Below are 72,089 nucleotides of genomic sequence, written 5' to 3'. Positions count from 1 at the left end.
TAGTTCAATCCTCATTGCTCCAGTCTGGAGTCTAATTCTAATTCTTCAACTTCATTCAGTTCCAAGTCTACAGCTTCTTCCTACAGTTCCTATCCAAGTTCAGTGACTATTCAGAGACTTTTGTTTTACAGTTTTATTCAGTATCTTCCAGTTGCATTATCTCTGCCAGAAGACTATAATATAATATCTTATATCACAGTCTCCTCTATTACTGTATGAGCAGAAACTACAGTAAACCATCCAGTTTCAAACTATCTATTGGTTCAGGTGTCTCTGTCTTACAACCCAGTTCGGGTACACAACTCCAAGTTCCCCAGTCCATGACATATTATTATTATTATTATTATTATTATTATTATTATTATTATTATTATTATTATGCATATCACCCCTCCTCCCCCTCTGATACCGTAATTGACACAAATAACTTTTCCTTTCTTACCTATCTTTTCCTGTTCTCTCCTTCTTTTTTATTTCTCCCCCTTTGTTATACTTTATTTCTTTTTGTCATTATTTTTTTTAATCATCTTTATTTTACTCTAATCAGCAGTATATTGTGATGTTCCGGCAAGATTTTTAAAAATTGTGTGCGAATACTTAATTTCCAAGCTTGCTCTTTGTACTTGCACTGTTATTAATTTTTACTGAGTTTTGATTTGGACCATTTTTGGCCATATATATGTTATGCTGATTTTGTTTCAATAAAAATAGATTTCACAAAAAAAGCTAATAAAGGATTTTTTATATATATTTAATAATTTAATCCACTTTCAAAACGTGCCACTACTGTATTTGTTGATGATATATTATTTTGTAATTGCTGTTACATTGGATTGTATAAGTTATGTGTAACAATTTAATTTTGCTTATACAGGTATTTAAAAAAATTTTCTCTATCTGTGGTCTATAAGTTTTGATATGCTTTCCGGGCCTTTTCCTTTACATATTTTTTCCCAATAAAATACACAACCAAAATTGTAGCTTGTTTCTCATATGCTTATGAACTTTACAGTTGCATCTACTTTGCTTTTACAGACCCACTGATTGGATTTGTATTATAGTTACTTATTGCTGGTAAAAACAATTATAGTCTACTGACTTTATATATGACTGGGATTGAGGTGAGTTTCTTATGATTAAAAATTCAATATCCAGGAAGAATACCATATCCTTACTAGTGTTAGCAATGAACTCCAGAATCTCGGCCTGGAGGTTTTACTTTCGCTACTTGCACACCATGCCTGATGTAACCTACACAGTGAGCCCCAGATGGCTGCCTCGGATGGTTATTTCTTGGGAAGGATGAACAAACACGTGGATATATTAATTCAGGACGTATTATACTACAAATGTTTTAGTCACCTGTATATGTCATGCCCAAACTGCATTATTGTTTACTTGCATGCTATACCTCCAATGAAGTGCATCCTCCATGGGCAGGGTGTACTTAACATGGATCTATTCATACTGGGTAAATCATACTACAACACACGTCAGTTTTCTCATATATGCCTTGGGTCCTTTGTACGGCTTATCTCCCACAGTGTAACCTTCGTAGTGCATCCAACATGGCTGCCTCACCTGGGACACTGGTGGATGGGATGAAAAATACATGGACCTGACGATTATGGTGGGACCCTACTCCTAGTGTTAGAATGCTGCAACCACCCATTTTGTGTCATCTCTTCTAGGCATAACCTATTCCACCCAGGGTAATCCTATGTAGTGCGCCCAAGATGGCTGCCTCATCTGGTACCTTTTACTGGTGGAATGTATAACTTGTGGAAGTTATTTACCAAAATGTCTGCACCAACCCTACAATATGCTTATTGTGCACTCTAGGTTTTGGATGTTTTTAATTATTTCCATTTGGTATTCTATTTTCTGCAATACCAAATCCTTGTACAATGTACCATGTTTTCTGATGTCTGTAAAACGACTTTGAGTCTTGTGGGAGAAATGCGCTATATAAATAAACTTATTAGAATTATGTTGTTTGTATTAATATATAACAAAACATCTTCCAATTCTCCTTGTTTGACACTCCACTTATAAAATATATCATCTATATATAATTCCAAGTTGTCATTAAAGTTTTCGATAATTGGTTTTGACATGAATAAGTTAGCGGTACCAAATGACCATATGTAAAACTTGTACCCATAGCTGTCCTTTCAATCTGGTTATACAACTCCCATTCGTACTAAAAATAATTATAATAACAATTTGTATATTGCCCATAGTTAAATGAATATGTGCTGACTTCATTGTAAAAAGGCTGCATGAAATGATAAGTATGATTACACCCATCAGTATGTTTTATACACATATATAAAGACTTGATATAGCATGTCCTTAAATTGTAGGAGTTTTGCTATTGAATTTCCTGTAAGATCTATAAAATGTATTTATTTATTTGTTACCAGTTATTTATCTAGCGCACACATATTCTGCAGCGTTTTACAGAGAAAATTTGGCCATTCACATCAGTCCCTGCCCCAGTGGAGCTTACAAACTGTATTCCCTACCTCATGCTCACACAATAGGGTTAATTTGTGTTGGGAGCCAATTAACCTACCAGTATATTTTCGGAGTGTGGGAGGAAACCGGAGTACCCAGAGGAAACCCATGCAATCACAGGGAGAATATACAAACTCCACACAGGTAGGGCTGTGGTGGGAATCGAACCCACGATCTCAGTGCTATGAGGCAGCAATGCTAACCATTACACCATCTGTGCTGCCCGAAAAATGTGTATAATGTCCCTCAGATAGCTTTTTTTGTGAGGTGATCAAACCCTGATCAGCCATCATTTTTTTAACAGTAGAAGTAATATTACTTACTCTTTTAATACTTTTATTAATATATACGAACAAATTATACATGTATAATTGTCTGTAGTATATACAGCTTTGGGTAGATTCAGCCTGTTTATGCACTTGCAGAAATGTGGCCCATGTTAGCCTTTATTTATAACTCTAAGGGTCTAATGTGGTAAAACCTTCGAAAATACAGTTTTTTGGAGGTTTGACCGAATTCCCCATATACATCAAGCTCTGGAAAGCGAAACTTTCTAGTGCTTGTTCCCAAAAATCAGCCAAATAGAAACCTATGGGCTTCTTACCAGAGACTTCCCCAAGAATGATCCAATAGGATCCCTCCCAGTGTCTCATGCGGCTAGCATTGCATTTTGAATGTGATGCATCCCGCCACTGATCGCATGCATGGCGGCATTTATTAACATGGTATGCATGAAGATTGCAATTAAAACTGCAAAGGACCGCTCTTCTGATTAGAGCTATACTTTGAAGTGTGAGGACCAGGGATTATGACCCGGGAGTCATACTGCGCATGCATGGCCGCCATCCAGTGCATGCGTGAGATGCAAGGGACACTGGGGAACCTATTTGACCCCTCTTGGGGAAGTCTGCAGTAAGAAACCCATAGGCTTCTATTAGATGGTGTTACCTATTGGGCACAAGCTCTGGAAAGTTTTGCTTTCCAGAGCTTGATGCATATGGAGAATATGGGCACATCTGCATGTCATTTGAAACAGTCCCGATTTAAAGGCAAAAAGGGATTTGGCCATGTTGAAGCAGTGTGCAACCTACTTTAAAAGGTATATGCCTTGGGGGATTAGGGGTGCAAAAACCTCCCAACACTGGAGGTAAATAATGCTTCTGATGGACCAAGCTACATCCATAATTTCCAGAGGCGAGTCTCTAAGAACTATACCCAAACATTGGGAGTATTGAGAGTAAGGGCATGGCATAAATAATCCACATTTTTACTTGAGGAATATTGGAGGGCATGCTTGTAGCTGTGGTCCTTTTTTATGACAATGTGATTGTAGACCTTTCTAGAAAATGTACGTATATGCAAGTCAAAAATTATCATGTATATATATATATACATACATACATACACACAGTAAGCTTATAGCTAGAGGTGCACTCAGTGCCGAATTAAGGGCCAAATGGGCCTGGGGCTTAAAATGTTCAAGGGGCTATTGTGAGAAGCAGAGTAGCTGTGTCCAGCGCTGTGTGGGTGTGGCCAGTGCCACGTGGATGTGTCCAGCGCTGTTTGGGTGTGGCCAGTGCCACGTGGATGTGTTCGTCCCCTATACTATCAGCCCAATGTCTCCCTAAGTATGTAGAAATAGAAATAGTGCATAATTTTGTGAGGTAAATAGAATACAACCAGCTGACCGGCTGGTGGATGTTGATCATCATGCTGTGAAGATGATGAGCCTATTTTTATGTTGAGTCCTAGAGCTGAAGCTCCGTCTGCCCTATTGTTAATCTGGCCCTTGGTACATTCAGCCGGAAGTAAAAATCCTGCCCTTGCCACTGTCTTTCCTATGTAACATTATATTATTTCACTTTCTTCATACAGTATTGTCCCTCATTTGAGCCAAATGTAGTGTTAAAATATTGATTACCTGCCGTAGTGAACTTTGCCGGCCTGAGAAAAATCGGGGGCATGGCCTAATGTCAGTAGGCGTGGCCACACTTGCTTAAAAAAAATAAACACAGCAGAGAAAACACAGACTGCCGCTGCCAGGTAAGAGGAGGAGAGGTGGGCGGCGGACCTGGGCCCCTGCTGGGCTCCTCCATTAACCGCCCCCCTCAGCGGCCCTGCCTTTGTCTATTTCAAACCTAAATATCCCAAACCAATATCAATATATTGTATCCTTTGTATATTGTTGTTTCATTTTCTTTACTTGATGCCCGGTTACTAACATTGAATATTAGCACTTATTTATATATCTTTGTGTAGGTAGTGACTTTGAAGACTAAGGGCTTATTTAATAATGTTTGATAAAGTTTTTTGCTGTATTGTTTAAAGCAGTGATATTTCTTTTTTTTAAACCTGGCATGCTGGACTTGCCTTTTACATATCTCTGCTTTAAATACAGCAGATTTATGGTGCTTTTTAAAGATCACTCCTTATTACATAAATGCTTATGTGGTGTAATGTGTATAAATACATGGTAGTCATCTGTATGGTTATGAGCACATTTTATTTATTGCATACAGTAATTTGGGCAAAGATATGAGTATCTGTTCACACTAAATTTATTTTCCCCATGGTAACCTATTTGCAATGTTGAGAGGTATCTACTGTATAAATACTACATTATTACTATTACTAATACACAGTAAACAATATATGTCATTCCTGATTATTTGCTTTCAACTAATATATCAGGAAATGAGTGGACATACCAAAGACGTATATAACAGGTGTGGTATTGTAATGTTGACATTCAGAATGTTGACACCAGAATGTCAACGTGGACATGTGGCATGTACTGTACAATGTAACATGGTCACAATGGCAGCATGGTCATAATGTTGAGATTGTGCACAGTTGGCATGTCATCATATAGTTTATCCAGTGTTAGAGCCTGAGGCCTGAGTACAGTGACATGTACTGTTGACATAGTGATCATGTCAAAATGATGTCCATGTCAACATTGTGAATGTCAACATGTTTACTATTAACATTCCTACCATGTCAACATTCAGGTGTCTACATTCTGCATGTTGACATAATGACTATATACTATATACTGTGTAGACACAACTAAAAGCATCACTATTAGACTCAAGAAGTTGTGAGTAAAAGTTAGATGGTTTGGGAAATTAAAAAGTTTGGAAACATTTAAATTGTATCTGTATGTGTGAATGTTACAATCTATTTTCATAATTTTCTTTTAATGCACTAAGATGCTATTCAGCGACTCATTATTACACATGACATTTATTCATAAGATTATATTAATAATATTTCAAAATTCCTTTGGGGTAATGAGCTTTGGGATAAATACGTCAGCCTGACTAATTGGCTCAACCTTTAGCAGAGGGCTCCATGGGTCACAGGATAGAATAAACAGAGCAGCGGTTCTTTGGCGGATTGATGTCACCTGTATTTATTTTCATCTTTGTTATCCTTATTTATGTAATATATTGATATTCTCTAACATAGCTAATGACTATATGAATGCGATGGTCTTATAAAATTTAATGCAATGTCTTTTGTGCACAGCGGTATCTCTTCTTGCAACAACTTGATGTCTTAAACTTAAAGTGCTACCTCAAATGATCTCCATAGTTAGGCAAAAAACTGCTCTCGGCAAGGGTACTGAGCAAGGCACGCAAAAGCCAAAATATAGGGCCTGATTCAGACCCACTCGCGAGCGGCTGTCCGCTCGCAAGTGGGTCGATGTTCTGGACTGAGCATGCGCACGACGGAGGGAGCTCCGTCGTGCGCATGCGCCAGATGCGACGAGCGAAGGAAAGTCCTTCGCTCGTTGTGTCTGATCAAAGGGGGCGTGCTGTCGATGTTGATTGACAGCACGCCCCCTTTGGTAGGCGTGCCGGGGGCGTGCCTCCCTGACGGGGGCGTTCCCACGGGAACGCCTCCCGTCAGAAGCCGGCCCACTGACATCACTAGTGATGTCAGTGGGAGTGATTTTGGCTCTGATAGAGCCAAAATCACTCCGGAGCTTGCAGTTGAAAACCTCAACCGCAGGCTCCGGCTCGCAGTTTCGATAGTCGCGATGGTCAAGACCATCGCGACCATCATCCTGCACGCTCGTATAGCCTGTGGGTGGTGACCCACAGCTATACGAGCGTCCGGGAGGACGCTCCATTTTCATGGAGGCCGGTCCTCATTCAAAGCGTGCGCTCTGCTCAGAGCGTACGGCTCTAAATGAGGGCCATAGTTTTTAGCCTCTCCTGCTGAGAATGAATGCCTATGAATGGGAACAGGGGGAAATCTAGAACTTTGTGTGCCCCATAGCAACATTTTGAAGGGGCTCCCACCCTAATGTTTATAGTAGACATGTCGCTTCACAGCGGTTGTTCATTTTATGCTCCATGAAATGCCTTGGTCAATTGTTTGTCTTTTATTTTTCACATTATTTACCGATGGTGACGCTTCAAGTGCTCCATCCCTATTTGCAGCTTTTGAATCTTACATGACAGCCCCAAGTCTGCAGGACCTTCAGGGCTGAGAAGATTGCAGTTTCCAGTGAGTGTAAATACAGGGGAGTAGGGGACAGGCACCAACTAGCTGATACTTAAGGGAGATACTTCCTATTACCACCTATATGAGCACTGAGAAATAACCCTTTTCAGACGAGGATCCATTTGCTTAGCAACCAATTCCATAACTTGGTAGACAACTACATGACTTGACTATGGGGCCCCCTAAGCCTTTGGGCCCCAAAGCAGTGGCATCTCCTGCACCCACTATAGCTACGCCCATGAATGGGAATAACTTTTAGTAGATTTTACTTTTCAACAGAACATACAATTTCCCCACTTTAACCCATCAACTTTTATGACTGTTCCATCACTGCTTCAGTCTCAGGGCCTGATTCAGAGCCGGACGCTCTGACCAGAGCGCGCTCTGAATCAAGGTCTTCCTACCTAAAAATGGAGCGGCCTCCTGGCCAAAAAGCGGCCAAAAAGATGGTCGCGATGGTCAAGACCATCGCGACCATCGAGCTTGCGACGTGACCCTGCGGTAGGGTCTCGCTGCCGCAAGCCCAGGAGTGCTGGGAGAGCCAAAAGCACTCCCACTGACATCACTAGTGATGTCAGTGGGGCCGGCCCCAGATGGTAGGCGTTCCCATGGGAACGCCTCCGTCTGGGCAGCAACACCCCCGGTACGTCCAACAAAGGGGGCGTGCTGTCAATCACCATCGACAGCACAACCCCTTTGGTGCGAGACTCATAGCGACAGCTTGGCTGTCGGTATGCGGGTCTCGCGCATGTGCACTAAGGCACCATCGACCCGCTTGCAAGCGCTCAGTGCTCGCGAGCGGGTCTGAATCAGGCCCATAGTTCCATCTATGCTGGGTTAGAGAGATGCCTGGTCACTGGATGTCCCTGCCTTATAGTGTCCAGTGTTTGATGGAGGAACCATGCTTGGCGTTTTGGAGGTCCTATCTCCAAAATGGCAATGATAAAATACAAACAAATCAATAGTAGGTCTTCTAAAATGATACATGTGCTGCACAACAAACTGTATCAAGAATGACTGGAATGAACATGTACAGCTTAGAAGCGAGAAAGGCAGGGCGTTATTTGATGGAAACATTGAACTATGGCTACGGTATTAATCTAGAGCAGGGTTTATCTGGAATAATCGTGTATGTGTTCTTTAAGCTCAGAAGTGAATTTCTCCAGTGATGTAAAAAGTTCCAGATGGTAAAAGTTGTTCATAGTATTATCCATTTCTAGACTTCCTCAGGAGAGTGTCAGGTGTAGAATATTTATGGAATATTTATTCATATCTATTGGTCTCATAATCTACTAGTGGATAATTTCCATTGGCCTTGTCTGCAGATAAGGTTTGTTTACTTATATTTTATCTGGAAATTATAGGATATGGTATCACCATACACTGCCAAAATCTGTGCATGAATAACCATTGTCAGATTCTCAACTGAAATGTGGAATAAAACTATATGCTAATATTGGCATAGTCTAACATACTGATATTTTTCACCCGGGATCCCCACAAGGAGGTATAAATGTATGTGTGTTTAGCAGGCAGGTTCCAGCCCCCTGATTTGGTTACAAGTGGAATTGCAAAGAGTAGTCAGCAAACCAGGTCTGATAGCAAAGCAGGAATGCCAAAGCTAGAAGGGTAAACCAGGAGGAAAATAAACCAAGGACAACAACAAGCAGTACAGATTAGAGGTCAGGGATAACACCGAAGAGAGGTCAGGAACAAGCTGGGGTCATACACAGGAATCACCTATAGAACATATAGGAGCAATGGAGATAAGAAGATGAGACCTATAGATATGTCCACACACTGTACACCTATCCGCAAACATCACCAGATATCCCCGTTTAGTGAACCACATACTTTGCAACTAGTGCTCAGAGTCTACTGCTGCTCTGTCTGCTGCCGGCTGCCGGGGAGAAAGGAGGGGGCCCTGAACGGAGAATGCACATGGACCCCCTCCTCTCTTAATATGCCTCTGCTAATAAGGTTTCGACAAATATACTGCTAGGAACTGCTAGTAAAAGAAAAAAAAAAAAAGACAAAGTATAGGAAAATCCTAAATTAATTATGCTCCCCTTTTTAGAAAAAACTGAATGATTGCAATGAGACCGAGGTAAATTAATCATCAAGACTGTAGACGGTGTAGGTCAGGTGTTTCGGTAGCCTATGAAGTTTTGGTGGGTGTGGCTTGTGTGTAACTTTTATAAGACTCTGGCATTGATTCTGGCCATCCTTTTCTTTGCCACCATACATTTGTTCCCTTTTAGCTTTAATTTATGATTTATGATTTAAAACAAATAGCTAAAAGTTTTTGTACCAAATTTCATGTTTCCAGGTCTTTATTTTAGAGCAGGCCTGGCCAAAACGCCAATCACGATCTACCGGTATGGTAGCTCGCGGAGGTAGACCACGACCAACTTACTTACAGCAACTGGGAACACTGGCCTCTGAAGCTGGCTAAAGAAGCCATCGTTCCCAGTGATGCAGCGAGTTGGATACTTAATTAATGGGGACGGATGCTGGGGGTTTAAAAGGGTTGGCGCAGATGGGGCTTAACAAGGATTAGGACCCCAAGTGTACAATATGTAAAATTATATATCCCAAAATATTCTTTGTATTCTTGGATCTGTTTCTTCAATTGTTTCCAACATAGGACCCCATATTTCAACTAGACATAAGATTGCTGCTGTGTCCCTGTATTGCTTACACCACCCATAGCCGGCAATGGTGACCCAGCATAGCCTTTCTAGCTTCAACAAAGCCTTCCAGGATGTTAGGAGCCTGCGCACCTGCTGGATCCAGTTACATACAGTCAGCGCTGGTGGCAGCAGGACTGACAGCAGGAACCCTGATGGAATGGAGTGGTGTCAGTGTGAAGTAAAGTAAGTACTTCACACGATTGTGGGGGCTGTTCTGCACTGGGAGGGCAAACTAGTACTAGGAGCACTATATAAGGGGCACTACTTTAGGGGGCACAGCATAAGGGGCACTACTACAGGGAGAATTACATAAGGTGCTCTACTACAGGGGGCATTGCATAAGGGGCACAGCAACTGGGGACATTGCATAAGGGGCTCTACTTCAGGGGGCATTGCATAAGGGGCACAGCTACAGAGGACTGCATAAGGGACACAACTGCAGGGACATTGCATAAGGGGCTCTACTACAGGGGGCATTGCATAAGGGGCACTACTACAGGGTGCATTGCATAAGGAGCACAACTACAGGGGGCCTTGCATACAGGGCATAAATACAGGGGGAATTGCATAAGGGACACTACTACAGGGGGCATTGCATAAGTGGCTCTACTACGGGGGGCATTGCATAAGGGGCTCTACTACGGGGGGCATTGCATAAGGGACACAACTGCAGGGACATTGCATAAGGGGCTCTACTACAGGGGGCATTGCATAAGGGGCACTACTACAGGGGGCATTGCATAAGGGGCACTACTACATGGGGCATTGCATAAGGAGCACAACTACAGGGGGCATTGCATAAGGGACACAACTGCAGGGACATTGCATAAGGGGCTCTACTACAGGGGGCATTGCATAAGGGGCACTACTACAGGGGGCATTGCATAAGGGGCACTACTACATGGGGCATTGCATAAGGGGCACTACTACAAGGGGCATTGCATAAGGAGCACAACTACAGGGGGCCTTGCATACAGGGCATAAATACAGGGAGAATTGCATAAGGGGCACTACTACATGGGGCATTGCATAAGTGACTCTACTATGGGGGGCATTGCATTAGGGGCTCTACTACGGGGGGCATTGCATAAGGGGCACAACTACAGGAGGCATTGCATAAGGGGCTCTACTACAGGAGGCATTGTGTAAGGGGCACAACTACAGGGAGAATTGCATAACGGGCGCTACTACAGGGGGCATTGCATAAGTGGCACAACTGCAGGGGGCATTGCATAAGGGGCACTACTACAGGGGGCATTGCATAAGGGGCACAACTACAGTGGGCATTGCATAAGGGTCACTACTACAGTGGGCATTGCATGAGTGTCAATACTACAGTGGACATTGTTTAAGGGGAACTACTACTGTGGGCATTAGATCTATATGGGGCACTACTGTGGGCATTGTCTATAAGTGGCACTTCTGTGTGTCGTAATGTGAATAAAGGATACTACTATGTGGTGTAATGTGAATAAGATTATGCTACTGTGCGGCGTAATTTGAATTGGGGATACTATTTGTGATTTCAGCAAGACAGACCCCATGCCCCTTGATGCCCTCCATGCCCCCTTTTGAATGTCACGCCCCCTTTTTCAGGCTGGATAGATCATGAATAGGTCTTAGCTTTAAAAGTAGATCACTGGGTCCAAAAGTCTGTCCACCTCTGTTTTAGAGGTATATGGTTTTATGCTATGCTGAACTACATCAGCCACTAAATTGTTTTAATCACCCCAACAGGCTATGTTTTGAAGACTTTCTGATCATAGAGTGGTAATGTAATGTACTGGACCAAACAGTTACTGATGCCACAACAAATCACATGCTTGCAAATCAAATTTTTGAGCCTGCATCAAATGCCCTCAGGATATTGTCCTAAAGATGTGGGAGGGGCTTCAGCTGTGTGTAATGAAATGATGCAATGGAATGTCTGGTTAACTCTGAACAATATCTTACCACCATGGTTCATTTCTGGACATTTCAGCGTTTGGGTTCAGTTGTCCTTTTAACCGTTTTGAGGAAAATTAATTAGCAGTGATGGCGACAAGGTGCAAGTGTTCTGACCATTTCTTCGGTACTTTTTGGCAATCGATGTGAACATTGATTTTTCCCCACACCCCATAGAGGTGCTGTCATGATACGTTGCAGTACCAGCTTGTTTAGTCCTAAGGCCTTTTGTAATTCTGCAAGTCAGTCTTCATTATGGGCTGCACCTGTGACTGCCTGATAAATACCTGCTTCACAGTGCTTTCCTTGCTGGATCTGAACCTGTTCTTGATTTGTTACTGGATCTGTTCCTGCATTCAACTTGCAAGTTATATTGGGACTGTTGATATGTTCTTAGTGCTTCTGCTGTTTATGGACTTTGTTGAATTAGAAAATCAAGGCCTGCTCCACTGATTTACCTCAGTCATTGCATTCTACAATAGTGCCTCTGACCCTATGCAGTGTTTTCACGCTGCATCTAATAAGTGCTTCTGAGCCTTCTCACTATGTCTTCAACCTGATACAGTCTGTTATTGGTTCAAGGACTCTAGAACTAACTCACATTGCCTGTACAGTCTGTCCACTTATAAGACTTCTGGCTCTAACCTGCTTTCTGCTATTTGTTCTAAGACTTTGTTTAAACCAGCATTACAAAGTGCCCTGTTTTTGTCTGCAGCACATCCCATGTGCATTTCCAAGTGCCTTTTATTCTGTCCTCACCTTAGCAGTATACTTAGTCTTTCCTAGACTAATTTATTATTGGGCTTTGTTTGATCCTGTGTCTCCTGCCTGTTATGTCCTGCACTGTACCCTGTGTTTGTCATTAAACCGGAGTTGCTTCACCTCTACATCCTTGATTCTCTTGATTCCTCCGGGCACAATCACACAGGGGAGTTTCCCCCAGGACTCCTGACAAGTGCATAGTAAAATCTGATATGTTGGGGTACTGGCCTTATCCACTCGCATGGAAAAAAGTGCATTTACGTAGCTGCACATCAGTAGCATGTGTACACAGTTTACAAGAGTATTTACTTTTGCACCACGATAGCATAGAGAAAACGTCAAGAAATCTGCTACTCATCACAAACAAAGTATGTGATCTGGGTTTTCCCATGTAACTTACTTTTTCCTAATTAAATATCATCTTTATGTTTTTCAGTCGTGCTAAACTATACTCAGAAAACGCACCCATATAGCTGTGCCTATATACAGTAGCTATACCTATAAGCCTCTGCATACCTTCCAACTTTCTTTATGGTACCCACTTAGAGGTAGTGTGACCAATCCACATGTTTAAACTGTGACCACACAACAGGGGACACTTCTCTAAATTAAAGCTTGCGCAAGTGGTAGTAGAAGAGCGCCCCCTCCCTGCTGAGAGCGGTATATACCTCCAATCAGTCCTGGCAGATGGGCCACAGTCCCCTCTCTTGGGGTGAATAATGTCTTTATCACACAGGGGAGTTTACCATTTTCTGGTGTTATTGGGCATATCCATTAGCCAACCATTTTCTGGTGTTATTGGGCATATCCATTAGCCATACATGGTTCGGCAAGGAAACCAAGGTGCTTAAGCATCTAAAATAATGGTGGATTATTTGCTTTACCTCTGTTCACATCCCATTTGTGAACTTCGTTTTTAAAGGCACTAGTAACCCATAAATATACTTGGCATGTGGCTTTGAATGCCCATTAGTCAGGAACATATAGAATTATCATTCTACCTTTGGGCACTGACTTCAATACCACATCTACAATTCCATCTGACAAGTTCTAATGACCTTTTCTCTTGTCCAACATCTCGCAAGTGTATATAGTTAATATGATTAGTCTACCAGCCTCTAGTAGACAATGCAAAGGGCCATGGTACTGTCACCTTGTTAAGGACAGGCAGGAAGTGAGAAGGAATGTAAATTATAATGACTTGTAAGTCTAAAACGAGAGGCTCCTCTGACCTACCTACTTGTCATCTGGGAGTTAGATGACAGCATAAAAGGACAACACATGGGATTACTGTAGGTCCAGCAGAGGCGATCACTAGCAGAGAGCAAGCCTGAGTGTCTGCACCTCTCCGCAGTATAAGGTAAGGCTACGGTAAATTGTGATGATATCATTAAGCTAAGATACTGTATATATCAAAATTTATTTTGTTGAATACATACTTTTATAATCATTCATTCATTGACAACTAGGTTTGATCTTAATAAAAGAAAATGAATAATAGCATAAGATACAGACAATGAAAGCTTAAATGGAAACTGATTCCATTGTCCTTACAGAGAGGTCAAAATGTGCCATTATTACAGCACTAGAAGAATATATATTTTAGGGTTCCTGCACATATGCTGCCTTATAATAGGCTCACATCCCGTTGTCTTATAAGGATCTACAGTATCTTTCCTTTTGCTTGTCTTTCTAAGCTCCACATTCACATACAGTATGATAGATGTAGTGTAAGCCTCATATAAAGACTTTTTAACTTTAAATTACAGTAAAGGTAAATAATTTTTTAGCTTTTTATCTGTAATACAAATAAATGTGAGCTTTTGAATTAATAAGTATTGTATTTAGGTGAACAGCATTAAGCAGGCACATTGAAAAGGTGGATGTAAAAGTACAATAATACAGGTAGAACTGCAATAGACAATATAAATACGATTACATTTGTTATCAGGTGAAATAGTGGTATATATGCCAAGGAGTAGTAAGTCATTAAGATATTTATATCTATAACAACAACAAACATGGTTTAGAACAAAGTCCCATAAATTAAATGCATTTAGTCCAGTGTGGAGATTAATTAAAGTAAAGAGTACAAACAGTGATTTACATAGTCAGCTTAAGTGGTACCCAGGATTAACATGAGGGAGACATCAGGAGTGCTTGGAAGCCAGTTGGGACGGATGGAGGAGGGTGGAGGTTGGAATTGGCATATATTACTACTAGGAGGGAAGGCAATGACTGTAGGTGCTGTAAGTATATTACAAGGCATCAGTAAGTAAAGGGTTTAGGACAAGAGATAGAAGGAGTGTAATATGATTGGATCAGTAAAAGCAGTTGCAGGCTTCTCTCATGTACAAGCTCTTAAACACAGTTGCACTGTAGGGGGTAAATTTACTAAGCTGAGAGTTTGAGAGAGTTTGCAAACTCTGGAGAGTTTGGGCATTTTTTCCCACTCTCAAATTTACTAATGTCAAACTCGGGAGAGAGATCTCCTTTGCTACGGGAAAATACTGGAGAGTTAGCAAACTCTCTTCAATTCACCATCGACAAAGCTCGAGAATCTTTTCACTAGTGAAGATAGGATTCTGGAATTTACCAAGCAGAGAGTTTCTAAACTGTCATGAGATGAGAAAACTCTGCTGTAAAAACTTATGAAAAAAATACACCTGCCTGTGATCTGCGGCTTTGGCAGAAACATAAACAGATCGCTGTGATCCATGTATGTTTCTGCATGTAAATATCAGAAAAAAGAAGACAAAGGTTCAACCCCTAAAAGCCTAACCAGCCCCAGGCTTGCCAGCCAGTCCTAGTTTCTAAAATTACAGGGAACAAAATGTTTAGGGTTCCACCGTAATTTAGAAACCAATACCAGGCTGTAGGGCCAGTCTTGGTTTTAAATGTAGGGGGAAAATAATTGCATAGGGTACCCCCTATATTTAAAACCAGGGCCAGACCCAAAATGGCCGGGTTGTAATGCCACAGCCTGGAGAACTTTTCACTGGGGTTCTGGGGCCAAAGCATTATCAGCCCAAGCCAGGGATCTCAGGGGAGGTGGGGACCCCCTCAAGAAGGGCCCCCCATCCCCAAAACTCCAGTCTTGGGCTGAAGCCCGGGGCTCTTCCCCGCACCCCTGGAGCATTGGGTACGAGGGTAAAAAAGTGGGGCAATATAAGTAAACTAATGTATTTTACAGAGGAACTACAGGTGCCAGCATGCCTGCCCATTGGCATTTGTGGAACTATAAGTACCAGCAAGTGGCCAGCACCTGTACCCTCACCAGTGGCGGGCTGGGCTGGGGGGCAAGGTGCCATCTGCCCCCCGGGCCGGTATAATTTCAGTGTTATGGGTCCGTCATTCTCCATACACTTCTGGTGGCTGGGAGACATGCATAGGATGCTCCCCGGCCACTCAGTTTGTGTAGCAAGGCTAATCAGTGCGGCCGTCTGCCACACTGATTTTCTTTGAAGCCCTTGTAATAAGCAGCTGCCTGGGGAGCATCTTGTGCATGTCTCCCGGCTGCAGGCAGCACAAGCCAGGATTCGGACTCACGGGCAGATCACACAGACATTCACCAGGGGCGGGGCGTCACTGGGTGAGGGGAGGTGGCCAAGTACCTCCTCTTCCCTTCCACTTCCCAGCTCTCCCGCGCAGTCTGTCTCCACACTGCAGTACAGACTGCAGAGTCAGCAGTTAGAATGGGGAGCTAGTGATCCCTGCAGCGACTGTGCTTGTACAGATGCCCGAAGTCTTCCCCTGGTAGCCAGAATCACCTGGACTGTACATGGAGGTAACAAGTTTGGGGGCCTTACTACTAGGTCATTGACTGCCTGTCCAAGTCCCAGCACACTACAAGTCCCAGCACACCTTGTTAACTGGATGTGCTGGGACTTGTAGTGCCATCGCAACTAGAGAGGCCCTGAAAAAACGAAGTGCACATATATATATATATATATATATTTATATAATGTGTGTGTGTGTGGATATGTGTATGTATATATATATATATATATATATATATAGATACAGTGTATGTACAGTATATATGTGTGTGCATATATATATATATATATATATATATACGTACATTCCACAAAGTCTGTCAATCGCATCATTGCAATCTATAGCTTCCACTGGTGCCCTCAAACTCAATGTAAATCCCCCTCAGTCTCCGTCCTCACCCCCTCTGTAAGTTGCCCTCAGTTTCCCTGTCCTCTCCCTCCCTATAACTCCCCTTTAGTGTCCCTCTCCTCAGCCCCCCTTTAACACATCCTTTAACACACACTCAATATTCCTGCCACTAATACTGCCTGTCACTTACCCTGATTCTCATTGCCCTCATTGCCCTCATTGCCCAGTCACATTAACCCATATAACTCTCACTGACCCTCACCGTGTCTACACTCATCATTTACTGTATTCCTGCCAGGCAACGACAGACATAGAGGGGCAGAATGGAAACAAAGACAGACATAGAGGGGTAGAACGGAAACAAAGACAGACATAGAGGGGCAGAACGGAAACAAAGACAGACATAGAGGGGCAGAACGGAAACAAAGACAGACAAAGAGGGGCAGAACGGAAACAAAGACAGACATAGAGGGGCAGAACGGAAACAAAGACAGACATAGAGGGGCAGGACGGAAACAAAGACAGACATAGAGGGGCAGGACGGAAACAAAGACAGACACAGAGGGGCAGAACGGAAACAAAGACAGACACAGAGGGGCAGAACGGAAACAAAGACAGACATAGAGGGGCCGAACGGAAACAAAGACAGACATAAAGGGGCAGAACGGAAACAAAGACAGACAGAGGGGCAGAATGGAAACAAAGACAGACAGAGGGGCAGAACGGAAACATAGACAGAAAAAGGGGCAGAATGGAAACAAAGACAGACATAGATGGGCAGAACGGAAACAAAGACAGACATAGAGGGACAGAACGGAAACAAAGACAGACATAGAAAGGCAGAATGGAAACAAAGACAGACAGAGGGGCAGAATAGAAACAAAGACAGACAGAGGGGCAGAACGGAAACAAAGACAGACATAGAGGGCAGAACGGAAACAAAGACAGACATAGAGGGGCAGAACGGAAACAAAGACAGACAGAGGGGCAGAACGGAAACAAAGACAGACATAGAGGGGCAGAACAAGACAAAGACAGACATAGATGGGCAGAACGGAAACAAACACAGACATAGAGGGGCAGAATGGAAACAAAGACAGACATAGAGGGGCAGAACAGAAACAAAGACAGACATAGAGGGGCAGAACGGAAACAAAGACAGACATAGAGGGCAGAACGGAAACAAAGACAGACATAGAGGGGCAGAACGGAAAAAAAGACAGACAGAGGGGCAGAACGGAAACAAAGACAGACATAGAGGGGCAGAATGAGACAAAGACAGACATAGATGGGCAGAACGGAAACAAAGAAAGACATAGATGGGCAGAACAGAAACAAAGACAGACATAGAGGGGCAGAACAGAAACAAAGACAGACATAGTGGGGCAGAACGGAAACAAAGACAGACATAGAGGGGCAGAACAGAAACAAAGACAGACAGAGGGGAAGAACGGAAACAAAGACAGACATAGATGGGCAGAACGGAAACAAAGACAGACATAGAGGGGCAGAAAGGAAACAAAGACAGTCAGAGGGGCAGAACGGAAACAAAGACAGACATAGAGGGGCAGAACAAGACAAAGACAGACATAGAGGGGCAGAACGGAAACAAAGACAGACATAGAGGGGCAGAATGGAAACAAAGACAGACATAGAGGGGCAGAATGGAAACAAAGACAGACATAGAGGGGCAGAAAGGAAACAAAGACAGACATAGAGGGGCAGAAAGGAAACAAAGACAGACATAGAGGGGCAGAACGGAAACAAAGACAGACATAGAGGGGCAGAACGGAAACAAAGACAGACATAAAGGGGCAGAAAGGAAACAAAGACAGACATACAGGGGCAGACCAGAAAAAAAGACAGACAGAGGGGCAGAACGGAAACAAAGACAGGCATAGAGGGACAGAACGGAAACAAAGACAGACATAGATGGGCAGAATGGAAACAAAGACAGACATAGAGGGGTAGAACGGAAACAAAGACAGACATAGAGGGGCAGAACGGAGACAAAGACAGACATAGAGGGCAGAACGGAAACAAAGACAGACATAGAGAGGCAGAACGGAAACAAAGACAGACAGAGGGGCAGAACGGAAAAAAAGGCAGACATAGAGGGGCAGAATGGAAACAATGACAGACATAGAGGGGCAGAACGGAAACAAAGACAGACATAGAGGGGAAGAACGGAAACAAAGACAGACATAGAGGGGCAGAATGAGACAAAGACAGACATAGATGGGCAGAACGGAAACAAAGACAGACATAGAGGGGCAGAACGGAAACAATGACAGACATAGAGGGGCAGAACGGAAACAAAGACAGACATAGAGGGGCAGAACGGAGACAAACACAGACATAGAGGGCAGAACGGAAACAAAGACAGACATAGAGGGGCAGAACGGAAACAAAGACAGACAGAGGGGCAGAACGGAAAAAAAGACAGACATAGAGGGGCAGAAGGAAACAAAGTCAGACATAGAGAGGCAGAACGGAAACAAAGACAGACATAGATGGGCAGAATGGAAACAAAGACAGACATAGATGGGCAGAACGGAAACAAAGACAGACATAGAGGGGCAGAAAGGAAACAAAGACAGACATAGAGGGGCAGAAAGGAAACAAAGACAGACAGAGGGGCAGAACAGAAACAAAGACAGACATAGAGGGCAGAACGGAAACAAAGACAGACATAGATGGGCAGAACGGAAACAAAGACAGACATAGAGGGGCAGAACGGAAACAAAGACAGATATAGAGGGGCAGAATGGAAACAAAGACAGACAGAGGGGCAGAATGGAAAAAAAGACAGACATAGAGGGGCAGAACGAGACAAAGACAGACATAGAGGGGCAGAACGGAAACAAAGACAGACATAGAGGGGCAGAACGGAAACAAAGACAGACATAGAGGGGCAGAACGCAAACAAAGACAGAAAGAGGGGCAGTACGGAAACAAAGACAGACATAGAGGGGCAGAACGAGACAAAGACAGACATAGATGGGCAGAACGGAAACAAAGACAGACATAGAGGGGCAGAACGGAAACAAAGACAGACATAGAGGGGCAGAACGGAAACAAAGACAGACATAGTGGGGCAGAACGGAAACAAAGACAGACATAGATGGGCAGAATGGAAACAAAGACAGACATAGATGGGCAGAACGGAAACAAAGACAGACATAGAGGGGCAGAATGGAAACAAAGACAGACATAGAGGGGCAGAACGGAAACAAAGACAGACATAGAGGGGCAGAATGGAAACAAAGACAGACATAGAGGGGCAGAACGGAAACAAAGACAGACAGAGGGGCAGTACGGAAACAAAGACAGACATAGAGGGGCAGAACGGAAACAAAGACAGACATAGAGGGGCAGAACGGAAACAATGACAGACATAGAGGGGCAGAACGGAAACAAAGACAGACATAGAGGGGCAGAACGGAGACAAACACAGACATAGAGGGCAGAACGGAAACAAAGACAGACATAGAGGGGCAGAACGGAAACAAAGACAGACAGAGGGGCAGAACGGAAAAAAAGACAGACATAGAGGGGCAGAAGGAAACAAAGTCAGACATAGAGAGGCAGAACGGAAACAAAGACAGACATAGATGGGCAGAATGGAAACAAAGACAGACATAGATGGGCAGAACGGAAACAAAGACAGACATAGAGGGGCAGAAAGGAAACAAAGACAGACAGAGGGGCAGAACAGAAACAAAGACAGACATAGAGGGCAGAACGGAAACAAAGACAGACATAGAGGGGCAGAACGAGACAAAGACAGACATAGATGGGCAGAACGGAAACAAAGACAGACATAGAGGGGCAGAACGGAAACAAAGACAGACATAGAGGGGCAGAACGGAAACAAAGACAGACAGAGGGGCAGAATGGAAAAAAAGACAGACATAGAGGGGCAGAACGAGACAAAGACAGACATAGAGGGGCAGAACGGAAACAAAGACAGACATAGAGGGGCAGAACGGAAACAAAGACAGACATAGAGGGGCAGAACGGAAACAAAGACAGAAAGAGGGGCAGTACGGAAACAAAGACAGACATAGAGGGGCAGAACGAGACAAAGACAGACATAGATGGGCAGAACGGAAACAAAGACAGACATAGAGGGGCAGAATGGAAACAAAGACAGACATAGAGGGGCAGAACGGAAACAAAGACAGACATAGCGGGGCAGAACGGAAACAAAGACAGACATAGATGGGCAGAATGGAAACAAAGACAGACATAGAGGGGCAGAATGGAAACAAAGACAGACATAGAGGGGCAGAACGGAAACAAAGACAGACATAGAGGGGCAGAACGGAAACAAAGACAGACAGAGGGGCAGTACGGAAACAAAGACAGACATAGAGGGGCAGAACGGAAACAAAGACAGACAGAGGGGCAGTAAGGAAACAAAGACAGACATAGAGGGGCAGAATGGAAACAAAGACAGACATAGATGGGCAGAACGGAAACAAAGACAGACATAGAGGGGCAGAATGGAAACAAAGACAGACATAGAGGGGCAGAACGGAAACAAAGACAGACAGAGGGGCAGTACGGAAACAAAGACAGACATAGAGGGGCAGAACGATACAAAGACAGACATAGATGGGCAGAATGGAAACAAAGACAGACATAGAGGGGCAGAATGGAAACAAAGACAGACAGAGGGGCAGTACGGAAACAAAGACAGACATAGAGGGGCCGAACGATACAAAGACAGACAGAGGGGCAGAACGGAAACAAAGACAGACATAGAGGGCAGAACGGAAACAAAGACAGACATAGAGGGGCAGAACGGAAACAAAGACAGACATAGATGGGCAGAACGGAAACAAAGACAGACATAGATGGGCAGAACGTAAACAAAGACAGACATAGAGGGGCAGAATGGAAACAAAGACAGACATAGAGGGGCAGAACAGAAACAAAGACAGACAGAGGGGCAGAACGGAAACAAAGACAGACATAGATGGGCAGAATGGAAACAAAGACAGACATAGAGGGGCAGAACGGAAACAAAGACAGACATAGAGGGGCAGAACGCAAACAAAGACAGAAAGAGGGGCAGTCCGGAAACAAAGACAGACATAGAGGGGCAGAACGAGACAAAGACAGACATAGATGGGCAGAACGGAAACAAAGACAGACATAGAGGGGCAGAACGGAAACAAAGACAGACAGAGGGGCAGTACGGAAACAAAGACAGACATAGAGGGGCAGAACGAGACAAAGACAGACATAGATGGGCAGAACGGAAACAAAGACAGACATAGATGGGCAGAACGGAAGCAAAGACAGACATAGAGGGGCAGAACGGAAACAAAGACAGACATAGAGGAGCAGAACGGAAACAAAGACAGACATAGAGGGGCAGAACGGAAACAAAGACAGACATAGAGGAGCAGAACGGAAACAAAGACAGACATAGAGGGGCAGAACGGAAACAAAGACAGTCATAGAGGGGCAGAACGGAACCAAAGACAGACATAGAGGGGCAGAACGGAAACAAAGACAGACAAAGAGTGGCAGAACGGAAACAAAGACAGACATAGAGGGGCAGAACGGAAACAAAGACAGACATAGAGGGGCAGAACGGAAAGAAAGACAGACATAGAGGGGTAGAACGGAAACAAAGACAGACAGATGGGCAGAACGGAAACAAAGACAGACATAGAGGGGCAGAAAGGAAACAAAGACAGACATAGAGGGGCAGAACGGAAACAAAGACAGACATAGAGGGGCAGAACGGAAACAAAGACAGACATAGAGGGGCAGAATGGAAACAAAGACAGACATAGAGGGGCAGAACGGAAACAAAGACAGACATAGAGGGGCAGAACGGAAACAAAGACAGACATAGAGGGGCAGAACGGAAACAAAGACAGACATAGAGCGGCAGAACGGAAACAAAGACAGACATAGAGGGACAGAATGGAAACAAAGACAGACATAGAGGGGCAGGAGAGCAAGAGGGGGAAAAGACCAAGATGGGATTGAAAAGAGAGACAAAGTAGTGGGATTGGAGAAAAAGAAATAGTGGAGGGCGAAGAGAGATATGGAGAAGAGACAGAGCGGGAAGTGAAAGATGGAATGAGAAGGGAAAAGTGGGGAGGAGAAACGTGGGTTGAAGAAATAGAGTTAAAAAAATATTAAAAAGAAAGCCAGGCAACGCAGGACATTAAATCTAGTTTGTGTATATACTGTATATGTGCAGTATGTTTTTAAATGTTAATTCTTGTGTGGATATTTTTTTTGCTGTAATGGGTGTTTGCTAAGGGGTCTGTGTACTAAGCCTTAGAGAAAGATAAAGTGGATGGAGATAAAGTACCAACCAATCAGCTCCTGTCATTTTACAGGCTGTGTTTGAAAAATGACAGGAGCTGATTGGTTGGTACTTTTTCATTCAGTTTGACTCTCTCCAGGGCTTAGTACTGTGCATTGTGATCTGCAGTGACTTACTCACTGATGCTGCAGTGTGCCGGTGCTGTCCGTGGCTGAGGGCAAGGGGGAGACTGGGAGCTCCTCTCTCTATTCCGCTCTTCAGCGCCTGCAAGTTGAAGTGGCAGCAACTGGTAGTTCCGCTGTGTGAGTCTGACAGGTCAGGTCAAACTTTTGTAGGGCGGCATGGGCAATGCATATGTGTTTTATTTTTGTTCCTGTGAGGGCTATTGCGTTTTTTATGTGTAACCTCTAGTCAGGGTTAACATCACCAGGGCCACTTGCTTGTGTTGCCCCCAGGCTGAAAGTTGCCAGCCAGCCCCTGACCCCCACTGTAAAATAAATAGTTAATTAAATATAAAACACCAACACCATGCCAAGTATAACTTTATTACATACACCTACCCATTCACACATACTTACCTATACCAGATGCTTCTGTCCTCTTCTCCAGTAGAATCCTTAATGACTGGCCCTGCAAAAAAGATTGCATACTCACCTATATCCTGGCGCTGGTCTCCGCAGTAAACCATGGACTTTTTTGGGGGGGTCCCCACCTCCCCTGGGATCCCTGGCTTGGGCTGATAATGCTTTGGCCCCAGAGCCCTAATGAAAGGGTCTTCAGGCTGTGGCATTACAGCCCGGCCGTTTTGGGTTCGGTGCTGGTTTTAAATATAGGGAGTACCTTATGCATTATTCCCCCCTACATTTAAAACCTGGACTGGCCCTGCAGCCTGGTGTTGGTTTCTAAATTACGGTGGAACCCTACACATTTTGTTCCCCATAATCTTAGAAACCAGGACTGGCTTGCAAGTCTGGAGCTGGTTAAGCTTTAGGGGGAAGGGGGGGCTATGTCATTTTTTTTTTTACTTTTAACCTGTTTTTTTACATACTAGAACACAAGAAGCTTACATATATCTCACTGATATGTGCAGGCTGCTTGCTCAGGAGAGTTTTGCAGAGAGAAGACACTGCAATCTCGGGTGAGTAATCTCCTGCAAAACCTGCTACTCGGGGGAGAAATCTCGTTTTGCTTCACCATCGGCCATCTCACTCTCAGCTAAACTCACTTCTTTGTAAATTTGCGAGTCTCAGGAGCTTCAAATCACCCGAGTTTCGGTGAAGCTAATCGAGTTAAAAAAAACTCTCCCAGACTCAATTCTTAGTAAATTTACCCCTAGGAGTCCTAAGTACCTGTGACTTTTGCAGCACGTTCCAGAGTTACAGTAGGTAGAATTATATAAAAACTCTCCCAAAATGTACTAGGAATTGATCAGTTTCTGCATACGTTACAATGGTAGGCCGGGATAAAAACACAATTACCACATAACTGGAAGGTGTATAATGCAACACATTCACTTTTTTTAATTACTTTGGCATACACAAGAAATGTGGCAGTTCTAGGCTTTGGATGTGTACAGTTTATCCAGATGTTACTACCATAAACCTTTACCACTATAACGCTGTAAAATAACAAGTGACAACTCCTAGGTGATAAGACAAATCATTATTCACGTTTATGCCCCTTTCTGATGCAGCAGCACAGTGCTTCCATACACCCAGCAACAGCTGGGAACTTCCACAGCAGCCATGAGAACAGCATCATACGAAAGCACTGATTCATTTTTGTCATGTGTTATTATTTTCATCCCTCATGTAATAAAACTAGGTGGAGTAAAATAAAGGTGATCTTAGAAACATATCTCAAGTCCAGTCTCCTTTACATGGATAGTTCTGCACAAAACAACTATATTTCTCATATACCATCAGCTGCATGGGCATATTAGATATCACTTGTGTAGCACATTATTATATGAGTCATATAGTGAGTAAGGGCCAGAATAATAATACACACCTCTCATCTACCAAAATATGTAATAATTACCAACTAGGGCAGTGGTTCCCAAACTGTGCACCGCGGCACCTTAGGGTGCCTCAGGACACTTGCAGGGGTGCCTCCGGTTGGAGGTCCAGCACCAAATCTAATTGTTTATGGTCACTGTAATGTAAATATGTGCACAAACAGAAGCACAAACCTGTCCACCACTATATAACCAAACCTAAGGGTGACAGGTCAGCACAATTTATGTCACTGTACTACTTCACTACATTTTTTTCTGAATTTCTCAACAACAAACTTTTGGCTTAGGGGTGCCGAGAAAACAATGCTGATACTCTAGGGGGCCGTGATTCAAAAAAGTTTGGGAACCACTGTCCTAGGGTGTAAGTCACATGATAACATTTGCAGTAATAACTCTTTGGCTTGAATGGTTTTCTCCCTAGCATTACCAAATGAAGAAGTCCCAATTAATGTACCTAACAGGAGCAATGATCTTGGTTATGGCTGGAGACAGTCTTCAGATTTTGATAAGAGATTCTTCGGATGAAACCAGGTAAGACTATGGTAAGACCAGAGGGGTCTTTGTCATGCACGTCTCACTGAGGGCCTGATTCACTACCGTATGCAACTGCTAATATGCACGCAATTGGGCGATTGCTGCGTACTGCACATGCGTATGCATTGCAGAGTGCGAACTAGCCACTTAGATCGGGACTGCGATCGCAGTCACTACGCAGACCCATCGCAAAGTGATTGACAGGAAGTGCCATTTGTAGGTGGTGACGGGGGGCGGTCGGTTGAATGCAGGTGTGCCAGTGCGTCTCAACGCCATTGCAGGAGCGTACATAAATGATCCACTGTGATGCCCTACGCAGTCTGAGGTCTCATAGTGTGCATGGTTGTTAGCAATTCCTGAGTAAGGTCAGAGCTTGTGCAAGAGTGTGTGAGGCTGCGATGGTACTCGACTGTACCGATGGTTTCGCAGTCTTGCTAAACATTACGGATGTGTGGTAAGTAAAGTTGGCGTAATTATGTTATGCTGCGAGGGCATTGCGATCGCAATGGATTAGCATACTATCGCAGTTCAACTGCGTGCGTAATCGCTATTGTATGTGCAGTTCCATACAGTACTGAATCAGGCCCTGAAGCATAATTTATATGAACAAGTTTGCTTATTATGGCACTATGTTACATTAATATATCCTATCAGGTTTTATTTCTTAAATGAGAAAATTAAAATATATTAAAATTAGAGATGTGTTGGTTCGGTTTTATTTGGTTCTTTTCCAAAATTATTGCAGGTTTTATTTTATTGGCTATCCAAAACACGTCATAGCTGATCGTATTGTATGGCAAAGTAAAGAGCTTATTCTACATATCTCAAGCTAATTGGCCTTCACTGATGCATTGGAATAGAAAGCTGACATAACTGTACTTTGGCTGAATGAGTAGGAACTTTTACCCATATTAATGAAAACTCCATCCCATATATTTAGGGAATATTTATAACAAACTAAAGTACAGACAAAGGGCTGGATATTGCATTGGATTTACCTGTCAATGGAGCGTATCTTATTTTGCTTGTTTCCACTCTGCGCATTTTCCTGGAACCAGGCGTATGCTAGTACAGGTGATGCATAATCATATATATTTGGGTAAGTGCCATAACAGGGTACGGCTGCTCCCTGTGCCAGCCCCGCACCCTGAGCGCATGATGTCATGACATCACAATCATGACATCTTTACGTCACGCAGAGGGGGGCGGTGGCGCCAGCATTGCTAAGTGCAGCACTGACCGGAGCGTCCTGAGAATGCTCCAATCGGCTGTTCAACTGGGGGTATATGGCTGAACCATCCGAAGGACGCTCCAGGCAGCACTGCAGCAGCAATCCTGGCTGCAGGTGATTCCAGGCACCCTGCTAGCCGCCAGAAGCAAGGGCCATGGAGCAGTGACGGTGCCGCCCACAGAGCCCTGCGCTTGGAGTGGCGACACCGCTTGCACACCCCTAGTTATGGCCCTGATTTCAGTCGCACCTTCACTTGCAACTGAATGACATAACTGGGCTGTAATGGGACAATCTCACATAGATGCTCAGTGGAGGCGTGTGGACGCAATTGTGGGCTATGTAAAGCTGGATGGAAGCATCAGTACTCCTGTTCCCAGACCTGCCGAGAGCCGCGGCGGGCCGGGTAATAGGGGGCGTGGCCTAATCGCGGGAGGCCCGGGCCCCGGTAATCTGTACCCGCTCCCCCCCCCCTCTCGGTGCCCCTGCCTGTTCCCATATCATATGCACCAAGTGTAGCCTAGTGCAAGTGATGATTGTGATGACAAGTATTTAGTTAAGTGAATGAATAGGTGCATACAACTCTGCATAAAGGTAAATATGTGCATTTATTTCCATACCTAATATGGAAGCAATTATGGTCAATTTGCATTCAACTCAGCATCAGGACCAAAGTCTGTATATAAATTGGATGATTTAATTATCTCTGAATGAGATATTGAGCCGGCTTCAGAGGTGGCCACAGTGCCAATGCTTACATAGTTGAGCGATTCTTTGCCAAGGCATTGAAAGTGGGCATCTCAGGGCATACATTGTCCGGTGCTCAAGGGGAAGACTGAATCCAGCATTTGCATATTACCGCGGCTGCAACCTCTGCTGCAACTTCATCCACCTATGAATCAGGCCATTGTGTAATACCAGTGAAATAAAAACATTTTAATTATTTCAATTTTACATGTTTATTTCATTAAATATACCTATAGTTAAAGCACAATGAAGGCAGCATTTTCAAAATGCACCTTTGCAATTAACTAAAACTATTTGCATCAGTCATGTCATGAAGCACACTGGATAAGCGCAATGCAGGGCTGGCAACAGAAACCTTCGGGCCTGGTACACTCATGTTTTTGGGGCCTCCCCTCTATCCCTCTGTAGGTACTGGCCAGTCGGTCATCAGCTCACCCCCCTATTCTCTCCAGCCCCACCCCCACTGTGTCTCTTCAGCCCCATGCTCCCTGTGTCTTTCCAGCCTCATCCTCATCTCTGAAAAAAGACAAAAAAATAAACTTATTATTATTAAACACTGAAACTGTTGATCTCTAAATAAGCAGTCTACTCAAACTGCATTTTTTAAGACATAAAAGATACAAAGAAGATAAAAAACAGCGCTGAATCAGCTCAGAAATTTCCAATATATTTATTATACCCCTATTGGTTCAATAAAAATATATATAAAATGTTTTTCAACCGTCTTTCCAGCTTCATCCCCCTCTCTGCCTCTCCAGCCTCATCCCCCTCTCTGTACCTCCATCTCCAGCCTCATCCCTCTTTCTGTCTCCCTGGCCTTATCCTTTCCCCCCAGTTCCAGACTCATCACCCTCTCTCCCAGCACCCCTCCCATCATCTCTTCAGCTCCAACAAGCCACCCCATGCCTCTCTGGCTTCACCCCTTCCTGCGCTGTCTCTCCAGCACCAGAACCTAGACTGGGCTCTGTGGTCTCCTGAGTGGCCGGGGTCCTTCGGTTTCTTGGGGCCCAGTACACCTGTCCCCAGGGCCGGACATGTCATCACGCACTTTTCCAAATGCCAAAAGGGCCAATGAACTTATGGTCTCGCCCAAAAGCCGGGCTGAGCAGCTCCACCTCCTGGTGCTCGGCTCAGCCGGCTTGAGAGACGGGGGCATGCTGCAAAAAGACGTACTATACAGTTTCACCCATATGTAAACTTGGTACTTGCTACTGCTTGCACTTGGAGAGGCAGAATGCGGGATGGAAAGGGGTGCAAATGCTTACAGCTTCTATGATTGCAGATTCATAAGCGAAAGCTGAAAGCTGCTTTCTTCGGGTTGTAGTCAAATTGCAGGCGGACAGGATGTGGCCGCCAAAATATTGACACCGGAATCCTGCCGCCCGGCATAATGCCGACACCGATATCCCAAAAGACCAGCGTCGGCATCCACCATGTCCCAAATGTCCAGACACCTGTAAGTATTAGTTTTAGCCGCGGGGGGGTGGTAGGTTAGGTTTAGGCACCCCTGGGGAGATTTAGGGTTAGGCACCCCCCTGGGAGGGTAGGCTATGGAGAGGGGGGGATAGGGTTAGGCACCACTGGGGGGACTTTAGGGTTAGGCACCACCCCCGGGAGGATTAGGTTTAGGGTGCAAGAAGGGGGGGTTAGGTTTTGGCACCACTGAGGGGAGGTTAGGGTTATGCACCGCCCAGGGTGGTTAGGGTTAGGCACCACTAGGGGAGGGCTAGAGTTAGGGGGGGAGAGGGGAGGATTAGGGTACTTACCTGCCCTAGTCAGGATCTTCAGTGATCAGGCTTCTGGCATTGGTATTTCAACCAGCTGCTACTCAGCTGTCAGCATCTCATACCCATCCCCTTTCTTCATTGATTGTGCATATATTATATCATTTTGGGAGCAGATTTTTTAATTGTTTGTTACTTTCATTTGCACACAAGAAGAAAGATTATACCTGCTGTTGTATACAGGGATTTGTTTATTTATTTATTTATATTTAAGTAAAAAATCATAGCAAATGTGTTTTTTTGCTATCAACACAGTAAGTACGCCTGACGTAAACCTGGTGACGCGCATCTTGAGATACCTCCAACTCAGCTTATGGGTGTAAATACATTACTTTTTATGTATGATTTTTTAGTGATAAATAATTTGACACATATCTGCCCAACTCCGGATAAGCACCAATGTCTTAATTAATCATGAGAGTGAGGGGACATAAGGACTGTCATTGCTGTTACACCTAGCTCTGAATAAGGCCTTAAATGCAAACTTCTGTAAAGCATGGGTTTTAAATGTGCACTCTCCATCCAGATTGGGTATTGGGCTCTCAGGATGCTGACGCTCAGGACCAGGCGGTTAAAATCCGGACGCCGGCATCCCGACAGGGTTAGGACACCGACACTTGTTGGTAAGTATCCTAACCATACTTGCCTACTTTTGAAAAAGCATTTCAGGCAGATTGAGAGCAACACCTGAGTGCGCGTTATTATTGCTACATCTGAGGGGCGTGTCATAAAAGTGATTTAAATCTAAATATAAGTGAACCCCAAAGCAGTTAGTAAGATCTATGTGTTGATGAAAACACTAATACCTTTCAGAAAATGCATGTAGCCATAGGGATCATTGTGCCTTATAACCAATGGAAGGGAATGATACTATTGATCCCATTGGAATGTATACATCTCTAGGGTTTTTTTTTTATATATAACAGCTTCATAATGGGGGTAAGGTGCAATCAGGGAGAGTGCTAGACTCTTCAGGGAGTCAGGGAGATTGCTACTATTTCAGGGAGTCTCCCTGACAATCAGGGAGAGTTGGCAAGTATGATCCTAACCCTACCCCTAAACCTAACCCTCCCTCCCCGCAGCCTAAACCTAACCCACACACCCTGCAGCCTAACCCTAACCGTCCCCCTAGTGCCTAACTCTAACCCTCCCTCTAACCCCAATACTTACCATCGGAATGCCAGTGGTTGAGATTACGGTGCCGGTATTCCGACCACCAGGATATACACTACATCCCCTCCATCCCGCTATATCAATTTATGACAAACTACCTCATCAAAATACAATGGTGCTTCTGTCTGAGTCTGCAGAACTAGGCATACACATTTCTGGCAAGCTGCTTCCATTGGATATTGCCAAGCTTTTCTCCACAAACCACTACTGTATTGTTTGTTCTGGGAACTCATGTTGATAAAAGTAGAATATAATCTTCTCTGCTCACTAACTCCTCCAAGGTTTCATCTTTGCAGCACCTATTCTGGGGCACTTTATTCCTCATACCCCCAGACACTCACAGGGTCTCCAGCCAGAGAGAAGAGGCATCCAGATGTAGGGTATGGTCATGCTTACCAAAATACGCATATACACCTGTTAAGAGGCGTATCTTTCCCAGGTGCTACATGGTAGGTGCAAATATACGCTAATGATGACTGTAAGCCAGGCGCATGCGCTGTTGGGCACAACCTAAGATGTGTACCCCTTGTGCGACCTCCCTGCATCCGATCCTTTGTCACCTAAAATGTTCTCTCACCTCTTGTTTATAGAGAAGCTGCCGCTTCTTATGTAGATTTTCATTTCTTTTAAACTGGATTAGTATTTTTACTGTCTTTGTATTGTCTTTAACATTGTAACTGTTAAAGTTATACCATGTATGTATTACTAACAGTACTTTATACAGTGCTGCAGAAGATTTTGTTGCTATATAAATTATTAATTAACATAATAATAATAATAATAATAATAATAATAATAAGGGGTTCATATAGTATCAAAACTCAGTGTCGTGCGTGGTAATCTGCTGTTATCTAGGCTTGTGGGCCACACATTCATATTTACTGTGCCATATGATAGTGCATCTAGCCTCTGTGCCACCAGCAAACTCTGTGGATAGGCTGCATTCCTATATGGGGATTTAACTTATTAATAATAATAATAATAATAATAATAATGATAATAATAATAATATTTAAATATATTAACTTTAAGGTATACACCATGTCTTACACACACACACACACACATCTATCTATCTATCTATATATATATATATACACACACACACAAATACGTACATACATCGAAAGGATTATTAGATTATTTATTAACACAACAACAGTGTTCTATGTAGACAGTAGAGCAAGGGCTCCCTCTACTGGATAAAAAAAGATTATGATAAAATAAGAACCAAGCAAACAAACAATAAAAAAAGCTAAATGATAGTATATATGATGCCATTGCTTATTCCCATTATTTGAAAAGTATTCCTAATGCTGAGGTTGTTATATTATCACTTAGTAGATTTGCTAGAACACCACTTCACAGACTATAATAATATCATGGGTTCGATTCCCACTACGGCCCTAACTGTGTGGAGTTTGTATATTCTCCCTGTGTTTGCGTGGGTTTCCTCCGAGTGCTCCGGTTTCCTCCCACCCTCCAAAAATATACTGGTAGGTTAATTGGCTCCAAAAAAATTAATCCTGGTGTGTATATGAGAATGTAACAGGGAATATAGATTGTAAGCTCCACTGGGGCAGGGACTGATGTGAATGGCCAAATATTCTCTGTAAAGCGCTGCGTAATATGTGTGCGCTATATAAATAACTGATAATAAATAAATATTCATTGCTATAGCATTTACCTATTGTAAAGAGTCACCCTGTAATATTGTGTCTGAGTGAGATTATAGACATCATTACTGGCAGCACGCCTTAACTTATATATATAGCCAGGAAAACCTAAGTCCATAACACAATTCTGCACCACATCCTCATCCACACATTTTACCTATTCAGGATGAAAATAGACAGTGAGCGGCGTCAGTGGAAGGGTGAATAAAAAGATAGAGCACTGTGAAAGACTCCATACTGGAAATCGGACTCATGTGTGGCTGGTGACAGTAGCCCTTTAGGGAAATGTCCTATCAAGATGGAATAGAGTTTGGCAGTACCTGTGCATTCCATAATTACAAAGGTGTCCATAATCCGTGTAATCACAGTATGTGTGTGGTCCAAAACTACTGCCAATCCCACTCAATCTTTACTCACTATCTCACTGTTTACCTGGTTGTCATCTGACAGTGCTAGTTGTGCTACATGGCCGAATAACTAGAGCCGTCTGGTTTGTCCACATACCTTGAGTTGAACACCTGGATATGTAAGCAGGGGCAGAACTATGGGAGACAATGGAGGCACCTGCCGCCGGGCTCCAGCTCTGAAGGGGCACCTCCTCCATTGTCCACAACATATTCACCCCATTTGGGGTTGTAACTATGTACCTGGAGTGTACCGTCACGACCGACCAATTCATGGCACCCCTTCCTGGCACATTAGAGGCCACCATACACTAGTGGAGAGCTCCATGTCAGACTATCAGCTGCTGCCTTCGTCTATCTATAGCCTGTCTGCATGCAAATTGCTACATTACAGTGTCAGCGGCTGTGGTGAGGGGGCACCAAATTACAACTTGCCTCCGGGCGTCTGGGATGAATTTACGCCACTGTGTGTAAGGCACTATTTATTGCAGTTGCAGGTTAATTTTAATTTTTCTGACCTGGTATCCTTTGTCAAAAGCTGTTAATTTACACGACATACATTTGAGGCCCATGTCATTCACAAGCACACAGAGAATATTTTTAATGCAAATATGTGTATTGTTTTCAGCAAATGATAGAACTTGTATGTAAAACCAATAATAACAACTTTATGCTTATGGCTTCTGGGGAAATCTGCACTCCTGATTGGCTATTGTCTCTCATCAACATGTAATGAGATGTTCCAGGTCCTCATCCTGTCACTGAAGACACCAGCGCTCAGGATTAAATAGACTAAAGATATACCTCCACAAGTAGTTTTAAAAACTGAACTGCAAATGGGGTTTTATCATACAATCTTGAGCTGGTGTTAGCCTATACCTGGCAATGGTGGACCTGTGAAGTCGGAAAGACCTTGCATGCTCCCCGCTCAGATCCTTCTTGGCATCCCTGGAACTCCTTCCCATAGGAAGTAGATCTGAAGATAGCGTTTGTTCTCGCAGGAAAACTCTGCAATGATGATGAATGGCCGTTACCTTAAATATGCAGAAACTAGCATTTCTGCATGTGTAACGGGCCAGTTTAGTTAGGATGAATAAGCCCCTTAGCAGCAACTCTTGATACATATACCCAGGACCGGCTCTAGGGCTAATAGCGCCCTGTGCCGGCCAAGTGTTCTGCGCTCCTTATCGCACGTGGCTGAAATGGGGGGCGTGGCCTAATTACCATAGGCCATGCCTTCTTATGTGACGTTATCTGAGGGGCGTGCCCGCATGGCATGCCTCCAAATACCGACAGGCTGGGGGGAGCCTCACTAGCTGGGCTTTCCCCCAGCCCTCTCATGGCACTGAATGGATGCCGTGCAGCATCCATTCAGACTCCGGGGTCCCGGCACCGCTGCAGAGCTGCGGTGGTGGGGGTCTCCAACCCCCCGATTTGACCACTCGCGGGCCTCTTCGACAGTACTGTGCTGCTGAAATCGGGATGTTTTGGAAGAGCCGGCCATGCATATACCACTCAATCTAGAAAGACAAATGTTTTTAGACAACAATGATAGTGATGGAAAGGGAAACATAACAGAAAAGTTTACACCTCTAGCTGGCATTGGCTAATATAATCTACTGATTCATTAAGCATGAAAATGACTTCTATACAGTATATAGTCAAGGTACAGTATGCCTAATCTGTCTAGTCAGGCTGCAAAACAGTTATAGTCCTATTGAAAAGTCCTTTGGGCAAAAACCACAGCAAACCAGCTCAGCTACAGAGGGTCAAACATTTTTCTATTTATGGCATTTTTTCATTTTTCAGAATTCCTGAATCTCTTTCTCCTCCATGTTCATTAACAACAACCACTTGGACAGTAGATACTGTTATACCTGCTGGCTCCTCAGCTAGACAAACAGCTGAAGAAAGCACTTTAGATCTCACCATTCATTTATTTTCCCTCAGCCACAGGAAGTTCTAGATATAAATAGATTTCCCCAAATCCACTGAGACCTGTTAGTCACTTCTACATCTATGATATCCTAGGCCATGTTCTACCCTGACCTTCACAGGGCTCATAGACACAAACATTTATAAAGATCACTAGTTAAGTCACGGCAGACAAAACCTTCATGTTGTCCTTGTATTAAAAGTGAGTTAGCATCATATTTGAAGAGAGTTTATTACGCCCTAAGAACAAGCCCCAAAGCTTTCCTGCAGTGCGGTGAAACACGGGTCATAGGCGTAATACTAAGTGCCTCCCTTGTGCTAAATGAGCATCTTCATTTTATTTTGAATGCATATGTAATGCTTTTTATTGCTGCAGACAGCAATGGCATTTACAATGGCTTGTGAAGAAAGGTGTGTGCAAAGTTACTTGATTGATATTATTTCTAGCAATAGTGTGTTTCATAGGATTTGTGAGTATTAACCTTCGGATGCCCAAAATATTTTCTTGTGTAGTTTTGCCCGAAATGGGGTCACAGTTGACACCAGGTTAAAATGAGTTATTTTGCATTGAAATGTATGGTGAGGTCAGTCCCATACCTACTATATTCAATAATATGCAACATCAGTAATCTAATCAATAACATTTTATTAAAATTAAATACAGTTCATACATTGCACAGACATCAAAATTTACTTGTAACAGTTTGTAAGTGAGTGTGGTTGACAATATACTAAATTCACTCATTGCAGTCACGACATCGCTTATGAATCTCTATTTTTATATGGTCCTTAGAGAAAAAGGAGTCGCATTCTCCACATCTGTCGGAATATTTTCTGTCGTTCTCCCTCGGGCACAATTTTCAACGTCCTCATTTCACATCTAGTCTAGGTTGAGATACTTTACTAACTTCTTCGACATTGATGACAGTTTTTATAGCAGTTGAATACTTTTCATGGACTCCGGTGAATCCTTTCTCTAGATGTCACTGCACCAGAGGACGTATCAATTGAAGACCCAGTTCTTTCAGGAATGTTAATCGTCTTGAACATGTTCTCTACTGCTGATAATCGGGATTCTTGAATGCAATTTAATAAAATATAAGCATTTATTGCTCCAATGTCAATGCAATTCATGAAAGTCACGAAAGGCCATCTTGTAGTACTTCTGTTGCATGCATATTCCTTTACCATTTTGTCGAGTGTGTTGACAGCACATTATCAATGATTATAATAGAGGATGATGGTAGGTTTGAATGCTTCTACTTCACTTGAAACTTCTGCAGTTTTGTGCTGAGTAGATAACAAAACTACACTTTGATTCTTCTTCGGTGTGTAAGATACTAGGGTGGCATCTTTGGTAAATAGAAATTTACTTGAATGTAAAGCTTTTGTCTTATTTGGTAGCATTTCTTTAGGTACTTCCCAACTATTTTGTCTCACTGTAGCGAGTAGTGTTTTTTTTTTTTGTTCGAGCAGATCCTTTGCAATTTGTAAAGTGGTAAAGAAGTTGGTGGTGATGATGCCATACCCATCCCCAAGATGTTGTACAAGATTTTTGACAATTCTCTTTCCTTGTTCTTTTTCATGAACATTATTGATCATACCGGCATAAATTTGTAAATTGCACGCATACACGTTTTCTACATCGCACATCACCCAGATTTTTATACCATATTTGTCTGGTTTTGATTTCATGCAGACTCAGAATGGACACCTGCCCGAAATGATACCTGTTGTTCGTCAATACACAACTTAGGTTGTTGGAGTGTAACATAACTTACAATTTTCAATGAAAATGTTGAACACAATGAGCATAGGAGCTAGTTTACTTTCTATCCTCCGCTCCTCTCTAGTTTCAAAATTGTCATATCTAATGAATTGCGCAATGTCTTGGAATCTCGTTCGTGGCATAGTGGCGGAAAAGACTAGTCTTTGAAATGCCAAATTATCCATCTCCCATAACGCTCTAATTGGATTCCTTCTGCCTCTACAACATTCAGCAATCAAAAGTAGCCCTAACAAAGCATTCATTTCGTTACAATCAACCGGATTCCATACTTTGTCTTGATATATTACTTTGGTTTTTCTTTTTGTTTTGGTGACTAAATTGGCGACAATTTCTTGAGAGATGAGTAACTTGAAGGCATCAGATGGTGTTGCAATATTTGAGGTTATATTCATCAAACTTGGATTTGCTTTTACAATATTGGTACTAGAACGTCTACCTGCAGTAGCCTTTGGCCAGATAAACCAAGTTGTTCCATCACGTGCAACAATAATGTCATTATCACCGTCAGAAGATTCATTCTCCTCCTTTGACATGCAGCGCTAACTGAAAACCCTAGATAAAGATATAATATTTGCACCAATGCAAGTCATGACACAGCATCCCAAAATGGGGTAAAATTTGACCCAACTACACAATTAATTTTTACAATTAATTGGCTTATTACTTTTTAGATCTAAATTCACAATAGCATTACTAATTGACTAAAAGTAAAATACAAAAATTATCAATGATTATCTATAAATATTTTTCAGTATGCATATAAAAATCTATGTTTGGGGTCATTTTTTACCCCATTTTGGGTATCCGTATCCGAAGGTTAACATTAAATACTTTAAAATGGCCTTATTGACATTCTTTTGTTGAGAAAAAACAGTTATAGCAATTTCTGTGACTCTTCTAGATCAATGTTCCACCCCTTGGGCTCCTGCTCTGATCTGGAGAATATTGTATAAACACAGAGGCGGATTAAGGTTTGTGAGGGCCTCTACCAATAAAATTCCCAATAAAATATGCTGGCAATGTTATTAAAGAGTGTAATGTGTAAATACTCCCAGCACCACAAATGTATTATTAACACTGTTAAACACACTGTGTGCCCCCAGTTCAATTAATGCCACACAGCTTCCCCAGTTCACATATGCTATAGTGCCCTCACACTAGTGATGTAGCTATGTATGGGGGTCCCGGCCACCCTGTCGTTAATCCGGCTCTGTGATAACAGCTGCTTTTAGAGACTGGCCCATAAAGAACTCTGCGTGCTCCCTTCCTGCAGCTTCAGTTTCTTGAAGAATTATAATTAACTCTATTAATTATTTTTCTGTTATTTATGTTTCTGTATTTTTATGGTTACAGGTGGCAGGAATATGAATCTCAGATTTTTACATCTAATATTAAGCGGCACTCTGAGGGAACCTTCTCTAGTGATTTAACAAGGTACCTGGACAGACTGAAAGCAAAGGACTTTGTGCAATGGCTGATGAACACGAAACGATTCAGGTGAAAAACAACATTTCTGGAACTAAAATAACCCAATAATAGCTAAAATGCTTTAATCTTATAAGGCATATGGTTTCATCCATATAGATGTTTTAAGTCATTATTAGAGAAAATCATTATCAAATAATACTGAATATATTTTATTTTTGTGAATAGCATGTATTTTTATTAGAGATGTGCGGGTTCGGTTCTCAGAGACCGACAACAACCGAATTTAGGGTTCCGAGTCGAATCGAGTCTGAGGGCCTGATTCAGACCCGCTCACGAGCCGTCGATGGTGCCCTAGTGCGCATGCGCACGACGGAGGCTGCTCTGTCGTGCGCATGCGCGAGACCCAGCTAGCATCGGGGAAGCATCACTAGTGATGTCAGTGGGAGTGATTTTGGCTCTGATAGAGCCAAAATCACTCCAGGGCTTGCGGTCACCGAGAGTCTCGTCGCAAGCCCGATGGTCGCGATGGTCTTGACCATCGCGACCATCTTTTTGGCCGCTCGTATATGGAGGAGGCAGCTCCAAGTTTAGGTAGGAGGGCCCTGATTCAGAGCAAGCGCTCTGGTCAGAGCGTCCGGCTCTGAATCACGCCCTGAGTTCGTAATCACTTTGGGGTACTGAGTCCTGGTTCGAATCTTCCCACGGTTCGGAACTCGGATTTTAAAACCAAACTCGGGTTTTGGATTGTATGTAAACAGGTCAAAATTACATAATGACATAATTTTAGTTGTTTTTTTATATTAAAGATCCAAAAACCAAAACATTGGGGGGGGTCGGTGCATATCTCTAATTTACATTTTACAATGTCCCCGCTTTCCCTCTGTTGGATCTGGTACATGTATTTAAAGTAAATGCAAAGGAAATGGATACAGTAAATACCCTGATTACATCAGGTAAGCTGCACATTTCGGGAGCGCCTCCCACTGCCTCCCTCTCCCCTTACTCCCCCCTCGCCCTACACGCCTGCGTATTTGGAGTAATGGTCGGGTAGGCACCATCAGTAGCACAAGTTCAGGCAGACATGTTGTGCCATGGGTTTACTAAAGGTCATACGCCATAGACACCATTGTTCTATAACCTGCACTGCTTACATGCAATAGAGCTAAAATAGTGTTACACAGGTTGGTTATATGGCTGTACATAACTGACCTGTTGTGGACTCTGATTTGGTCATGTACAGGCAGCCAGAGCCGTAACTAGACTTTTTGGTGCCCTGTGCACCACCCTAGTTACGGCCCTGCAGGCAGCTTATGGTTGGGAAATTGTAATTTACATGTTCATGAAGAAAAAAAAGACATGGCCTAGATTTACTAAAGCTTCTATAAACAAAAAGTGGAGATGTTCCCAAAGCAACCAATCAGATTTTGTCTATAAATTCTGTACTGCATTCTAGAAAATGATAGACAGGATCTGATTGGTTGTTATGTGTAGCACCTCCACTTGTCTGTTTTAGTAAATCTACCTCATGGACTTAAATTACACATTTTTATAGAAAGTCATGAGCACACATTTATTAATTTATTTATTTTAAACGTCACATTTTCAATTTACAATGTATTTGACATAGTTGTGATCATAGTTTCCTTTACACCTACCGTCAACCATCGATAATTATTTTTTTAATGATTTGTTCTTTCAAATATTGTTATTAACTGCCGCAAATTTCTGATCACATTGTTCAGTTTGGTTGACAAATACTCAACCTGCTGAAGTCCATCAACTCTAAGGTCGGGATGTACTAAATGGAAAATGCGATAAAAAAAACACATTTTCAGGGTTTTACCACATTTTCCATATGTATTATTGGCTGGTCGCCGGGGCTCCGATGCGGAGGGTAATGCCAGCTTTTGCTGGCGTTACCCTATAGAAACCTATGGGCTTCTACCGCACCGCGCTGGTATGAGGGATCCAATCAGATCCCTCCCAGCAAGCCCCGCAACCTCATCACTCTGCGCATGCGCAGATGTACTCCGATTCATAAACCCGGAAGTCCAGGGTGAGGCGCTGATCGCAAAGGACAGCTCTCATTGGAAGAGCTGTCCTTTGCGGTACTGATAGCATATGTTAGTGTATATGCGATCAGTAGGGATGCGGTGACTGGCGGGATGTACTCCGCAAGGTTAGTACAGTACATCTTGCCCTAAGATACATACTGTATTCCCTTTTTAAGACGAATTACCAATAGACCCTTGTCTTTCTAGCTAAACTAACACTGTTTTATAAAAATAGTTACTATAGTAAAACTTATATCTGTTAACGTCAAAAGACAGGAAAGAAAAGTCCTCTACTTGTATTACCAATGTCTGACCAGATTTTCAACACTAGCCAAACAAATTTATCTGGATCAGATTTTGTGTGTTGAATTGTATGCAGGCCAAACCATGGCCAATTTAGATGAAAAAATTGTCCTAAACTGTTATTGCTGGTGGCCGGTGTAAAGCCGTATACACACTAGATGATTTTTCTGAACGATATGGATGATATATCGTTCATATCGTTCAGTGTGTATGCAGTGAACGACCAACGATGTGCGCTCCTGCGGGTCGTTAATGTCTTTTGTCGTCCATACATGCAGGGCAATCTGATGATATCATCAAGTATTGCCTGTCCAGAGATGTGGCAGGACTTCACTGAAATGTCTTTAAAGATATCTTTCAGTGAGTACACCCATTATCTTTGTCCTGCACTACAGAAAGTTCAAGGGAAATCTTTCACCAATATCGTTCATACAGCATATCGTCTAGTACACAGGTTCTCAAACTCGGTCCACGGGACCCCAAACAGTGCATGTTTTCTAGGTCTCCTCACAGAATCACAATTGAAATAATTTGCTCCACCTGTGGATCTTTTAAAATGTGTCAGTGAGTAATGACTACACCTGTGTACCTGCTGGGTGACCTGGAAAACGTGACTTGTGTGGGGTCCTAAGAACCGACTTTGAGAACCACTGGTCTAGTGTGTATGAGCCTTAAGAGTAGAACAAGTTAAGAATGTCATTATTTCGGGTAGCAGACTATTGCTGGTGCAGGTTGAATGCACAGACAATGAGTTATGGAGACAGTCTACAGCAGGCCTGGCCAACATGTGGCTCTCCAGCTGTTATGATATTACAAATTCCAGCATGCCCTGCCATAGTATTGCTATTAGGGAATGCTAAAACTGTGGCAGGGCATGTTAAGACTTGTAGTTTCACAACAGCTGGAGAGCCACAAGTTGGTCAGGCCTGGTCTACAGTGAGGCTGAGATTGCTGTACTATGAAGCAAAATGTATGAGGGTTTGTGAACTGTCATGTACACAACACTGTGGATACATCCATTTTGTGTGCTGAACCAGTATGCATCATATAAATTTGCACTACTCAAGACCTATTAATGTCATTAGTATTAATGAGGCTCATATTAAATACATTAGGTATTGATTCTTAGTTAATTCATAGGTTACAACATTATCATGAATATTGAGTTCAGCTCATAATGGATGTCTCTAATGTGTATAGGTGGCAGGTCATCCTTAAGTGCTGCATGAAGAGTGTACACAAACACACAATACCACCGTAAACTATGCAAATCAGGATGTGGGGTCTGAGGGGGACAAATTGTGGACATAAATAAAAGTAAACTTTTCAATTTATTAGCCTGGTTAGATGGTAATCTTCACTCTATGGGGTAAATTTACTGAGAATAGAGTTTGGTCGAGATGACAATCTCGGATGAGTTTAGGCGTGTTTTTCATCTTGCAAATGTACTAAAGACAAACTCGTAAAACTCAGGTGAGATCGCAAACCTTGAAACAACTCACCATCAGGCAAACTCGGAAGTACTTTTCATGAAAAAGATGCAACTCAGGAATTTACCAAGAATCGAGATTTCAGTATCGAGTGATACTGAAGCAAACTCGCAGAGAAATTAAAGTTTCAAACATTCCACCTCCTGAGCTGCGAGTTTTGCAGAAACATACACAGATCAATGTGATTTGTGTATGTCTCTGTTTGTATACCTAATTTAAAGTGTTTTTATTTAAAAAAAAAAAAAAGAAGACGTAGGGTTACCCCCCCCAAAAGCATAATCCGGCCCGGACTGCTCAGCCAGTCCTGGCTCCTAAAATTACGGGGAACAAAATGAGTAGGGCCAGTGCTGGTTTTAAATATAGGGTGGGAAAAATTGCGTAGGGGACCCCCTATATTTAAAACCATCCTTGGACCCAAACCAACCGGGGTGTAATGCCACAGCCAGGACACCCTATCACAGTGTTGGCTAACCTTGACACTCCAGCTGTTATGGAACTACATAACCCAGCATGCACTGCTACAGTTTTGCTATTAGGCATGCTAAAACTGTGGCAGGGCATGCTGGGATATATAGTTCCACAACAGCTGGAGTGTCAAGGTTAGCCAACACTGCCCTATCACCAGGTCTCCAGGGCCAAAGCATTGACACCCCAAGCCGGTCAGCCCAAGCCGGGAATCTCAGGGGAGGTGGGGACCCCCCAAAGAAGGGGTACCCCTCTCCCGAAACCCTAGGGGTACGTTGAAGCCCAAGGCTCTTCCTCGCACCCCTGGAGTGGTGGGTAAGGGGGTAATAATGTTTTAAATAGTTCTAAACTATGGTCATTTACAGTGGAACTACAGGTGCCAGCATGCCTGTCCTTTGGCATGTGTGGAACTACATGTGTCAGCAGGCAGTCGGCACCCATACCTCCACTGTAAAATAAATAGTTAAAGAAATACAGTACACACACATCGTCTAAGGTAAAACTTTATTACACACCTACCTACCTCACTCACACATACTTACCTGCAGCCAGCTGGTCAGGCCCCTTCTCTAGTAGAATCCGTTTGGAGTACCTAGAATAAAGATCCTATACTCACCTCCATACTCGTGCTGGTCTCCGAAGCATGCAGGTGTCTTGGCAAAATAAAAAAACAGAACCCAATCCATATACTTACTGTAACGGTGTATGTGTGTGACCACATACACCGCTACCTGGCTCCTGACTGATCCGTGTGAACTGTCAGGAGCCGGCAGCCAATTAGCGGCTGGTAACTGCAGAGTGCCCGCGGATGGGCTCTGGCTTCTGACTCACTGACCAGCCCACGTGGGAACGGTCAGGAGCCGGAGCCAATCAGCAGCCCTCTACAGTTAGCGGCTGCTGATTGGCGCTGGCTCCTGACAGTTCACACTAATCAGTCAGGGGCTGGGTAGTATCTGGATCGGGTTGCGTTTTTTTTTTTGTCAAGACCCCTGGATGCTACAGAGACCAGCTCGAGGATGGAGGAGAGTATAATATCTTTTTTCAGGTACTCCAAATGGGTTCTACGGGACAAGTGGATGTGACCAGCTGGCACAGGTGAGTACGTGTGAGTGAGGTAGGTAGGTGTGTACATTTTTTTTACTTTAGACAGTGTGTGTGTGTACTGTGCCCACCCCCTGCTGACACTTTAGTTCCACAAGTGCCAAAGAGCAGGCATGCTGACACTTATAGTTCCACTCTAAATTACAATAGTTTAGAACTATATACCACATAATTACCCCTGTACCCTCTGCTTCAGGGGTGCGGGGAAGAGCCCTGGGCTTCAGCCTAAGCCTGGGGTTTTGGGAGAGGGGGGACCCCTTCTTGCGGAGGTCCCCACCTCCCCTGAGATCCCCAGCTTGAGCTGACTAACTTGGGGTGTTAATGCTTTGGCCCTGCAGACCCGGTGATAGGGTCTCCTGGCTGTGGCATTACACCCCAGTCGGTTTGGGTCCGGTGCTGGTCTTAAATATAGAGGGACCCTACGCATTTTTTCCCCTATATTTAAAATCAGCACTGGCCCTGCAGGCAGGTGCTGGTTCCTAAATTACGGGGGAACCCTACTCATTTTGTTCTCCATAATTTTAGGAACCAGGACTGGCTGAGCAGTCCAGGGCTGGTTAGGCATTTGGGGGGGACCCTAAGTCTTTTTTTTTTTAAAGATTTAACCTTTGTTTAACAGGTAGACTACACAAGCAGCCTTCACATATCTCACTGATATGTGCAGGCTGTTTGCTCGGGAGAGTTTTGCAGAGAGAAGACACTGCATCTCGGGTGAGTAAACTCATCTAAACTTGCTACTCAGGGGAGAAATCTTGATCTGCTTCACCATCGGCCAACTCACTTTCAGCTAAACTCACTTCTTAGTAAATTTTCAAGTTTAAACACTGGAAAATCGCTCGAGTTTCGGCAATGCAAATAGAGATTAAAAAAAAAAAAAACTCGATCAGACTCATGTTTAGTAAATTTACCCCTATGTTTCATGTCATTGTATGTAATTTTTTTGTATTATGAATGCCTTCATATACAGTGCTCCGTAATATGTTGATGCTTTATTAAAAAAAAAGAATAATAATATTTTTCCTTACAGCGACAGCAAAAGGCATATTGGCAGCAGTTTAAAGCTTTCAAAACTCCCATCAGATGTTTCATTCCTTAGGTAAGACATATCTGTGAGTAATGATACTATTGTACACAAAAGTGTAGTGTGGAGACAGGTTGGCCTGAGCAAGTGCACGCTGCGACGCCCCCCACAGTATGATGCAAAACTGCACCCACTGGAACATCATTTGCAAAGTTAGGAGCAGATTTAGGCTTACATTCAGGCTTAGGGTATTTAGCACTGGAACAGCCGTACAGATGATTGTCGACATTGCTTGCATGTTGACATTTCATCAGTGTCTTCATGCTCGATGTCTGCATGCTGAACACGTTGACATGTTACATGTCGACATTATGACCATGTCGCATGATGAATGCTAACATTTTAACCGTCAACAAAATATACTGGACCCATTTGAAGTATGTTGCAGCACAGTAACAACCTGGCCAGACGCACAGAGGGGGGCGGGGCCACCACCACCAGTACTGCCCTGAGCTAGCACTGCTTTGGGCATCTTGAGAAAGCTCTGAGCGGCTGCACAGACTGCAGGATGCCTGGATGGCACTGCTGTAGCGACAGCGACATTGACTGCAGGGTGCCTATCCAGCCACCCAACTAGCCAGTAGCAAGGGCCTTGGGGCAGCAACAGTGCTTCCCCACGGGCCCTCCGCCCTGTGCAACGACATGTCGCACACCCATAGTTACAGTCCTGGTATGTTAACTCTCATTAAAAGAATGTAGTAATTTCCTACTGACAAACCATAATCCAACACATTAGCCTGCTGCTGCTTAAAACATTTGCATTCCATCAGATTATTTAAATAAAATCTAAAAAAATATATTTTCCCCCACCAAAACAATGGAAATATATTTGTAGTACATTACTTATTTATTGACAGGTCGCTAGTGGAAGCAATGGTCAAGAAACATATCTTTGCCAGAAGAGGATATATTCCTGTTTCTGTTGTATCTTAGATATATTTGGAATAAATTTCTGGGCTAGCAGCTTGTTCATCAATTACCATCTACAGTAAATTATTTATGGGGTAATATAATAGCCTCCGATTTTTAAAAATTAACGAATTTCGAGGTGCCGTATGTTATTAATTGCAACTAGACCAGAAGTCACCAGAATCAATTATAACGGAATGCAAGTCGCCGCCCCAATTTTTATTTTTTTTAAAATATACAACAAATATAATGTAAACCCGCCGGAAATGCTTCAGATAGAAACTGAAAAAACAAAAGTGGTGCCTCTGGCCGGTAACATTGCTTATATTGCATGCATTTTATGCCATCTGTCCGCACACCCTATACCCATGTTTAATACTCACCTTACTAGAGTCCCGCATCGGTGGTGCTGTACCATTCACCAGGAAATTGGTGAGGTGGCCATTTTCCTGGTGATTTGCTCATGCATGGTACAAAAATCACCGGGAACATCGCCATGATCCCGGAGGCCTGTCGTGCACAGTAGACTTTGGCACAGTGGTAGAGTCTACAAACCTGGCCTGGGCACTAGAGAGTAGGGGGCCCAAATGTAGACTGCAGATGGGTCCCCTTCTCTCTTAGGGCCTGATTCAGAGTTACACACTATTGCACAGTAGCTGCGTCTTTGGACAATAATATGCTAATGCCGCAGTAGGTTTCTTGTGTAAACAGACGGCTTCTGTGATTCACAGCTGCGTCTGAGGACCTGTGGTTTTACAAAGCTGTAGCTGCATACAAGGACACAGCCACTGGTTTCAGCACACCCCTGTTTTCTGGAACACTGCCCCCGCTCCGCCACCAAATGGTGATTGTCGGGCTGTGGCATGCAGAAAGAGACTGGTACATGCGCAGTACAGTTCCTGCACATGTGCAGATCATCTAACATTGGGTTTGCGTACATCTTTTAATCAGGCCCTTAGTACACCCCTGACAATTAGATAAAGTAGTACCGATATGGATGCAGGAGGCCCATGGCGGTAAGTACTACGCATGCATTAGAGTTGCACCGTGCATGTGTCCTGATGGTTACCGCAAGGACATACACAGCAAATTTGAATGCAAGAACTGTGGATTTTAGTGGGTGTTCCTGGGAGGTAACAGGGGAGTGGCTAGCCAAATGCAGGCGCATCAATATAAGCAGATGTGTCTACTGATGCAGTAGCTCAGACACTGGATGACTGTGAAATTGCACCTGCCTTAGGGCTGGTGCAAGCTTTGATGGTGGACTGATGGTGCATCTAAAGACGTGTCAAGGTGGATTAGCGTGCACCTGGATGTCTCAGTGTGACCAGAATCGGCCATGACATTAGCAGAAAGACGCAGACATAGCTATGGCAAAAGATGCAACCTCGGAATCAGCCTCAAACCCTGCAATGTAACATATATCCATGGGCACAGATCTCCTGTAATGCAGCGCACACATGTCCTGTAATATAATGCACATCCAGAAAATCAGCACACTTAGGCACTGCTGTATTTCATCACACATCCTTGGGCACACAGCCACTCATGTAACATCAGGGTGCTGGAAAGTGGCGGCCATTTTCTTGTAGCACACATTCTTCTTATTCTTCCCCCCAGTGTTTCTTCCATGGTGGGTGGAGAGTGATAATGTAATGACTGTGTTGCTTGCAACCACCTCAGGGAGATTGCTAAACTCTTCAGGAGTCAGGGAGATCACCACTATTTCAGGGAATCTTAAGTAGGCATGTTTGATTTGATGTGCAGTTGCGTCTGGTGATAACAGTTCCAGTCAGGGGTTTTAAAATATACCACAGACGATGGTATAAAATAAATTGCAATTTCCAAAAAAAAATTGGTACCTTTGAGTACCATCAAAAAGAAAGCACTCTTCCTAGTTATGTATCCAGTTTCAAAATGTGGGTAATAGAACATGCCGTTTGCGGGATTACTAACTAAAAGTTTTAATATGGAAGCATACACTGAGGACTAGATTCTGAGTTGGGAGCAAAGCAAAAAAAAAGTACTGTAACTTTACTTTACACCTGAATAAACAATGTTGCAATGTAAGGGGTGCAATTGTTTTTTTGTTTTGTTTTTTTGCATGAAGGGGAACTTCTGGCTACTTTTTCTTGTAGCCCACAAATGCTGGACAGCTTTATTTGCACACTTCAATTTAGATTTAAGTTTGGACACCCCTCCCAAATCTAAATCTCTCTACATGTTACATCTGCCCCACCTGCAGTGCAGCATGGTCTTACCAAGGTGCACAGTGACTTGCTCATTTTTACTTTGCTCCCAACTCAGAATCAGCCCTTTAGGATTCCCATTTTAGGTACACCTTTCTAGTACTGAGTAGGTCCACCCTTTGCCCGCTGAAAAATCTGATGCTAGAAGCTGATGCTGTTGCTGGAAACATTTTTTCTTAGTGACTCTTGCCCATGTTGGCATGATCACGCAGTTGCTGCATATTTGCCAACTGACAAATTTCTTTTGCCACAACATTCTGAAGATGCTCTAATGGATTGAGATCTGGTGACAATGGAGACCTTTGGAGTACATTAAACTCATGGTCAAGTTCATGGTACCAGCTTGAGGTGATGCATGCTTTACGACAGGGGCTTAACGTGGCTGGAGTTCATGTTCTGAGTGCTAACTCAAGTGGGGGTGCCTGTGGCGGCAGACTACCCAACCGCTGGGACCATTCACCTAATGATAACGCCAATCTTGTCTAACAGACAGAGCATAGGAAATGCATGTCTCCTATACTGTACTCCTCATGCCTTCCCTGCTATGTGAAATGTATACAGCATTTTGTGCCAACCAAACTTTCCATACACAATGCCAGTCCCCCATAATTGCCATTGCATTGCGTGCACAGAACTAAATGCATATATACACGTATATGTACAGCTGTACGCACCTCTGTGGTCCGTCCACCCCTATACTGTACATTTATTTATTTAGCCATCACCACTTTCAGTGCACACTTGCATCACTCTATCCTTATGCAAAACAGCAGCCTGAACACAGGCGTATTTACATGTATGCTCAACTCTGCCAAGCCTGTAATTCCGACAACACGCCGTCTCTAAAAAGTTAGTCTATGTGTGAACAGCGCATTACAACTCGATTACGCCCCTTCACCCCAAATGCAGATGCGTATTACTCTGCATCGCCTGTAGCTAGCTGTGTATGCTCGGCTATAGAGTGCGCACAATACAAAAATACATATACAGAAACATCTTGTATTTAACTCAGCCCTGTTTTCAGAATCTACGTCATTCCAGGTAATCTTCCACATTTTAGCTGTTGTCATTATCCATGTCCCATGCCGCTTATCCAACTGAATGGCTATGTATTACGGCTTTCCAGTGACCACGGTAGTACAAAGGTTGAGAATACCTGGTCTGATAGATGCTCCTGTAATATATCTCACACTAGTGGGAGTGTAATCCCAGCTGATGGAAACATAGACACCCTAATAACCAAGGTCAGATGTGTCACATGTAATAAAAAAAGGCAATTACTTGTAAGTTCTTTAGGTTTCTCTACTCTTGCTCTTCTATTGAAGTGCAAAGGTTCTCACACAGAGAAGATAGGGGCTTCACATTTAGCTGGTTATTCTCTTTTTATTTAATAGTAGAATACCAATAAGTGCACAGAAAATAGTCTCTCTATTGGCAATTGAATGACCCTATCACAGGTGTCAAAGGCCATGTCTTATTAAAGGTTCACCACATCCATTATTAACCACTAACACCGAAAATCTACAAAAATAATTATATGGAAAGGAAACTAGAGCAACTGATACTAGAGCTCAGCATTTAGCAATGTCACCACTCAGCAACTGTGCTAAAAAAAAAAACCTATATATAATATTAATTCAAACAGCAAAGATTGAAATTTGACAGCATGTCTAACAAAAGTTATCCCTTTATAAAGAGTGAGTATCATTAGAAGTTGGGAGGTACAGTATGTCCTGATCACTACTACCCTGTATAGCACCAGTTGTAGCCAATAATTGGATGTTCGGAGGGCAGGGGGGTGAGAAGCAGCCTAATGTGAGAAACCGGCTCCTCCAATAGCAGTAAGGTGTATTGCTAAATCCACATCTGTGTGAGACACAGGGCCTGATTCAGCAAGGAACGCACATAAGAGAACGCACACACTTGGATGATTTTTCCGAACTGCACATGCGTATGCATCGCACTGCGCGTGCGCGAACTAGCCAGTGTGATCAGGTAAGCATACTCAGATTGTACGCAAACCCCTTCTGACATTGACTGACAGGAAGTGCCGTTTGTGGGTGGTGACGGGGGGTGGTCAGGCGAACGCAGGTGTTATAATGCCGTTATAGGGGCGTGCATAATTAAGGCAGTGCGGCGGCATATGCAGCCATACCATAAGCTGTACACAGGAAGCTGCCAAAATCCTGCGTCAGGTCAGGTCAACCACTATTATGCTAATGGGTCCGATGGTTCTCGATGTTACCGATGTTTACGCTATCTTGCGTGCTGATCAGGCTGTGAGCAAAGGGAGATGGGCAGCTTAGTATGGGGCTGGTCGTCTGCATCTTGTGCTTGGGTCTCCGTGTGTATGCATTGATTAGCACAATCTCGCATCAGCCTGGTGCATGCGAGTGCTAGCGTACGTTCCTTGCTGAATCAGGCCCACAGTTCATGGTAAACACATCAGGGATATTCAACATGTAATCCCCCCCCCCAGCTGCTGTGGATGTAAACATCCCAGCATGCCCTACCACAGTTTAGCTATTAGGACATGCTAATACTGTGGCAGGGCATGCTGGGATGTGTAGTTCCACAGCAGCTGGTTGCATGTTGCATATCGTTGCTGTATATCCTACTAGTTTGAAATAATTGCACATTTTTTGTCCGATTTAATGTTTTTATATAAAACTATAAGTTGCAAAAAAAGGAGCCTTTATACAAATGTTCACAGCAACACTGGACGGCTGCTTCCCATTGGGCATATTTATCATTATTTTTACTAAAATAATGTGAAAACGGGTATTTTCACACCCTTTTCTCATTATTTTAGCAACATTTAAATGGTATTGTCATGCCGGCTGGCACCTTCACTGCATCTCAGTTGCATGGCTCAGCTGAGGAGGGCGGGTTTGGAGGTAAATGCAATGAGTATGCAGTGCTGAGATTACCGGCATTGTGCAGCAGGGGGCGAAGCCACATTGACGCGATTCAACACGCGTTGCGTCATCAGCCATCTGTGCTGCCCACTTCACCTGCCTCGTCATCGTGGCCCCGCCTCAATGGTTTGCCAGCATTCCCGGCTTTATGTGGGCAGAACAGAACGTAGCAATGCAAATTGTTCATTGGACAACATTACAAATATAAGCTCAATTAATCTATTAAAGCTTATTTAAAGTTGAACTACTGTATACACAGAACCAAGGCAATCAGCTAGCTCACGAGTGTCTTTATGTAGCCTCTCTTAATAAGCATGGCATATTGGTCTATAACCTAGTGCCAAGAAAAATATACTTTAGACGCCTATTAGTTCCGGAGTTTGACCCTTTAAAATGACTACTTTACTGGAACAGAGGAAGTGCTGAGAGTCATAAATGAAGATAGATACATTTAACACATTGAAACAGATTTACATATAATACTTATTGAAGGTGAGGCAGATGCCAGTTTTCGTTATGTACTGTACAGTATGCTCACTCTGTACTCTGGGACACAGTTTACCAGTGACCCTATTCTTTTGAACAGTGTAAGGCTGAATACCCTTTGGGTTTCCAATGTCATATCCGCAGTAACGGTTTTATTAGTACTCGAAGTTTGCTGTAGGTTTCCCCCATGCATTAACCTGCAAGACATGCAAAAAAACAGAACAAGATACTTTCCGAAAACTGGATCACTTCTGCAATGCTAGTAAATCTAGTAGTGGGTATGGTTTCAAGTGTACTGGTATAAAAACGTGTGTAAAATGCATGGACTAGATGGATGTGATCATTATCATCATTTTCGATATCATTATAAACACACAGTCTTACACACGTGGAGCACATAAGTAAACTAACAGTAGCCTAAACCCTAGTGGCACACAACTAAAAAATAATCTAAACTGTGTTACTGTAGTTTGCAGTCATCATTTGTTTTCAGTATGTTAATGCATCACAATCCTTTCAAATTGAAAAGAAAGCTATAATATTATCCATGCTTGCCTACTGTTGCAGAAGATGTGGGAGACTCCCAATTTTTTGGGTAGTCTCCCGAACACCAGGAAGAGTGGGTGGATAGATCGCATCCCACCCACTAGTGAAGTGGGCAGGATGAGGAGATAAGACCAGGAATTGCTGGTCTGCAGAGAGGGTATGGAGCTAAAAGTAAGCAAATCGCCTAATGACATAAAAAGCCCGATCCCGTCCCCAAGTGGTCAGCTGCATGTCCTCTCCGGGGTTCTCCTGGAGAGGAAAAATTAAAAGTAGGAAATTATGAGCTTAATAATATATTATTTGAAGTGTATTTGATGTTTTTCAGGTACGACTGACAAATGCTGTACTCCTGCTACTGCTGATGGACCAAACAGTAGCTGAGCATCAAACAGAATTCACTAACAACCTTTATGAGGAATGAAACCCCCAACAGACTGTGTTCTAGAATAAGTGTATCCGGAGACATGAAGATATATAAAGTAATTGTTCTGCAACTAATGTTTCAGCCATTTATGACAATGAACAGTCTGGCATTCCCTTAATATGCAATACTTGTAAGAACGTGGATATATTTCTGATATCAAGGCAACCCAATGTTTATAGGCACTATGGAGATTGTCATCTCACATTTCCAACTAAAATTAAGTTCTAATTGTTTAATAAAATTATAACTATGCTATCAACAAACCCAAGGTTATCCTGATTATTTGTGTTTGTAACAAAAAAACACCCTAAAAACATTTTTTTTCATTTATTTAATAACAGTTATATATATAGTGCACACATTTTCCATAGCGCATTACAGTGATATTTCACTTCTATTACCCCTTCCAGGGAAAACCAGAGCAGCCAAAAGAAACCCACTCATACAAACTCTACACAGATTGTAACGAGCTCTTAATTCCTTGAGACATAATGATCTACTTATTATTCGCCCTGCTGATAAAGGGGGGAGCGATGGTCCTACAAAACATTGATGTTTATAGATCTGAAATCCTAAAACAGTTGGCTGAACCTGGTGTTTACCATAAACTTGTAGGAGACCCCACAGTCAGCTTCACTCGAGATCTGAAAGAAACCTTAATTTGGGCAAGGGATGTTAAATTCATAGATTATGAGGTGTTCCAAATCCTACTTCCTGAATTTCCATTAACACCGGTCCTATACACCCTTCCCAAGGTGCACATTGATCCACCTCCGGGCAGACAGATTGTCTCAGCCCATAAATCCTTATTTCAACCTACGTCTATATTACTAGACTCGATCCTTCAACCTCTGATTCATGACCATCCCAATTTTTTGACCACAACAAAATTTAAGCAGGGCGCTATTTGAAAGTTGAAAATAATAGATAAATAATAATTGATAAAGCTTCTTAAAATAGAAGCAAAATGCATCAGAGATACCTGCTATTGATACTACTATTTACCTTACCGGACAATATCTAAATTCCAGCTGGAAATTTTACGATACGGAGTGAGAGCTGTGCAGCTATATGTGGATACAAAGTCCTTAACATCCGGATTTCAACAGCGGCTGGAAAAAAGGCAGTTATGGGCTGACTAAATTCTTGCCTTCAAAAGCCTCATAAGCCGAGACCATTCCTCTGTTCACTCCCCGCAAGCCGGGACTCCACACTCTATAAATGGCAAACAACGCTATTGGACAGTGAGCCTCCGATTGTTACAACTTGAGAGTTCGGGTTCATGAAGCCTTAAAAAAGGACCCTATATACAAGTCCAGTGAGAGTTATATGACTGTGTTACAAAATTACAACCTTAATTGATAGCATATGAAGGAAACCCCCGATTGTGGATTTATTACATCTATACAGTTGTATAGGGATTTCTGGAGTGGTCTTCAGATGAGATATACATTGTATGCATGATTATATGTATTTTATAGTGTTATTGAGATTGTGTCATTTATAAATTAATATCTGATTATATTATTGGCATCTTGGTGTTTATTTCTGACATGTCAAGTTATTATAATTATATATTTTGATCCCAATCAACATTAGCGCAACATTACTTAGTATAATCATCCCAATTTTTTGTTAGATACGACCATGCTGCTACAATTGTTGAAGAATTTGGAGATTCCGGCAGCAGAACTGTGGGTGGTAACGGCTGACGTTACCAGCCTGTATACTATTATTCCACACCAGGATGGTCTATTGTCAGTGAAGAGATTACTTACTAATAATGGTACTATGGATTAGTCCACTGTGTACATCATATTACATTTATTAGAACTTATACTCACTTGTAATTTTTTTCTTTTTGATGGTGCCTACTATTTACGAACAAAAGGATGTGCCATGGGACCATCTGTGGTTTCTATTCATTTACATAACCCTGAGTGCCGCACCTTTGGTATTGCTATATATACATACATAGTATATATATATATATATATATATATTCACACACACAATATGTAGGTGCGGCACTCGGGTCAATGATACCAATTGCAGGCAGTAAGTGAAATCAACAATTCAGTAACTACCTTTAGTTCCAGTACCTTTGGTTCCTGACGTAACAATAGCCACAACCCTCTCAACTATTCAAAGGCATGAGGCTAAATAATTTCTCAGAATAGAAATTTGTTTCCTGACATACCTGGTAAAATAACAGTCATTAAACACGCCATAATCACTGAACCAGGTGATAAGGTTAACCTAAAGCCTTATAGAATATGAGAAACCCAGCGGGAAATGGTATCTAAAGATATTAAACAAATGTTGCCAATAGATATAATTGAGGAGTCACATAGTGAGCGGTCAAGTACTATTGTACTCATTCCGAAACCCAATGGGAGCTTATGCTTCTGCAATGATTCATGTGTCAAAAGCTAGTTACAGTACAAACTATAAGATTATCTATCCAATCTGGCTGGTAGGAAAGAAAATCTAGTTATGCATGGGAGCAAATGACAATAGACCATTTGTTCTCAAACAGTGAAAAACAAACAAAAATGGTACTTTAGACAAATTTGTTAAATCCATTTGATTTAACCAATTTGTCCGAATCACTGGTTTTGTCAGTTTTTCTGCATTTGGGAGCAAATGGTTGATTGTCATATACTTGTATACTGTACATTACAAAATATTTGTTCCACCCAGTCAGTCTGAGCAGATAATCTGATAATGTGTACCTACCTTAAGTTTGATGCCTACCCAGTACCTCAAGTGGATGAATTTATTAAATGGCTGGGAACAGCACGGCACTTCACCACTTTAGACTTAATCAAAGAGTATTGGCAAGTGCCGATGACAGAAAAGGCAATAGAAAAGACTGCTTTTTCTGTACCAGGGGGTCTGTTCCAATAGAAGATGCTGCTATTTGGGTTACATGTGGCACCCGCCCCCTTGCAGAAGATGATAAACAAAATTATAAGGCCCCATAAACAGTATGAATCTGCTTATCTTGATGATGTAGTAATCTATAGTCCTGATTGGCACTCTCACCTACCCAGTGTTGGACTCCATGAGGCAGGATTGACAGTCAACCCCCAAAAAGTGTTGCTTAGGGCAGTGGCGTCACAAGGGGGTTGTGGGCCGCACACGGGTGTCACCTACCGAGGGGGTGACACCAAAGTGGTGACTCCTTCACAGTGACAGTGTGAGGTTCTGATTTTATTGTGGACCCGGGGTGGTGATAGGAGCAGACACAGAAGCAGATTTAAATGAAAAAGTGGAGTTTTTAATAAGTGGCTTAGAAGACATGGGAATGGCAAACGAAAAAGTCCAGGTTTAGCACTAAAGTGCACTTAATAACTGTAGTGGGGGTAAATGGGAGAATGTCCAGATAGTGACAGGCAGGAGCAGTCCAGTATACGGGTATGGTGAGCTGTAACAGAATACAGGTATGGTGAGCTGTAACAGAATGCAGGCAGAGGTAATGAAGTCCAGCTGGGAGTGAGTGGAGGCAAGGTGCACGGAAACAGCAGGTTCAGGTACTCAGGCAGGTGAAAAGGTAGATGGAGGGTGCAGGGTAAGTCCAGCAGGTTGGAGCAGGCAAGTTTCAGGCTATTAGTGCTTCCAAGAAGGCAGGTAAGGCACAGGTACTCTCTCTCAGCCGCAGCTGAGAAACACTTTGCACTGGCAAAGGAAGGAAGGCTCTGGACCTTCCTAAATACTCAGTGCCACGCTGTGACAGCTGGAAACAAAACATGGCCCACCAGGATTGGACAGCTTGAATCACATGGCCGCAGGCAAGATGGCCGCGCCCATGCCAATGGAACGGAAGCACCACCAGACCTCACCAGGCCTAGTGACAATGTGCCCGCACAGAACCATGTGCAGCCAATGCCCCACACCAAACACCAGCACCTCTGCTAGAGACCTCAATGACCTCACAGATGATACCGGGTGACCACCATGCCGACAAACCCTGGCCGTGACAGACAGGAGCCGGGTGCTGCACTGTAGCATTATGTGCAGCACTCCGCTCCTGACACAGTGAGGGAGCCGGCACTGCACACAGAGTTGTCCCTGGGGTGGGCCGCACCTCTGGAGTGACTAAAACGGGGGTTTTGGCTGCAAGGCCATGCCCTTACCTATGAGGCCACACCCCTCTCCACGAGGCCCTGCACCTTTTTTGCCAGCGCTAAAACTCTCCCTGCACCGGGTGTCACGACGGGGAGGGACGCCACTGGCTTAGGGATGGAAGAAGTGAAGCATCTTGTATAAACCATAGGCAGAGGATTGATAAAGCCACAACTGAATAAAATTGAGGCAATATAAAACTGGCCACAACCACTAAATACGAAGCAGGTGAGAGCTGTTATTATTAATCAAAGGGTATTATACAGAAGAGTTATACTCAATTTGCCACCATTGCTGTCAATTTGACTGAACTTACCAAGAGTAAACAGTTAGTAATGGTTAAGTGGTATCCTGAGGCAGAAAAGGCTTTTCAGGCATAGAAGGTAGTGTTTTTCACCCAACCAGTTTTAATAATACCTGGCTTTAAAAATTAATTTGTCGTGCAGACAGATTCATCAGATATAGGGATAGGTGTTGTGTTGTCTCAGAACACAGATGGTGAAGAGAATACTCTTATTTATTTAGGTAGGACTTTGAATATACATGAGAGAAATTATGCCACTGTTAAAAATTAAGTGGTTATTAGAAACACTAAGGTGCTACCTGTTGAGAGAAAATTTAGATTGATTGCGAATCATGCTCTTGAAGTGAATGGCTTAGAATAAAGATACTAATGGGAGAATAACTAGATGGTTCTTGGCACTGCAATAATTTAGGTTTTCAGTAGTTCAAAAGCTGACAAACCAAATGACCAACGCATATGTTTTGTCCGTTTTTTTTTTTATCTTAGGGGCTACAGAAATTCCACCACACAGGTCGAAACAGGAGGGGAGTATTTGTGAAAAAACACTGGAAAGGTTGTCAAGGGGAGATATATATGCTCCAGGTTTTTAGTTTCTGCCTGGTAGACCGAAGCTGATTAGCAGCCTCGATTGCCAGACCACCTGTGAGAGGCTGATAAAGAGTGCGTCAGTCTCTCAACAGGTCAGAGACACTGTGATTACTGAATGTAAATGCTGTGCTATAGACTTCTGTTTTGTGAGAGGGTTAGCGCACCTCTGGTCACAAAGCCAAGGTAAACTGAGGGATGGAATAAACAAAACACAGCAAAAAAACATGCTTTGTCTGAAATAATTTGAATAGCTGTATTCAAATAGTTTCAGACAGAGATAGTTTTTTTTCAACTCTTAGCACGTAAGCTCTCACAGGCAAGGCCCTCATTCCTCATGTTCACCCTAGCTTTATCCTTGCTTCCAGTGCTCATCTTTTTTTCCCTTTTAGCGACTCAACCTAGAGATGCATGTGGCAGCTGATGGGGGCAGAGTGAGACTATTTTCTTCATTAAACTCCATCTCCTTGCAACAAAGTGAAGTGAATCGCTCTTCTAAGAAGAAGGGGCGGGGCAAAGGTTGTGATACTCATATGGATGCTCGATTCTTGGAATTATTCTCCTATCCTGTCCACTTCACTAGGAAGTTGGTGGGATACAGTTCCACCCAGCCTTCCGGGAGACCAGAAAATTCAGGAGTCTTGTGGGAGAGTAGGTAAGTATGACTTTGCTGAACAAACTCTGGGCCTGATTCATTACGAATCGCAATATTGCGTACGCACGCAGTTCAACTGTGATAGCATACTAATCCATTGTGATCACTATGCACACAAGCTATACATAAGGATGCCCACTTTATATTGCACACATCCGGAATATTTAGCAGAATAGCAAAACCTTCGGTACAGTCAAGTACCATCGCAGCCTCACACACCCTTGTACAAGCTCTGACCTTACTCAGAAATTGCTAACAACCATGCATGCTATGAGGACCGAGACTGCATATGGCATAGCAGTGGCTTATTTATGCACGCCCTTGCAACGGCGTGCGAACGCACTGGCACACCTACGTTTCCCCGTCCACCCCCGCGTCACCACCCACAAACTGTGCTTCCTGTCAATCTGCGAGGGGTCTGCATAGCCTCTGCCCATCTCAATAGCTAGTTCGTGCACGCGCACATCGATGCATACCCATGAGCAGAACGCAACAATCGGCCAATTGCGTTAATAATAGCAGTTGTGTACGGTAGTGAATCAGGCCCTATGTGCCATCTTAAAAGAGATAAATGATCATGGCTTAGATCATTTTTTAATAATGTTGTGTGTTCTCTATTGACAAAATAATCTTTGTATTGGCAGCTGACATTAGTTCCTAGATGCTGCTGATGAAATTCTCTGTGGAGGGGAGACGATGTTTATACTACTTATGGGGAAGAAGATTGGAAGTAGATAGAAACCCTGATTAACATTGCTAGATTTATTGTGACTGGCTGAAGTATATGGCAGCAGTGGTAACTTACATGGATAAAGAGCATGCCAGAATTGTATATGATTGCCATATAATTGGCCCCCATGCTAATCTAGGTCATTGCCCCAAGCAATCTAGATAAATAGTACAATGATAGTGTTTCATTATTTAAACAAGACTACCCCTTTCCAAAATAAAAAGCCTCCATTTTCTTAGGGTACCAAGGGCTGAGATAGATGCACTTTTGTGGCATGTCCTGTCCAGAATCCATTATTAGGAAAGCCATTAAGGACAATTACTGCACACTGATTTATATTCAGGGGTTAAAGTGGGCTGGAACAGGGCGGAACTGCGTTCCGTCAGTTCTATCTGGAGGCCCAGCCCACCTTACCCGGCCAGTCAGCCACCGCGCCACAGGGAGTTGCTGGGTGCCTGCTGAGATTTTGTTACCAGCGGGCTCCCGGCTCCTTCCCTACAGCGGCAGCCAGACACTGAAGTTCACTCCTGGCTTCCACAGTGGGCACTATGAGAGAGACGTCTCTCCCATAGTTCTGAGGAGCAGCCAATAGGACGGCAACGGACGCAGGACCAGGGCTTAAGGTAAGTATTGTGTGTTACTGTTTTTGTGTAAGGCGCATTACTGCTGGGGGCACTACTATTGGGTGCATTACTACAGGGGTATTACTACTGCGGGCACTACTAATGTGGACATTACTACTGGGGCACTAATGGGAGCATTGCATAGGGAGCACTACATAAGGGGCACCACTCCTGGGGGCACTGCATGAGGGACTCCACTACTGGGGGCACTGCATGAGGGGTACCACTACTGTGTGCACTGCATAAGGGGCACTACCACTGTGGGCACGGCATAAGGGACACCACTACTTGGGGCACTGCATAAGGGGAATCATTACAGTGGACATTGCATAAGGGGCACTACCACAGTTGGCATTATGTGTATTAGAGGCACTACTACTGTGGGCATTGTGTAAAAGGGACACTACCATGTGTCATAACATGAATAAGGGACACTACCATGTGGTGTAATGTGAATAAGGGGCGCTATATGCCATGTAATGTGAATAAGATTGTGCTACTGTGTGGCGTACTTTGAATTGGGGATACTATTGTGTGACCACGCCCCTTTCTTTTGAGATCACGCCCCTTTTTGCACAGCACGCTGTCCCTCTATTACAAAAAGCGCAGAGGAGGGGTGGGGGGCGAGTTCCACCACGTCTCTTAGACCAATTTAAGCACTGCTTATATTTATTGGAATAAAGGCATGGATAGGAACTTACAATAAGCTAGCAGTTGTATCTTTTTGCAGGATGATCAATAATATGAATATTTTCTCTACTACGAATGTTTGTAGGTAAATCCAAGGTCATACTGGCTCACAGGGGAAATCCCTGGTGGTCCCCATGGCCTGATGGCCCACCCCCTCTTCTAAGGGGTCAGGTTCCAGACTGTGCACTCAAATGATACATTTTTAGAGGGTCAGTTACCTGGTGGGGAAGGACCATGGATGGACACTGTTCTCTTCTCTAGAAACTACGTCAAGATTCGCCCTCTGTCCAATCAAGGTGGGTGCTGACGACACACCCATGTTCCCTCCTCTGTGGCCTTTAGCATAAGAACACAGGTCCTGCATGTGATTGGAATGACATTGTAGCTCTGCTTTCATTTACTAACCTACAATTAAGTCATACCAGAGCTTAGCTAATTTATTTTATTTATTTACAACTGCATGTATTTCACCTTTACAAGACCTAATTTTAGATACAGGCCATGCTGGGGTCTTTTATAGACAGGATCACCAGTATGTTTAATTCTTATACATAGGTAACATTCATACCCAGATCTATGGTGTATTCACTACAGTGTATTGTTGTTCTCAATCTGATACATTATCATGCATTCATTATTAGTATTTATAAGTTTATGTACTCTCTAATGTAAAGGTGGGCAATAAACGGCCCCCAGCTGTTGAACTACAAATCCCAGCATGCCTTGCCATAGTTTTGATATTTGGCTATGCTAAAACTGTGGCAAGGCATGCTGGGAATTGTAGTTCACCAACAGCTAGAGATCATATGATTTTAAACACTGGAAAACGGCATCAAGAGATCTTTAAGAGTGGAAGACACACACACTCTCTTCTTTGCAGCAAGAGTAGTAAAACTACTGAATCATACTTGCCAACTCTCCCTGATTATCAAGTAGACTCCCTGAAATAGTAGCAATCTCCCTGATTGCACCTTACCCACATTATGAAGTGGTCATATAAAAAAAAACCAGAGATATATACAATCAAATGGGATCATTAGTATAGTATCTAGAGATAAGCGGGTTCGGATTTACTCGGTTCTTATCGACAAAAGTCCTGGAATGATGATGTTCGTCCATGCAAGATGACGTTTTGCCTCTTTCTGAGTTCCGTTTTTTTTGGAGGGAAAAATCCGAACTCAACGTGCAAACTCGAACCTATCCGAGCCTGCACATCCCTAATTTATTGTGATTTTATTGTTTGCTCTCACTGAGCCATAGTTCTCTATTTGCATTATTGGTCATGTGGCTATCTTTTCAGGACCAATTACATGGTCCACAGTTTTTATCTGCTATTTCATTACAATTGTGACTTTAAAACTGAGTTACACTATATTTGTCTTCTCTTTTTACATGTGGGTAATCCCTCCTATGCAACGCTTCACTTAAGGGAAGTATCTCTTTTTTATTTATCTCATTTCCATCCCCACTGGTTCATTTTATCTCTGAAAGATGCGCTAGTAGGTAGTTACTAACATTTTCTACGTATCCTATTATTCAGGGGATTCTGGGTCTTCCCCAGCATCTGCACCACGGCTGCATCTTTGGTAGTGCTAGGACGATCAGCACTTTGCACTTTATATTTACTTCCCATTCCTGCCTTCAGGATTTCTTCCACCTATACAATTGTTTATAGGGTGACGCAACGACGCAATGTAACGATATATAGCGTACATTGTACACACTAATATACATATATTTTATTTATTTATATATTCATACTGTAGAAACTAATTTCAAAATCTGTGTTCAAGTTATGTGGGACCAATGTTTTGAGGGGATGTAGTTACATGACCGGGTTGCTGCAAGTCACAATCCCGACACCGGAACACCGGCTAAGGAGTTATGACAGGCGTGTCATAATCCTGACGCCGGAATACAGAACGCAGCGGGCCCGATCGAAGTAAGTACGGGTGCCCCTTCTGTTAGCCACGAGGGGGGAGGGTTAGGTTGAGGGCACCCCCCGGGTAGAGTTAGGCTAGGGGAAGGGGGGGTTAGGCACCTCTGGGGGAAGGTTAGATTTAGGGAGCAGGGGTTAGGTTTAGGCACTAACGGGGGGAGGTTAGGATTAGGCACCCCTAAAGGCGGGTTGGGGGGAGAGGGGAGGGTTAGAGTACTTACCTCAGCCTGTCAGGATTTCAGCCTGTCGGTCTCCCTGTTGGGATTTGAATACAAGACCCATTCCGTTTTGACATGTAATTCATTTTTGTTTGTGCCAGAATTTTGTCTGTTCCTTATTTCCCCTAATTTCCTTCTATCTTTTTTATGCCTATTACTTGTTTAATAGAATCGAGGGAGTATTGGTGTATGTCCTTAAAATGGTTTGATACTGTATGCTTGGCATGTTCAGCCCACCTTTCTTGTAGGTTCCACGAGGATTTCCAATATATTGCAGTTGGCATTCACACTCAATTAGATATATGCATTTCTTTGTATGGCAGGTTACAAATTCTTGGATTTTGAAATATTTCTTGTTAGAATTAGAGATGAAAGTTGTCACTTTTTTAGATTTTTTTTATGTACTTTACACATAGGCGACGATCCACACCTATGAAATCCTGTTGTTTTGACTCTGCCCATTCTTTTCTCAGGGACAGCGCTTTTGACTAGACTATTTTCAAGTTTTCTGCCTGTCTATAGTCAAATTGAGGTTTACTGGGTATAATATCTTTTAAAACTGGGTCCTTAGTCAAAAGATGTCAGTGCTTCCGGATGATTTTTTCAACTTCTTTATATTGTTCATTGAACTTTGTAATAAATGGTATTCTGTATGTTTTTTTTATCATCCTTCGCTTTCTCTTTATAGGGTCCATTTATCAACGAGTTTTAAAACTTGTTGCGTATGATAAATGGTGCTCCAGCCAATCAGCTCCTCAACTGTCATTTTTCAAACAGATGGCAGTTGGGAGCTGATAGGCTGGAGCACCATTATCATATGCAACGAGTTTTATCACGCTATGGGGGGAATTCAGTTGTTTCAGCCCCCCTTCACGTCCGACAGAGCTATTAAATTGTTGCTCCTGTCGGGCGCGATCAGCTGCCGGTGCTGGCTTTTCGGCTCGCACCCCCAAGGGGGTGCGGGCTGAAATGTGCGAAAAGTTACCTGTGTGGGTGCCCAAATGGCTCTTTTCGCGATCGCGCTCAGCATTTTGGTCTGGTATAGCTTTTTTACGTTGCTAAACCTGACCTCTATTCAGCACGATAATCAGCATCAATTGAATAGTGCCCCGCGATCTCCCGTCACTTTAGATGGGAGATCGGGCGCGCTAAAACAATTGAATAGTGTGATAAAACTCATTGATAAATAGGTCCCTAAATGTGACAAGGGGACTTCTATTCATTTACACTATTTCTTTGATGTTATTATCAATTGCTTCACTGTTATCCTTTTTCTAAAAACTTGGATTTCATTTCTTTTACTTGTTCTTTAAAACCTCCAACCTCCTAACAGTTTCTTCATATACGTTGTATGTGGCTCTTAGAAACACTTTTTAGCCATAAGGGCTGATGATTGCTTGTAGTATGTATGTAGGTATTACTGTCCGTGGGGTTGTTTAGTTTTTAGTTTGAATACAGTTATTTTCAATAATATCATCGGTACTGTATACCTCAAAGACTGCATGGTACTCTCAGACATTACTTTGTGTGTAACAATCATGCTTAATTACCTCACACACAGGCACAACAGAACCTTAATGTGCACAAGTTGCCTACACACCATCGAGGAAGCCATTTTGTAGGCTGAACCTATATCAATCAGGATGCAGTTTATGACTATTCTAAGAACATGTGACCTCACACAGACATGTAGACTTACTATTGCCAAGAAGTCTTTATTCATTGTGTCTTGTTGGCAAAGAAAACACAAAACACTTGCAAGTTTCTCTGTTTATTAAACTTTGTCAATAATTTTATAATATGTACCCCCAACTAAAGTACACAGTGTATGTGAGTAGCGCTAAAGAGACAAATCCATAATGTATATATTTACAAGCTGTCATCTGGTTTATCATCACCTAACAACCAAATCAGGAATGCCCCATTGTGACATTCCATTACAAATGCCAGTGTGCTCACATACCGTACAATGGGAATAGCTGCAATCAACAGCATGTATTGCCTAGTTGTATCATGGGTCTTACTTCCTGTAAGGCTCAGTTTCACCAATTGGTATATCTGTATTTCTAAGGGGTATGCAAGAAGTCCAGTGGTGGCTGTTGTCAGGGACTCCATCAAACAATACTATTGTTACTTCATAAAAATAAGTTCCTCATTAACTAGAACACACCACAACTCTATTCACAAGAGCAGGACTGAACTCTAACCCCATACTGATTATTGTTCATCTTATACAATGGCTTTAGATTGCCACTTCTTCTACTGTTGTCTGTTTCATGTTGTTTCACTAAGGACATACAAAACAATACTTGGATACAGTTTAAATTATATACAATTATTTGAAAGCTTGTCAAGTACATTATACAATATTTATCAATGTTCTGTGCCTGTAGCAGTCAGCTTGTACGGATTGAAATCACAGCACTGATTGTCACACATGAAGGAAACAAGTATAGCATTTGAAAAGTAAATCTATACATTTCAGACAACATCTGTGTCATTGGTATTTTGCTCTGCTGCAAACGAGACATCAAAACTACTGTAATATTTACATACACATAAAAAATACTGCAATATTCCATTAAGGATTTGCCTCTTCACAGTACATCAACAGATGTTACATTACATACAATTTTTTTTTTACTCATTGCTCAAGGTAAACAACAGATATACCTAAGACCGACAAAATTTAGACAGTGAAACGCACAATAACAACCACTTATTAAGACTGACTGAGAAAAGAGCAACCAGGTTATGAGAGGCATTTGGTGGCTGAGTGCTTACAAAACACTCCTAGTTTTATTCTGATAAAGGAAGTATCTAGAAATGTTTTAGAAAACTTTTGGCTCTCCATTATTGTGGAAGATTACTGTATGTGGTCTGAGGCACCCACTGGCATTCCAGCTGTTGTGGACTACAAGTGCCAGCTTGCCATCCAAGCAAGAAACTTGTAGCTATCCAAATAGTTGGAAAGACATGGATTATCTAATCTCTAGTGACAATAAGAAGCCATGCCTACCTCTTTGCCATAAAAGTTAACAAAAATCCAGCAGTCCGTGAATTAGCAGTGTAGTTATTATGATACAACACACGTTGCTTTTGTGTTAAATGGATTGATGCCCCACTTTTCTCCCCGCCTCTGTACAGTATGTAACCTGGTTGTTCCCCCCATTAGAGGACACAGTGCTTGGAGAAGTAAGGAGACAATAAACAAAAAAGCACACAACAGCCTCTTAACAAACTGTGTGTGGAAAATTAAAAAAATAACATTGATTTTATATCACTCACAGCAATAATTGTTTCTACATTCTTTAAAACAAAATAAATATATATTCAGTATTTCTAAAACAAAATAATCTCTATTTCTACGTATATTGGTTAAGGAAGAAATGATCATTGTGCCAGCACGGTATTTGTATTCCTTCCTTAGTGAGGGACCACCAACCTGTTCAAGTGAAGAGGTTCTCTGGTGGGTTGATGGGGGACAAAGACCTGCCTTGACATAGATATCTACATCTCAACTGTTAGTTTCAAACTTTAAGTTGGCTTTGGTAGGCTTCCAAAATAAGCAGTGTGCCAATATTCTGGTTCCAACTTCATAGAGCTCAGCTCAGGTATATGGTGTAGCAATTTCTTATAAAAGGTTTGTGGAGGCAATTTGTTTCTTATTCTCAGCCTAGCTGTTAGATAAGAGTGGGCACGGTGTGTGCCAAGGGTATAGAATAGTTTCCATATTCTGAATTGTCTGTTACACTTAGATCCATCAATTACCGAAGCCATCTTCTCTATCAATGTTCTATCAACTGGTATCTTTAAAATACGCTAATTAGGACTTTGTAATATTAATCTTCATGGTCTACAATTAAAATGTTTTAATTTATTGATCACAAACAAATTAGAGAAAACTGTGGTTTATACATAAATGATGAATTAATCAATAACTGGGCACATACTATATAGTATGCTTAACTAATAGCATCCATGGAATATTAACCTAGATCCAACTAGCAATGATATGATAAGCTGTAACGGGAATCCTCATTTGCTGTCTTGGTTATTTTGAAAAATAGGTTACAAACTGTGGAACAAACATTTAAAACTATTTAGTGCTTTCATAAAATAATTAGTAACGAGAGACACAACTGATTTAGAGCTATTTGTTATGCACAATTCTGAAAAAGGAAAATGCATTTGGAAAACGTATGTGAGAAATGATGATATTGATGAATGACTGGTTCAGGTGCTGTGCTTCAACTAAATACCTAATTTTAAAACACACATTTTATTATATTTTAATGAAACAATATTGTGTTTTTATACTTGGCACAGGTCTGGATGACTGACATAAAGAACATCTATATGAGGGGTGGCATTGACAGCTGTGGAATTAGGATTCTGGTTGGCAGAGCAAGAAATAGCTATAAGAGAACAAAACAGTATATATCTTAAACACTGAACAATTACACAAAATGCTGACACAACACACATTCTATTCACTTCACTTGGTCAGTGCACAATGAATGAACAAATGGTTTACAAAAAGAGCTGACTAGTTTTTACCACTTTGCTGGTAGATGTGTCATGTTATGTTCTACAGCCGTATAAAAATTAGACATAAAATAACATAACACATTCAGTGATCTGGAATAAACACAGTGCACATATGTGCAGATACATCTGCAATGTACATAAAAATGAACAAAATTAAATACATTGAAAAAAATAATAATTTTTTATATGTTACCTAAAAATGCCGACCTGCTAACCAGAAACACCTGGGGATAACATTTTATAAACAAAGTTTGATGATGGTGATGAAGATCAAAAAAATATTTATGATCCAATTAAATATTAATATCAAACAATATACAAATATTGACCAGATAAATAAGCTGCATCTATAAGAATTAATCCTCGGAGTAAAAATAATACTGCAAAATCATTGTGCAGCCATTATTAATCACGTTGCTTCTGACTTTTGTATTTACCCTAAATGCCCTTTAGGTGGAGCTGTTCCTATTTCGGAATTGAACAATGTCTGAGACACTGGGCATAAGGTTCATATGACGTTCTCATTTTGTGATCACTGTGAGTATTGGATAACTTAAGAGTGGGTCATAGAAGGTCTCATCTTCCAAAGTATTGTAGCTGATATCAGGAAAGGCATATTTGTCTCTTATAATGATAAAAAAATAGTTTAAATCACCAATCTGTAATTCCTTCTTGTCCTGCAATTATAACTCCAAGCTGGGAAGCAGATAACTGGAGTTGCATATTGGCAATAGCTCCTATGGCTAAACTTGCTTTAAATGACTTTACAAAGCTATATAAACCCTTATTGCATAAAAAAAAATACAGTGAAAAAAAAAATGTGGATTTTACAAATTATATATAATATATAGATTTATTTGTCTTTGCTGAAATTGTAATCACTAAGTCTTGTGTGAGTGCTAAACATCTGTCACATTAGCCTATGATTTTAGTATTAAAGTCACCCACATATAAACATATGCCGGATCTCAACTACCACACGGCAATCACATAAGCATTTATCATAGACGATAACACAAATTTGTGACAGATAATTACATATATTCATCTCTTTCTAGATTCACCTCTGCTAATGCTGGTAATATTTCTATTTACAGGAACCCATTTGACATGCCTAGAATTCTTTGTAAAGAAAATGTAACATAACAGAACAATATCATGAAACAAATAATCTTCAAAAAAAGAGGCATCCAGGATAAAAGTGTACAAAACAACACAATGGTGGCTGCAATTTTATTGCCATTTAATAAAAGACAGTAAATAAAAGTTGTTGGGGTTTTTTTTGGAACATATAGAACTTAAGACTTAAATTATATCACTTTCCAATAAGCAGTAAAAAATATTCACTATTTTTTTTTTTTAAATAAAAAGCAGCTTATCCTGCAATTTAACAAACACAGTGTCCAGTATTCTGGTTTGAGATTGAAGCAATATGATAAAATGGATGTTACTATTTACCAGGGGTTTAAATTATAGTAAGTGCCAAACAGTACTGTTTGTAATAGATTTCACAAAGTACCATAAAGTAAGGACAGGCAACTATAAGAGGTCTACCTTAGGCTGACCTACATCTGCATGACGACGAGCAAGAAGGTAAAATATGCTTACCTTCGTTTAATCATTGAGATTTAGATAAATATCTGCTTCCTCTCAGTCCAGCAGATATAAGAAAAAAACAACTTATTTTATAATAGGCTTTGAAAATTTCGAAAAAAAAATGACTACTGTATAGTCCTGGACAATGAGTAAACAAACTGGTCTTCATGTAATTTTAGAAGGCAAGTACTAGAATGTATCAACTGAAAATACACAGTTTCAATGTACCCCAGACTTGGGGTAAAGGGATCTCAAGCGATTCTCAGAATGACTTCAATGGACCTGTATGAAATTCCAGCTCTATGTTGCTGCGTTGAAGATTCCCTCTTTCCAAGTGCACGACTGGCAAGTGGATAATAACAGCATGTTAAAGCACACATTGAAAATTAAAGAAAAATATATTTATATAAGAAAACATTTTTCATGGCTTTAACATGGATCCGTCATGTGAAGAAAATACGGGGATCTCCCTGCAAAACTGTATGCCAAATTTTGGGTCTTGGCCCTTCCCTGAGTCATCTGCCATTACACGCTGTCCTTCACATGCCAAGACGCTTATTTAAAAATGCTGCAAAACATGTAAAATACAAGACATAAATGGCTGGCAGACGTTTTAGAAATAGGTTCTGATTAACGCTCTGCAAATGTACGCGTTTCCTTTACCTTCTTTCCTTTGATTTGGAGCTTTCTGTGTTTAAACTGAGTGTTTTCCACACAGTAGTTTTGGGCATTTCATCAGAAATATTTATGTCAGATGGATCACACCTAAAAACAAGCAAGAAACATGTAATCTCTGCATTGGGAAATCAGACTGTACATGTACTGTACACATAGGCGCCTTTATAATGGGTTCAAGGTGTGCGCTGGACACGGGACCACAACGCACACCCTGCACCCATAGTTAAAATTACACTTACCTCTCCGCAGATTCCTAAGTTCTGCTCCGTAGTGCCAGACCGGCACTGCAGAGCAGCAAACACTCACTGGGAAAGTGGCGGTGGCCATTTTTCCCAGTGACCTGCGCAGAAAAGATGACCCCCCAGGGATGTAGGCGCGGGCGCCATTTTCCCAGAGACCAGCGCATGCGCCGTAGATTCTGGCATGAAGCCAGAATCTACAGCGCTCAGTGCGCTGAGAGAGAGGAGGGGGCCCAAACGGAGGCTGCATATGGCCCCCTCTTTTAAAACGCCCCTGACTGTACAACATGTGTGGGGAGTTACAGTGACTTAGTACACTTCTACAATACTACAATTTGCTCCCTGACAGTTATAGGCAGGAATACCAACAGGAAAGAGGGAAGATGAAGGAGATACCAGAGCACGGAAAGATGCACTGAAACATATTATGTAGCAAATAGGACATACAAAGGGCCAGATGTACTAAGCTCTGAAAAGTGATAAACTGGAGAGTGATAAACCATCAGCCAATCAGCTTCCAACTGTCATGTTACAGGCTGTCTTTGAAAAAATGACAGTTAGAACCTGATTGGCTGATGGTTTATCACTCTCCAGTTGATCACTTTTCAGAGCTTAGTACATCTGGCCCTTAATGATGTGAAATCCTGTTTCATTAATGCAAATTCTTGTCATTTTACCATAATCCCTGCTTATTATACAGCACATGTATTTACATTTATCCTGGACTTACTTTGAATTATTGTTTCTTCCTGGGCTGCCCAGCAATTTCCTGGTCTCAAGGGGGAGCTGGGTGCCTTTCTCTTCTGGCATCTGCAGCATCTTCTCTACCTCCTACAAAATGTTTCCAGAGATTACAGATAGAACAGTTGCTTTTCATACACCAATACAGCAGGTTTCTACCATACCTGGTGAGAACATAGGGATTTATGTATCAAGCAGTGAAAAGAGTGAAATGGACCAGTGTAGAATTAACTCATAGCAACCAATCAGCTCCTGCCTATTATTTTATAGACCGTACTTGATCAATGCTACTTTGAAGCTGATTGGTTGCTATGGACAACTTCTCCACTGGTCCACTTCACTCTTTTCACTGCTTCATACATTAACCCCATAGTTCTGATTTTGGAGGGAATTAAAGTCATGTCATTTACTAACTAACTGTAAACATTTTAGTTAAAAGCATTCAAAGCTACTTATTTATTGATGAGACTTACCCTTCATTAACTTACAAACATGCCCTACCATGCCTGACAGAGGCATACTGTATCCTAACCTGCCTCAGATAGAGACTTGTCTACTGTGCCCAACAAATACTTATTCCTGCCTGCACAACATGGAGACTTCACCTACCATTCCTGAGAAACAGATAGATTCAACCATACTTAACATTTATATCTTACCATACCTGCCAAAATACCATGCCTTGCAAATATATATTATCATGACTGACAAAATGACCTACCCTAACCTGCCAGAGACCTATCTTACTATGCCCAAAACAGACCTGTCCAACCAAGTGACCTATCCAAGCCTGCCCAACAAAGAGACCTCCTATCGTTCACAACAAAGATATATCCTACCATGTCTAATAAAGATATATTACCATGCCTGACAAAATGACCTATCCTAACCTGCTTGACAAAGAGACCTATCATTGTATGCCTGACAGAGACCTGCCCACCCAAGAGACCTGTACTAACCACCTCAACAAAAAGACCTCATACTGTTCCCAACAAAGACATATCCTACCTTGGCGAACAAAGATTTCTATATTGCCATGCCTGCGAAAAATACCTATCTTAACCTAACTGACCTAGAGACTTTTCCTATCGTATGAGATCAAAGAGAGTAATCCTAACAAAGAGATCAATCCTACCCTGCTTATGAAGATACCGATAATTCTCAACATGCCCATTGAAGATACCTGTCCACTACTGTGTCAGACAATGAGACCTAATCTACCATGCCAGTAGAAGAGACCTATATCCTACCTTGCCAGACGAAGAGACCTATCCTACCAATGAAGAAACTAACAAATTAAGTTTTATAAAAAGACCTCTCAGCCACAAAAGCTGGAAACTAAAATCTTTTTATGCTTTCAAAAACAACTAACGAAGTTCAACACTTTGCTGCAGTTCAGCATCACAGTATTACTGAGGTTCTGGTTAATTTTTAGACATTTCCTCTATTTCAGTTATAGAATAATTGTAGTTTCCTATAAATATTTACATCATTCTTAAGATGTATACAAGAATTAAGAAAAATATGTTTCATAATCTTAGGTTAAAGATAAAGAATTTGTATGAGGGAAATATAAGCAGAGTATGTAAGACAATTGTGGTTGGGATGTTTGGACGAGGTTATTGGATAGACTCATCATTACATAGCACACTCCATTCTCACTTCTGGATGTCTCAGCCTACACTGGTTTTCCCACTTTTCCCTCCTCACCTCCAATTCTTTAGCTTTGTTCTTAGCATCTTCCAGTTTCTTTTTTTTGCTCTCTGGCATCAGGTCATCGAGCCAACTCAGCTCGCGGTTAGAGAAGCAGAAATCCATCACTTTGCGGACAAACACCAGTGCAAGGACCTGTCAGGAACATTACTACTATATCAGGTATATACAGCTTATGTAAGATGATTCTCAGGATACACACATTCTCACTTCCATTAGAATGAAAGTGAGTTTGAAAAGATCAGCTAAGTGTAAAATAATAATAAAAATAATAATACCCTTTAATGTTTCATATTAACATACTATGACATGGCTCAGGCATTGCCAAGGAAGAACATCTACAGTAATATAGTTGAGCTTCCATTCAAATATGCAAATACTGGCAGTGAATTATACTTCCATCCTGGAAAAACATGAGCTATAGAGATATGTAGATATATTTTACCATCATTGGAAACACAATAGCAGCTGGCGATGCCTTTATAACCCACAGTAGGACCAGACAGGTGAGCTGAATAATAGTAAACAGATGGACTTTGCGCAGAGGGACGTGCCGCAGATAGATAAAATCCGGCTGATGTTTGGCTGGCATTGCAAACAGAAGTAGGCGATCGAAGAACTGGAAAACACAGTAAAGAATTACTTAGATGAGTTTTTGAAGAAGGAAATTAATGGTTACTGGCTAATGAATTATGTATCTAGAATTATATTAATTCCATTGGGTGGTGTGTAGTTCAAACACTTTCTTTGGATTCAACAGCTGTGTTTTAACTATTTTTAGATATATTTTAGTTTTTTTTAAAGCTAAAACTGTGAACCTATTATTATTTATATTACTTATATAGGGCTAGCATATGCCATATCATGTTACAATTGGGATCAAACACGGTAATAACACAAATGTATTACCAAACAAATAAAGAGATAAGTGGGCCCTGCTCACAAGCTTATAATATACAGGATTCAAATGTTTTACAATAATTTAAAACAAAACATTTTTAACTTCGTGTTAAAAATCATTCCATGACATTTGGGCAGCACAGTGGTTACAATTGCTGACTCATAGTTCTAGGGCAGTGGTGTCAAACTCGGGCCCTC

The 72,089-nt window shown here is 42.3% G+C and overlaps 2 protein-coding genes across 2 annotated transcripts in view; one reads left to right on the top strand and one right to left on the bottom strand.

Moving 5' to 3' along the window:
- The first annotated feature begins 13,742 nt into the window (after positions 1-13,742).
- LOC148534690 (glucagon-1-like) lies at positions 13,743-51,544 on the top strand. The gene is made up of 5 exons (XM_088466370.1): positions 13,743-13,794; positions 25,299-25,408; positions 37,501-37,644; positions 44,016-44,084; positions 51,503-51,544. Exons 2-5 carry the CDS (start codon positions 25,308-25,310, stop codon positions 51,510-51,512), a joined length of 324 nt encoding a protein of 107 aa, XP_088322496.1. The 5' UTR covers positions 13,743-13,794; positions 25,299-25,307; the 3' UTR covers positions 51,513-51,544.
- An 11,684-nt stretch (positions 51,545-63,228) lies between these two features.
- Positions 63,229-72,089, bottom strand: part of LOC148534688 (electroneutral sodium bicarbonate exchanger 1) — a 240,689-nt gene continuing 231,828 nt past the window's right edge. Inside the window, exons 21-25 of the mRNA XM_088465942.1 lie at positions 71,437-71,610; positions 70,989-71,126; positions 69,268-69,368; positions 68,284-68,385; positions 63,229-68,188 (exon numbers count right to left, since the gene is read on the bottom strand). Of these exons, the coding sequence (XP_088322068.1) occupies positions 68,176-68,188; positions 68,284-68,385; positions 69,268-69,368; positions 70,989-71,126; positions 71,437-71,610 (528 nt within the window). The 3' untranslated portion in view covers positions 63,229-68,175. The remainder of the gene's footprint in view (positions 68,189-68,283; positions 68,386-69,267; positions 69,369-70,988; positions 71,127-71,436; positions 71,611-72,089) is intronic.

The sequence above is a fragment of the Taudactylus pleione genome, unplaced genomic scaffold (genome assembly GCF_031769625.1).
Source record: "Taudactylus pleione unplaced genomic scaffold, aTauple2 ptg000065l, whole genome shotgun sequence".
In the NCBI taxonomy this organism is placed as follows: Eukaryota; Metazoa; Chordata; class Amphibia; order Anura; family Myobatrachidae; genus Taudactylus; species Taudactylus pleione.
The sequence above is the reverse complement of the archived record's forward strand: the minus strand, read 5'-3'. Positions and strand labels throughout refer to the sequence as shown.

Coding starts and splice junctions, on each gene's coding strand:
- LOC148534690 (XM_088466370.1), top strand. CDS start 25,308: ATGAAGAAGTCCCAATTAATGTACCTAACAGGAGCAATGATCTTGGTT. Junction 25,409..37,500: donor GATTCTTCGGATGAAACCAG/GTAAGACTATGG, acceptor TTATGGTTACAG/GTGGCAGGAATATGAATCTC. Junction 37,645..44,015: donor ATGAACACGAAACGATTCAG/GTGAAAAACAAC, acceptor TTTTCCTTACAG/CGACAGCAAAAGGCATATTG.